The sequence below is a fragment of the Lactuca saligna genome, chromosome 1 (assembly GCF_052625555.1).
Source record: "Lactuca saligna cultivar CGN05327 chromosome 1, ASM5262555v1, whole genome shotgun sequence".
NCBI lineage: Eukaryota > Viridiplantae > Streptophyta > Magnoliopsida > Asterales > Asteraceae > Lactuca > Lactuca saligna.
The window spans coordinates 70,081,484-70,146,783 of NC_136417.1; the positions used below are offsets into that span (position 1 = coordinate 70,081,484).

At 35.6% G+C, this 65,300-nt stretch overlaps 5 protein-coding genes across 5 annotated transcripts; 2 read left to right on the forward strand and 3 right to left on the reverse strand.

Moving 5' to 3' along the window:
- Positions 1-25,009: 25,009 nt before the first annotated feature.
- Positions 25,010-29,850, reverse strand: LOC145039493 (integrin-linked protein kinase 1-like). The gene is made up of 12 exons (XM_078987546.1): positions 29,144-29,850; positions 28,783-28,857; positions 28,598-28,702; positions 28,417-28,502; positions 28,186-28,306; positions 27,989-28,068; positions 27,616-27,678; positions 27,398-27,516; positions 27,226-27,311; positions 26,266-26,390; positions 25,901-26,032; positions 25,010-25,365 (listed from the first exon to the last, which is right to left on the reverse strand). The coding sequence occupies exons 1-12, from the start codon at positions 29,558-29,560 to the stop codon at positions 25,359-25,361; spliced, it is 1,416 nt and encodes a 471-aa protein (XP_078843672.1). The 5' UTR covers positions 29,561-29,850; the 3' UTR covers positions 25,010-25,358.
- A 15,452-nt stretch (positions 29,851-45,302) lies between these two features.
- LOC145039500 (2-alkenal reductase (NADP(+)-dependent)-like) lies at positions 45,303-47,407 on the reverse strand. The gene is made up of 5 exons (XM_078987549.1): positions 46,872-47,407; positions 46,328-46,505; positions 46,064-46,230; positions 45,877-45,959; positions 45,303-45,790 (listed from the first exon to the last, which is right to left on the reverse strand). Exons 1-5 carry the CDS (start codon positions 47,094-47,096, stop codon positions 45,412-45,414), a joined length of 1,032 nt encoding a protein of 343 aa, XP_078843675.1. The 5' UTR covers positions 47,097-47,407; the 3' UTR covers positions 45,303-45,411.
- A 404-nt stretch (positions 47,408-47,811) lies between these two features.
- LOC145008091 (uncharacterized) lies at positions 47,812-48,363 on the forward strand. The gene has a single exon (XM_078966718.1). It carries the CDS (start codon positions 47,812-47,814, stop codon positions 48,361-48,363), a length of 552 nt encoding a protein of 183 aa, XP_078822844.1.
- A 90-nt stretch (positions 48,364-48,453) lies between these two features.
- Positions 48,454-49,082, forward strand: LOC145008101 (uncharacterized). The gene is made up of 2 exons (XM_078966725.1): positions 48,454-48,784; positions 48,847-49,082. The coding sequence occupies exons 1-2, from the start codon at positions 48,454-48,456 to the stop codon at positions 49,080-49,082; spliced, it is 567 nt and encodes a 188-aa protein (XP_078822851.1).
- Positions 49,083-51,757: 2,675 nt separating this feature from the next.
- LOC145008113 (uncharacterized) lies at positions 51,758-53,413 on the reverse strand. The gene is made up of 4 exons (XM_078966733.1): positions 53,213-53,413; positions 52,856-53,104; positions 52,608-52,741; positions 51,758-52,166 (listed from the first exon to the last, which is right to left on the reverse strand). Exons 1-4 carry the CDS (start codon positions 53,411-53,413, stop codon positions 51,758-51,760), a joined length of 993 nt encoding a protein of 330 aa, XP_078822859.1.
- Positions 53,414-65,300: the final 11,887 nt, after the last annotated feature.

The following is a 65,300-nucleotide window of genomic DNA, read 5'->3' on the forward strand; positions in this document are numbered from 1 at the left end:
GCCTGTTGAACAACCCGTATTGAGTGAAGGGCAATCAATAGGAGGGAACTACAGTGGGACTCTTGGTCAAGCCAACCCACCGATAGTTAGACAAAACAACCAGGATGGAGGAGTTGATGGACGCGGATGCAAATACAAAGATTTCATGGCATCTAAACCGCCGTGTCTATCTGGAAGTCCGACACTGGTGGAAGTCATGAATTGGATCTCCGAAATGGAGACGATATTTGAAAGTTGCGAGTCCAGCAACAAACAAAAGACCGCACTTGCAATCCCTCTGTTAAAGTCTGGTGTGTTGAGCTGGTGGAAGTTACTAGCTGATTCGATGCCCAAGGTTGAAGCTAGTAAGATGTCTTGGGAAGATTTTGTGGTACAACTGAAATTACAGTACTGCTCTGAGCAGGATCTTCTGGAAATCAATAATGAGTTCCAGAATTTAAAGAAAGGAAAGATGAGTGTTACTGAATATGCTGCTAGTTTTATGGAAAAGATGAAGCTAGTTCCTCATCTAGTTCCAACTGAACTCTCTAAGGTCAACAAGTTTTCCTTTGGATTACCAGCGGACTTTGCTCCGATGGTTAAGCAAGCAACCACTTTGAAAGCCGCCATCTGGGCTGCTAAGAATGTTGAGGTTCAGATCAGAGAGAAGGGTCTGGAGAGGGCAGAAGTTGGTGAAAAGAGAAAATTTGAAGGAACTTCAGGTTCCAACAAGAAAAGCAAATTTTCGAAGTCCAAGAAGGTTGGAGGAGGAGGAGGTGAAGTGAAATGGTGTGAGAAGTACAAGAAAAAGCACTCTGGGAGATGTAGTAAGGAGGTGACTTGCTTCAAATGTGGAAAGACTGGCATTATGCCAACGTGTGTCCGTCCGAGAAGAGGGTATGTTTTAAGTGCCATGAAGTAGGGCATATTCTTAAAGACAATCCAAAGAGGAAGGATGTAGCAAAGCCCAATCCACCACCAAAGCCGAAGGCGAGAGCCTTTCAGATGACACTTGAAGCTGCAAAAGAAGAAGTCGATGTCGCTTCAGGTACCTTTCTCGTAAACGAATTGCCTGCCCAAATTTTGTTTGATTCTGGAGCCAATTACTCCTTTATATCGCATGAATTTGGTAAAAAGCTAGCTTTGCCTGTAGATAGGCTAGTTAATGCCTTATTAGTCGAGATTGCTAGTGGCAAGTTTGTACCTGTTAGCCATCGTATGAAAAACATCCTCATTGACTTGGATGGGAATAAGTTCCATGAGGAATTGTTGCCTATCGAGTTAAATGGATTCGACATAGTTTTAGGAATGGATTGGCTTAGCGCCAATGATGCAGAAATATTATGTAGAAAGAAGATAGTAAAAGTAAACCCACCAGGGAAAGAGTCGTTTATGGTGTATGGAGACAAATGCAGAGTAAATTCTGGAATCATTTCCCTAATGAAAGCCAGAAAGTGTTTGGCCAAGGGATGTACATCATATCTAGCGTTCGTGATCGATGCTAAGATGGAAAAGAAGGAGGTACAGAATATTCCGATGGTGTGTGATTATCCGGAAGTCTTTCCTGAAGATCTTCCCGGATTGCCCCCTGATCGACAAGTAGAATTTCGTATCGACTTGTTACTAGGAACGACGCCGATAGCAAAAGCACCCTATCGATTAGCACCAACAGAGATGAAAGAACTTATGACACGAATTCAGGAGTTATTGGACAAAGGTTTCATTCGACCTAGTTCATTGCCCTGGGGAGCCCCCGTGTTATTTGTAAAGAAGAAAGACGAAAGCATGAGAATGTGCATCGATTACAGAGAGATGAACAAAGTGACGATAAAGAATAAGTACCCGTTGCCAAGGATCGATGACCTGTTCGACCAGTTACAGGGTTCGAACTATTTCTCGAAGATCGATCTTAGGTCGGGATACCATCAACTAAAGGTGAGAGAGCAGGATATCGAAAAGACTGCGTTTAGAACAAGATATGGACACTATGAATTTTTGGTTATGTTGTTCGGACTAACCAATGCCCCACAGCTTTCATGGATTTGATGAATAGGGTTTGTAAACCATTCTTAGATAAATTCGTGATATTATTCATCAAGGTTGTAAAAAACGTTCGACGTTAGCTAGTCGGTGGACTGGGGTTAAGCGATTAATCGGCTAGGCGGAGATTAATCGGGGGATTAATCGGGGACCATTAATTGCTAATTTACTAAATTTTATAAAATTAAATATGAATAATATTATACCAAAGTTCATAAATACCACTAATATCATAATAAAATAGGTTACTATGATTAATACAACACTAATCATGCCTCAAATAGTTTCTATTGAGATAAAACTTCTTGAAAATGTTACAATTTCATCGTTTTATACTATTTCACTCATTATGTATGTACAGATTAATCGCTAGGTGCCCTCTAATCGGTCTAGTAGCGCTTAAGGATTAATCGGAGATTAATCGGAACCTAATCGGGATTTTTACAACAGTGGTATTCATAGACGACATCTTGATTTATTCGAAAAGCAAGCAGGAGCATGAAAAGCATCCACATGAAGTGCTAGAAGTCCTGAAAAAGGAGAAGTTGTATGTAAAGTTCTCCAAATGTGAATTTTGGATTCAAGAAGTCCAATTTTTAGGTCATGTGGTTAATCAAGAAGGAATAATGGTTGACCCAACAAAGATTGAAGCTGTGATGAAGTGGGAACAACCAAAAAGCCCTATGGAGATTCGAAGCTTTTTAGGATTAGCTGGATATTACCGAAGGTTTATCCAAGGCTTTTCTTCGATTGCTACTCCATTAACAGCTTTGACCCACAAAGGAGCTACTTATGCTTGGAATGAGAAGCATAAGGAAGCCTTTGAGAAGTTGAAGAAGAGATTGTGTGAAGCACTGATTCTTTCGTTGCCTGAAGGAGTTGATGACTTCGCAGTTTATAGCGATGCATCTGGAGTTGCGTTAGGTTGTGTTTTGACCCAAAGGGATAAAGTGATAGCGTATGCATCAAGGCAATTAAAGGAACATGAAAAGAACTACCCTACTCACGATTTGGAGTTGGCAGCGGTAATATTCGCCCTAAAGATATGGAGGCATTATCTTTATGGCACAAAGTGTTAACTTTTCACTGATCATAAGAGTCTCCAATATCTCTTTAATTAGAAGGAATTGAACATGAGACAACGACGCTGGCTAGAGTTACTCAAGGACTACGACTATGAGATACTTTACCACCCTGGTAAAGCAAATGTTGTTGCTGATGCTCTCAGTCGGAAGGTAAACCTTGAAAAGAAAAGGCCAAGAGCGTTAAGAATTGAAGTTGTCTCGATAATTGTGGAAAGTATAAAGAAAGCTCAAGAGGAAGATTTAGAGAAAAATGACAGAAAGGAAGAACGTTTGGGCAAAACATTAGTATTTGGTACAAACAACCAAGGGTTGAGGGTATTCCAATATAGGATTTGGGTACCTAAGACTAGCGGAGTAAGAGATCTTCTGATGGAAGAAGCTCACAAGACCATGTACTCGATTCATCCCGGCAGTACAAAAATGTATAGGGATCTAAAACCCTATTATTGGTGCCCGACGATGAAGCTCGATGTTGCTAAGTATGTGGCCGAGTGTGTAACTTGTGCTAGGGTTAAGGCACAACATCAAAAACCATATGGGAGTTTAGAACCTTTACCCGAACCCCATGGGTAAATGGGAAGACATCACCATGGATTTTATGACTAAACTGCCCAGAACAAGGAACGGTCACGACATGATTTGGGTGGTCGTTGATCGCTTTCACTAAGAGTGCGCATTTCATAGCAGCCAAAGAGAAATGGTCTATGGATAAACTTGTGAATTCTTACGTGAAGGAAATTGTGAGGCTTCACGGTGTTCCGCTAACGATTGTATCCGATCGTGACAGCCGTTTTACCTCAAGGTTTTGGAGGAGTCTACAAGAGGAATTGGGTACCAAGCTGTGTTTGAGTACAACTTACCATCTGCAAACCGATGGTCAGAGCGAACGAACGATTCAAACATTGGAGTATATGCTGAGAGCATGTACCCTAGAATTCCAAGGTAATTGGGATGAACACTTACCTCTAGTAGAATTCTCCTATAATAATAGTTTCCACTAAAGCATTAAGATGGCACCTTATCACGCTTTGTATAGGGAAAAGTGTTGAACGTCATCATGTTGGCTGGAAGCTGGGGAAAAGCAGTTTATGGGACCTGAAATAGTTCATCAGACTGCCGAAAAGTTGAAAGTGATAAGAGAAAGGATGTTAGCTGCTCAAGATCGACAAAAGAGCTATGCTAACAAGAAAAGACAACCGATAACCTTTGAAGTTGGAGATTCGGTTTTACTTAAAGTCTCACCGTGGAATGGACTTATAAGATTTGGGAAACGAGGAAAGTTGAGTCCAAGGTTTTATTGGACCGTTCAAAGTTCTTCAGAAGATCGGGAATCAAGCTTACAAGCTAGAGTTATAGGAAGAACCGGAGGGTATTCATAACACCTTTCATGTGTGTTACTTGAGAAAGTTCACAAGAGATGTGCCCGACATAATTCCGATTTCTGAGTTAAGGTTGGATGAAAACAAGAGGTTGATCGAAGAACCTGAGGCAATCGTTGACCGTAAGACTATGAAGTTGCGACGCAAGATGGTCGATTTAGTGCTTGTGCGTTGGAAACATACGAATGGACCAAATATCACTTGGGAAACGGAGAGTGACATGATGAGTCGCTACCCGCAGTTGTTTGGTGATATGTGATTCCGGGGATGGAATCATCCTAAGGGGGAGAAAATTGTAACACTCGTGTTTCTAGCCTAGGCATTTATATTGAGTTGATAGTCTAGGTTAACCTTTGTAACTCATTTTGAATAAATAAAAAGGAATTATGTGAATATTATGTGAATTATGTGTTTTATGCTTAATTATTAGTGCTTAATTAATTAAGAATAAAAATAAGCGTCAAAATTAAAGTGTGAGATAAGCCCGATATCTTGACATAAAGTTGTAGTGGTCGAAACAAGGATTTCGGGGATATAAATAATACCAAAATCCGAATAATAACGAAGAAGTTATGACCTGTCGAAGTTTCGTGACAAAACCGGCACGATGCTGAATGTCGTAAAAAGCGAGTTTCTTGATAAACTACTTTTTAGCCTTAGTAATCTAAACGAAATTCGTAGTATTCGTTAAACCGAGAAGTTCGATAAAAAGAACACCCAAATCTGACTTCGTATGAGGAAGTTATGATTTTTCGAAGTTTCAGCTTAGCAGTAGATAGCTAAAAACTTGAATTTTAGATCGAACAATTTTTAGCCAACACAACCTAAACAAGAATCGAAGGTCTCATCATTAGTAGCACAACGGTAAAAATTCTGACGAAAACGGACGTCGGATGAAGAAGTTATGAATTTTTAACGGATTTCCTGTCCTGGTCTGTTAAAAATAATAATATAAAATTTAAAGTCAAAATTAGCCGACGATGTCTAACCAGTAGTTGTAGAGCGTAATTTTAGCTACGTGTTCATATAAAGAACGTCAAAAACGGAACTCGTATGCGAAAGTTATGGATTTTAGAAATTTTGGCGTGAAAACCGAGAAAATTCACATAGTCACATTTTGCCACATCACCTTCGCTGAAAGAGTGCCACGTGTCCTGCTGAGTCACCAAGCTGCTGAGTCGCTGAAGCTACTGAGTCATGCGAAGCCACCTGTCGGATTCTGATTTGACCGAAGGGAGGTCCAATCCGAGGCTCGCATATGGACCGAACCTCGCACCCCTAGCTCCGAGCCTCGCACATGTGTTACGACTCAGCGGTCCAATCAGCGAGTGCCACCGAGGCCCTCGCACGTGCTGACCACCTGCTCACCGGAACCGACTTCGGACACACGCTTCGGACCAATCACAAGAAGCCAGCAGCCTCTTCGCACATGCTACCCTCGTGCGAGCCTTCCCTACGAGCCCTCGGATCTGCGAGGCGTGGCTCCCTCTCAGCCGTTCGATAAGAAGCTCTCCCCTATAAATACAAGGGTGCGAGACCTCCCGGGTATACTTTGGAAAATTGTCAATTTTAACCCCTAAACCCATATTTCTTTCATCTTAACATCCTGCGAAGCCCCGATATCGATTGTAAACCCCGGAATACTCCACGAAGTGCCCGAGAAGCCCGAAAATTTTATCTTTTTGGTTTCGAAGTCAGAATTTTGCAAAGCCCGGTTTCCCAATAAAACTCCCAGTTTTATTAGAAACGATCGTGTTAGGAAATGAATTGCTGCCCGATTATCATCAAATCATATGAGTGTATAGTCACTTTCATTTTACACATAGATATGAAGTATTTACCTTATAATACATGCTATGTTTAAATATATTAATTGTTTATTTGAGGTAACTTTTGAGTTGATGTTTTATACAAGTTTTAAACTGTATAAGTATTTTTATCTACAAATATGTTGGGTAGAAGATGGGTAGATAGTGATGTGTGATAAAATAAAATTGATGAGAGGCCTCGATGTGTTTTGAGATCCAGTCATCTAGCGGAGTTTGGATGATGACCACGGACTTTCTAGACAGTCCAGTGGGAAACATTAGCAAGTCCGCAACCTGTAGGTGTTAATGAACTGAGAGTGTTCATTCGATGTACTCCATTCCCCTCATGGTTGCCTTTAGGACATGTATCGCTGAGGAAACCCCTTAGCAGTAGTGTCCATCCCGATGATATTCTTTAAGCTAGGTCCCTTGTGATAAGTGTTTAGGGACGTATGAGGATAACGGGAACCGGTAATAAGGGTTATTGTTGATTCATGAACTTAGTAAGTTTATTATTATTATGGGTTGAAAACCCTATATGCTCACCAGGCTCCCAAGCCTGACCCACTCAACTTTTTATGTTAAAGGTAGTGGACCCCGAGCATAGTCGGAGGACGACGAGAGATTTTTGGATTATAGGCTAGTAGTTGTAAATAACTGTTGAAAGACTTATGATGTCTTGTTTATGCTTTTGATCTGTATCGGAATATGACATCCCGAGGTTTTGATATATATATATATATATATATATATATATATATATATATATATATATATATATATATATATAGATGGAAAACATATACCTTCTTAATGAAGGGTTTTGATAAACTTTTATCATATGTTGTTTGGGGACCAATTCTGCAACATCTTTTAAAAAGATTTCTCTGATTCTATTTTAAAAAGAATAAATTAAATCAGTCTTTTCTGGCCAAGAAATTAGGGGATGTCACATTAAGTAAGAACACTTAACCCTAATCGTCATTTCATGTGAAAACCCTAAGTTCACTTGGGCCTTGAGTTGGGCCTTTCTTTTGGGCCTTGTTGACTGGGTTATTGATGGGTTATCCAAGAACAAGTCAATGGACTTAAAATAGTTGGATGGGCTTTAAGATAAGGCCCATATGAGGGGTTGGACCCAATTTTCCATAGATGGGCCATAATCTGGGCCTTGATGATTATGAGATATTGGGCCATTGGTATACCAATAGTTTGGACTAAAATTAATGGATGGGCCTTGAGGAAAGACCATGTAAAGGTCTGGGCCCAGTTTGGAAAATTGGGCCATATGTTGAGCTTTGGCCCATTACTTGACTATTGGGCCTTTAGAGTGTGAGTTGGACCTTGGGTTTGGAACTCAATTATTCGGGAATCTGTCAACCAGCAACTGGAGTTTCATCCGCAGGACTTCAACACTGTCAGGTGAGTTATCCTCACTATATCAACTGGGTCTAAGGCACCAATGTCGACCCTTATTGGATTTGGATCCGGGTTTGTTTCATGATATGCTTATTGATTTACATCCTAGTAGTTAGGATGGTCATATGTTATGTCAGTGACCGGTTAGATTTGTAACCTGGTAATAGGATGTTGTTATGATTAGTGATAGATTAGATCGGTTTGACTGTTATATATTCTAGCGTATGATATGTATGTGCACATGTTTGTTGATTAGGGATGGGTTGAGGCGGTCCTGCTTTGTGTTGAAGGCCAACATTGTTGGATTAGTGTCTAAGTCCATAATTATTTTGGTATGTACTTGACCCGATGGTGCATGGTCCTTTTGGGTTGCCTTCACCAAAGCAACTTGATAGGATGAATTATGGAGAGAAAGAATTAAATATGATTTATTAATATATTATGGGAATAATATATTAAAGGAGAAATCATATTGTTTAATTAATATTAGTCAAGAATTAATTAGTAATTAGTTTTGTAACTAAAAGATATTAATTAAACTTAAAGGACTGGAATTGTAATTATAAGATAATTGCAATTTGGGCCATGGATTGCCTTATATTAATGGGAAAACCATAATGAAATCGTCCATGGGCTTAATTAAAGGAGTCTATGGGTTGCTTAGGGCTTAAGCATCCATATTAGGGTTTCCTTGTTAGATAACCCTAATAGCCTAACTATATCAAGACCACTTAAGGCTCAAAAACGTGGCTAAGCTTCTTATTAGGGTTTCACACGTTTTTGGGCAGCCTCCAACCTCTCTCCTCTTCATCCTCTTGCTTATGGTGTTTGTGAACCATTAGAGGAGTGACACTTGTGACTCTAAGCATTCCAAAGTTAAATCAAGGAGATTTGGGATTGTTATTGCTACATAACAATCAAGGTAACATTATAAACCTATTCTTATGTTAATATGATTACTTGAATGCTAGAATTAGGGTTTATAGTCTTGGATAACTTGCATGTACAATAGAGAAACCTAGATCCAAGCTTTAGGGTTTGTATGAGCACGTAGGATGTCTTATGACCAAAACCCATCAGTGGTATCAAAGCCTTGATTGGTTTCTATTGTATTGTTGCTTGATATGTTTGTAAAATCGATTTTTGGGCTTTCTGGCTGAGGAACTCGGCGAGTACCATAGTGTACTCGGCGAGTACAGTGTGGTACTCGACGAGTTCGAGCGTTAGACAGAGGTATATCCGGGATTTCTTGCTGTTTTTGCTTATGGATAGTTACCTTATCATATTAGATCAATATAAATCTGATTTTATGATATATATGACTATATTCTTGATCTAATTAAAGATAATTATCAATTAATAAAATATTTGTTTCCTTATATGATAATTGATTGATTATTTTGATTAAATTGATAAATTATTTTGCAAGAAATCATTAAATAAATGAAATATAGATAATCATGTGATTAAATGTTAATTTAGATTATTTGTTATTTGATCCGTGTTGTTATGAAAAGTTTCATATTTTTCCCTTTAGGTTTTATAGTTTAAATTTGTACCCAAAATTTTTGTTGTTTTGAAATTTAAATAGTTGAAACCCTAATGTTTTGAAAAATGTTTCAAAACTTGCCCTCAAGTTTTGGAATTTAAATTTTGATTAAATAGTTTAATTTTGATGTATATTTAAATTTTAAACCCTAATGTTTTGAAATGTTTCAAAACTTGCCCTCAAGTTTTGGAATTTAAAAATTGATTAAAAGTTAATTAGGAATGTTAAATTCTAAAACCCTAGTAATATTTTGAAAAGTTCAAATACACCCTTATGGTTTTATTAATTAATTAAGGAGTATAATTAAAAGAGATTTAATAAATCCATAAAAGTTTAGGTTAACCATTTAATTGAATTAAAAGTGTAATTGTTAAAGTTAACCACATAGTATTTTAAAAGTGTAAAATGCACCCTATACTATATATAACATTAAAAGTCTAACATTATATATGTATAAGTAAAAGTCAGTCTTACCGTTAGTAGGCCTCATTCACGAAGCTGGTCTATAAGGGGTGTTTAAGGAAATTGCCTATAATATGGCGATTGAATGGGTATCCACTCTTACCCACCGCACTCTTGACTAGTGGAGGGTCGTTAGCCGAACGGGTAGGATAGGACGAAACCTTCCATTATAAGTATAATGAAATACAAAGTAACTAAATGTTTTTCAAATTCCCAATCTTAGTTACTTAGGCAAAAGTGAATTGATGCAATTCCATGAAATTACACTTTGTGCCCTTGCGAAGACGTTAGTGGAGCGTGTGTGGTTTACCGGCACACTAAATGGTTCTAAGCAAAGGTAGCAAAGGGTGACTCAATGTTTGTCATAGATCGGTGGAGCGTGTGTGGTTTACCAGCACATCGAATAGTTGATTGTAACATGTGAGGGCACCATGTAAGTTTGCATGGTTATTCACACCCGCTTTGTGATCCTCGGCATCCTAGTCACAAACAAGGGGGACATATCGAGATTTAAACATGCCATTAAAATGTTCAATGAATCTCAAAGGACATAGGAGTTTTCATAGATTTAAAACTTAAATTTATTTTTTCGTTTTTCATGGTGGAAATTAGTGAATCGTCATTCACTTACCTTCAAATATTCTGCAACTAGATTACGGCATCCCTTTTCTAGGTTGTAGCTTATTGTGTTGGGTCCTAGCCTTGGAATTTCATTTGGGTGATTTACCAAGGACTCAATCAATCAACTAACTTGAATTCGTTTTTCTCCCATTTTGTAGATGTCAAAGTTCGACAACTATGGTCTTCCCAAATCACGTGGAACAAGCATTCCACATGAAGATGATATTCCACGATTCGATCGAGGAACAAGAAATCATGCTTCACTTCCTCCTCCTCCTCCAATTATTCTCCCTAACCCACAAGATTGTAAAATTGAAAGGTTCAATGTCACTCAAGCCCTTTTGACAAGTAAACATAAAGAAGGAAAGTCGGTATGTGCACACATCTTAGGGATGAAGTAACACATTGATAGGTTAAGAATGATGGGATCCGTTGTTGGTGAAGAGATGGATGTTGATTGGGTTCTTCAGTCACTTCCTAACTCGTATAGTGAGTTCGTAAGAGAGTACTATACGATGAACCACGGCGTGAACCTTATTGATCTCACCTATATGCTTATTGCTGTTGAATCAACAATGGTTTGGCGCAATAGAAAAGCAAAGTTGATTAGTGAATCTGCCTTCAAGACCTTTATGGATATAGACAATGGCAATGAAAGACATGCAATGATCGAAAATTTTGATCATAAGAGAAAGGCGATGTCTGAAGTAGTTCCATGTGTTGTTCCAAAAGAGTCAATTTGCTTTTATTGCCAAGAGAAGGGGCATTGGAGACGAAGTTGCCCTATTTACCTAAGAGATCTAAGAGATGGGAGAGTCAAAAGTATGACTACGCTTCAGGTAAAATCCACTATCTAACTCCGTTAAGTTCCTATTCATTGATTTTTAATACATGATGTGATAAGATTGCATTTGAATGTTTTGAAGGATCGGTGAAAAGAAAGGAAGCTTGATAAGAGAGCAAGATGAATCTAATCACAAGAGATGGATCTTGATCGCATGGACTTGAAGATTGGATTTTGAGCTTAGATAGTTATCATAGAGTTGTTAGAAATTTTCCTTTTACATAGTTTTCAATAGATTTTGCATTGTAAGGACAAATGTTTTTTCGTTGCTTTTATAAATAAAATAAATTTTGTTTGACTTATTTATTTATTTGTTTACTTCCTTGCAATGAAATCGTTATGAAAATTGATGTTTGCATATTTCTACAACGAATGGATATGATTCTTAGTTATGTTATTTTTGGAAATGTCGAGAATTTACCAAATAGGGAGAGTTTCTCATCGCCCAAATTTCAATTGGACTGAAATTTGGAATCACGCAACTTGGTTGCATGATGAATTAGAAATTTCATATTTGGAAATTAGACAAATTCGTTGACAAAGTGTCAAGTGAAGGACTAGGAGATCGAGTACACAAAGTTGTGTGTTAATCAAGTTCACCATAAGAGTAACAAAGATATTCGTCATGATTTACTAAAGGCTTAGTAAATATGATTACACTTACAAGATTAAGTGTAATTCTGAATTGATTAAAGGGTTTAGATCAATAGTAGAGTGAATAAGAAGAATCAAGTAGGCAGAAAGATAAAAGTTTCTCCATTCTAAGAAGAAGGGAGAGTAGCTTTTATGCTTTATAATGGGTCTTAATGATTAAGAACCATATCTCAATTGATCCTCTAAGTAAGTCTTAGTACAATTGTATGTTTGAGAAGAGGAATCAAGGATTGAAGAAATGGTTAAATCAAGAAGTCTATCATACTTCGTTCCAATAACAAGTCTTAAAGTTAAGATTGTGACAATGAGTGAAAAGTATTAAAGGTTTATAACATTCATCAAATGTGGAAACTTGTGATGTCTTGGATAAGACAAAGGCCAACTAGGACCAATTTATGAAGTGTTTTGATGAAAACTACACTAACTCTTGAATATTTGGTTGTCAACAAATGTTTATTGACAAGAAAATCTTATATGTCAAGGAGTCAGCGGGAGTCTTAATGGTCTTGAAAGGTTTCAAGAACAAATCAAATAAACCTTATCGATCATCACTAGCACACGAGTTGAGGTTTAAAACCTATCGTGTTGACATTATTTTGTTTCTGTGTTGTTTCCAATTGAGTTAATTATGCATGTGAGTTCTATGAGTTCTCATTTTGAACGCATAAAAGGCAAAGCACCTAAATCAATGAAAGGTACATTGATAGGAAAGGGTGAGTTGCTTAACTACTTGGAAGACGTGGTGGGCAGTTGTGCTACCATAAGGCAAGAAATCAAGATTAAGAAAGTTCGATCCATATGAGTTTGAATTTGTCGTAAACTCTGTTTTTAACAAATTCACATGGATAGGAGCGAATACACCGCTTTAAATCTAAGTGTCATAAGATTTCCTCCTTCATGAAAATGATTGTGAGGAAATGCTTTCACTAAGAAAGATTTAAGAAGATAGTGATTGTAAAGTTGCATTCTCGAATTCAATTATGGTTACGGTATCCCTTTCCATGATTTGAATTGTGAGGTTTGGCAATTAGTCTTAATTGTTTAAGACACACATATGAACTATCTAAGGCAAAGGTGTATAAGTTCAAGAAGCCTTGATAAAAGATTATCAAAGCACTAAGTATTAGAAACATGAACTTAAGAAATTCAATAAGTTTTGTTTTTCTGAAAGTTAAGATGTTTATGAATACATGTCAAAGCTAGTGGGAGCATAAGTGTTATGTTTTATAATAATCATCATGATAGTGGGAGCATAAAAGTTATGATTGTATGATTATTATGGAAAGTTTTGCAAGTTGGCAATATTAATTATAGAAAACAAGAGTTATACCTTGCAAAGTCGTAAGGGTTGTATAGTTGTTTTGCTATAATTAAGGGAGAGAATATTATGCTTTATTTCAAATCTAAAGGCTTAGGTTGAGAAATGTTAATAAATTTAGTCAAAGGTACATAGTGTGTTCTTAAAATTTCTATTATGATTACGACATTCCTTTTCACAATTCGAATTTTGAGAACATAGCAAATAAAACATTATGCATCGTATCCCATACGCTTCGGGTAAAGGATCGATTGCAAGTGTTTTAATATTTGACCATTCCAAAAAATTTCCAAATGTCTAGCGCATTTAGAGGAAAAAGGGACTAGAATTGGTTTTGACTAAAATAATTAAACAACTATCAAAGGACAATCTAAAGTTCGACGAGGATTGGTTGCTTGTGAGTGGTTGGAAGCATGGTATTGGATGGACCATATTGACATTATTATGAATAGATAAGATTCTATTAAGAATGAGTTGTCATAAGGAAAATATGGAAGCGTGTCCATATTAGGAATTGAATATTGAAAATCTATGTCTAGATTAGAAACTTTTGTGCAAAAGGATGCTCGAAGGAATGTACTTTGAGTGAGAGACATCATATCTAAGGAATTGTATTGTAACAATCTCCGATAAAAGACTTTGTAATTTCATTGGCAATAGTCTTTGTGACTTTGGTGCAGTGACATTACGAAAGAATCATTGCATAGAATGTTAGAATCTAGCATATTCTATAAGTAGCGAGAATTTGATATTCTTTTACTTATGAAAAAAAGGATTTGGAGTTGTGAAATGAGAATGATTGGAAATGTGTTCAATTTGATCTATTTCACAAAGTAAGAACCATAGATAAACATTGTGTGCATGCTAGGAGCATGGGACAAGTGTAATAATTCAAGTAAGAAGTTGATTACCCGAAACGACAAATAATGAGTAATCGATATGGTGATAAATAAAAGGTGTTTTATTTATACTCAAAGGATTGAGGCCATATGGGATTAGTATTATTCTTGTGTTTCACTTTGCATGTTTTGACTTCCAGAATAATTGAGTTTATTAAGAATAATCAAATTATTCAAGCGGGCCACAGTCGTTCATATGTTGGAAGTAGATATGAATGAATACTTTCGTGAATTGGTGTGTGGATTGTCTAAAAGAGTATTAGACATAAGCAAATGTTTGCTGCAACGTTCATGAGTGCTTATGAATATGAATTTGAGCATTGGATTAAACCCACGCTCGCTTGGATCACTCCATGAATTGTATCACGAGTGATTGGTGAGATGATAACATCTTATATTCTTGAAACCGAGATGTGTGAGTTGTATCTTGCTAATCGGTTGCATATTGATAATATGAAAACGCACTAGTAACTTGGTGTTATAAAACATATTGTTATGTGTGATTTGGTGAGTGAGTGCAAGCAAGCATTCTATCAAAGTTTATCCGTTCCTTTTATCCAAAGTAGGATAAAAGAGATATCTTTTTGGCCCCTCGATGGTTTAGTGATGACAAACATAAATGCTCGGCCGGGCTAGGGCTAATTTGATTTGTTCAATTAGTCAATCGTCATAAATCAGAAATTGAGATATAGTACAAAGAGAATGATTTGAAATCATATCTCATACGATATCTAGAATGGAGGAATATATGATCCCTTATCTAAGGACACGCGTATCTGATATGATCAGAGTTGACAGCGGCTTTGGAAAGCTACGATTGCAGATCAGGATATGAAGTCATACGCATAATAGTTATTAGACTTATCCAAGTGGGAGACTGTTGGATTAGAGTCTAAGTCCATAACTATTTTGGTATGTGCTTGACCCGATGGTGCATGGTCCTTTTGGGTTGCCTTCACCAAAGCAACTTGATAGGATGAATTATGGAAAGAAAGGATTAAATATGATTTATTAATATATTATGGGAATAATATATTAAAGGAGAAATCATATTGTTTAATTAATATTAGTCAAGAATTAATTAGTAATTAGTTTTGTGACTAAAAGAGATTAATTAAACTTAAAGGACTGGAATTGTAATTATAAGATAATTGCAATTTGGGCCATGGATTGCCTTATATTAAGGGATGGACGAATTCTAATGGGAAATCCATAAGGAAATCGTCCATGGGCTTAATTAAAGGAGTCTATGGGTTGCTTAGGGCTTAAGCATCCATATTAGGGTTTCCTTGTTAGATAACCCTAATAGGCCAACTATATAAAGACCCCTTAAGGCTCAAAAACGTGGCTAAGCTTCTTATTAGCGTTTCACACATTTTTGGGCAGCCTCCAACCTCTCTCCTCTTCATCCTCTTGCTTATGGTGTTTGTGAACCATTAGAGGAGTGACACTTGTGACTCTAAGCATTCCAAAGTCAAATCAAGAAGATTTGGGATTGTTATTGCTACATAACAATCAAGGTAACATTATAAACCTATTCTTATGTTAATATGATTACTTGAATGCTAGAATTAGGGTTTATAGTCTTGGATAACTTGCATGTACAATAGAAAAACCTAGATCCAAGCTTTAGGGTTTGTATGAGCACATAGGATGTCTTATGACCAAAACCCATCAAACATACCCAGGGCGGTCCGGATAGGTTGTAGGCCCTGCGAGGCTGTCCAGACATGTCGAAGGCTCGGAGAGCGGTCCAGATAGGCTGAAGGCTTGCTAGGCGGTCCAATTAGGTTGAAGGCTCATTATACATGTTGTTTGTTTATATGTTATATGATATGGTTATATCTGTATGGCGTTGGTATTTTGGGGGTAACTCACTAAGCCTTCGATCTTACATTTATCGATTATTGTTTCAAGTACTTCTGATGATCGCGGAAAGGCAAAGGCATGATCGTACAACTCCTCATATTTCATGATTTTATGATTTGATTCTAGGGATACTCTAATGATTAAACTATTTTGAAAACAAACTTTAATAACTTCATGGTTTTAAATGTTTTAAATAATTTTAAATTTGCTTGAACTTTATGGGTTTTACGCATACAAAAAATGATTATTTTATTTAAAACGTTTGTTTAAAAGGGGTCACTCACTTACTCTGGTGAATTTCTTAAGAAAAAGAATGTTACGATTGCTTTATCTGAAGGAAGTTAATATATCAAATGACGATTTTTATTATGTGAAAAAACTAAGAATTTGGGGTTTGAAATATAGCATTTGATAATTACAAAAAATGTATTTCGTTAAAATCATGTCGGTCCATTTTGGGATAATCCTTTAGGACGCTATAAATGTTACGACACAAAAAATAATTAATATTAATGAAGAGTATCTGGTTATTCGATATTTTTAAGAGAGTGAAAAAAAAGTAAGCAAAATATGAGTATATGCACCCATGCATCAAAATTTTGAATAAGATAAACAATATTTGTTTTTTTTTAGCAGTTGAAAACGATTTCTATAGAAAACCATCAACCGCCTCGAGGTATGACGAAACTGACAAGACATTTAGCTTGGCTCTAAACTGCCAAGGAAGTTTGAATCCAAGTTGTTGAAGCAGCTTGGGTTGTCTGGCAACTGTAACGACCCAATTTTTACGTCCGAAAATTTCATTTTTAAGGTATTACTTTAGAAAACATTAATAAATAAAAACATTGTTTGTTCACACCATAACACATTGCAACCATGTTCTAAAAAGCCAAACCGTACATCCCATCAAAATATCAGAGTACAATCCCAGTAAATCTCATAAATGCGGAAACCGAAGAGTGTGTGTATGACGTGCCGCTACCGCGCCGGCTCCTTCCCCTTCGATGCAGAGGTACCTGAAAACAAAACTGTAAACGTAAGCACAAAGCTTAGTGAGTTCCCCCAACGTACCGCATACCATACAAACACATAACATACATACTGCCAGGCTGTTCTGGGGTGCCTGACTACCCGGTACGGCCATTCTGGGGTGCCGACCTACCCATGTCAAGCCATTCTGGGGTGCTGACCTACCCATCGGTCCTAACAACCGATCCTCGGGGACTATTTCACCCCCTACTACTATGATCACATATAACGTATCAAGCCAGCATGCATACATATCATCACATACTGTCAGGCGTATCTGAGGTGTCTGACTACCCTTCGGTCCTAACAACCAAACTCTACTACTATCACATACAATATATCATGCTAGCATATAACATGTCAGGTAATAGCAAACTTAGATGATATCACAAAGACAATCATCTATCATACATCTCCTATTGGTGGGTCGGCATTGTGGCCTTAGACCCACTGCTACTGGAAGGTAACTCACCTCAAAGTAGCTGCTGAACTGATCGGGAACTAACTGGCTGCTGCTGCTCCGGGAGTCCTCCGGCTGCAATTTCCACGACATACTCAATCAAACACTGCTAACTGTCCTTTAGGTAAAATGACCATTTTACCCCTGGATTAGCTCTAAGCCAAAGCTGGAGTCAACTTTCAGTTGACCCGACTCGCCGAGTGGATCACCACTCGCCGAGTCCCTAGCAAACCAATGTCCTGGGTCCCTGGTTCTACTCGTCGAGTCGGGCTATGACTCGACGAGTTCACCTCCTACTGTCATTCAACACCTTCATCCTACTCGCCGAGTTGTATGAACAACTCGTCGAGTTCATCTTCATCCGATGAACACTTTATGCTAAGACTCGCCGAGTCGTATGAACAACTCGCCGAGTCTGTTCTTGATCTATGAAGATTGCCTTGGACTCGCCGAGTCAGGGCATTGACTCGCCGAGTCCTAACATGGGTGAGTCAGCTCCCAACTCACCGAGTCACCCCCTGTGACTCATGGCTCAACTCGACACATGAAGAAGGGACCAAATCGGTGACTCGCGACCAGACTTGCCGAGTCACCTATGCGACTCGCCGAGTCGTCGCCATGCACTCCTTAAATATACCGATTTGCTCGATTCCAGTCCATGCCATTCATAGATCTGGACTTCTAGGATACGAATCACACGTAAAGTTTCCAACTTTACGTGTGGATATTCACCAACATGGATTATAGGGCTCAAAATGTCTCAAAAGGGTAGATCTAGGGCTAACAAGCCTCATGGGGCCAAAAAGCTAACAGATCTGAGCTCCTAGAGCTCGATCTTGCATAGATCCAAAGGCCAAACGCCTTATTACCACATATAATGCACATACAAACTTGGAGAATTGACCAAGAAGGACCCAAATGAAGTTTTAAGCATAGAATCAAGGGGAAAACGGGTTATACCTCAAAGGAAATGTTGAAATGACACAAAGATGGCTGATCTCCTTCTCCTCTTCTTGATCCACTCCTCTTACTCTTCAAAACCTTCAAGAACACACCAAGAACACCTCAAACTCTCAAGGTAACAAGGGAAAACGATGTAGGGGGAGTTCTGGGGGTGAATGGGGACGAGTTGGGGCGGAATGAGAGTTTAAATAGGGTGCAAACCCTTGAAACTTAGGGTTTCATCCTGCAGCGGTGACTCGCCGAGTCCAGGATGTGGACTCGTCGAGTCGCCTACTTAAAACGTGTCCTGAGTCTCGTCTCTACTCGGCGAGTCGGACCCTATGACTCGCCGAGTCCAAGGCTAAATTAGGGCAATGCTCAAATAAAATTCACATACCGGAAACCAAGTGCTACAGCAACGTAAGTTGCCCCGAGCATACCCAAAATCTAAATGTGTCTTCATAATTTACTCGAGAATGATCAAGTTTTTATACTTCATTCAAATTCCAAAGATTAATAGAGGTTTTGGGGCAATTTCCCCTGACACCGCCTATAACATCCTAAAAATACTGTCTAAAATTTTCATTTTTAAATCATTAATAAAACCATAGTAATCCAAATATCATATAAAAACCATGAATCGTGTATCTCAAATTATCATAAAATTTGTCAAAATATATCAGAGTATAAACATCCCAAGCTAAACAAATGGTGTGTGCACTGCAATCATCCTGAGCTCTTCCCCTTGTTACCGGAAGTACCTGAAACCAAACTGAAAACTGTAAGCACGAAGCTTAGTGAGTCTCCCCAAACTACCACATACCATACAAATAATTATGCTACCAGGAGTTACGGGTCCCACCCACACTCGATGAGATATGGGCCCCGCTCACACTCAACTACTATGAGATACGGGCCCCGCCCACACTTAGCTACCATGAGATACGGGCCCCGCCCACACTCAGCTACTATGAGATATGGGCCCCACCCACACTCAGCTACTGAACATACATACAAGTATCATGCAGACAACAAGTATAACTAAATCTATCAATCAATCATATATCCATGTAGACAACAAGTACAACTAAAGCTTGGAGATTGGATTTTGAAGAAAGAAGGTTGTTGCTGGACAGCTTGACCACCCGTCAGTGTTTTGGCCATATCTTATGAACTATAACTCTGATTGATGAGATTCAAAATGTTTTGAAAACAATTTCAGACGACTTTCATGTTTTGAGTAAATGTTGATTCTAAACGAACTCGATGGGTTGACCATCAACTCGATGAGTTGATAAGAAAGTTCGAGATTCTTGATGCTGACTTGCCATACATGGTATTTTAATGACCAACTCGATGAGTTTGGTCACAAACTCGTCGAGTTGGCTCTGTTTTCAGAATTTATATATAGAAAAGCATCTCATTCGAACCTTAATTAATTAGGGAAGCTTTGGATGATTTTTGGAGGCCAGAAGGGTTCTTAGAGCTGTGATTTTCGAGATTTCAACTTAGATATCAATTTGGAAGAAGATCAAAGGCAATAACACATAACCCTTATCTTAATCTTTTGCATGAACCATGTTTCGATCATTAGATTTCGTTCTTAGTTTGTTATTTGTTGTAGATATAAGCTAAGCACTCATAACTTCTGTTTAAGGTAGATGAATTTATGACTATGGTTTGATTTTGTGGTTAGATTAATTTAATTTGGTGAATTTTGTTTAGTTAAGCATGTTAAAGATCCTTATGTGTTGACAACAACTATTTTCTGTTAATTATCAAGTATATTAAGTTGCATGAACATCCTCTTAATTGTTTATCTCATATAATTTATGTGAAAACAAGATTATATGCCTAGTATTATTGACCATGAACCTAGGAATTTAACTAGAAAATAGGTACGTTAATGTGTGAGCTTGTATGACGAACAACCATACAAGAAATTAATTGAATTAGTAATTTAATTAGCTAAATTACATGTCTTACTTAACCCGAATCAATAAACTAGGAAACTTATTAGTTTAATTAACTGATCACTGGTTGAATTAATTTGTTTTCTAAGGATTAGTAATAGTGAACATAAACCTAATCACATTAATCGGTAGCCAATGACAAATTAATCCATTGCACTTGCCATAAAATCAACCATATAAATAAGTGAGTCGAACTTGAACAAAAGTCTCTTTTATTGTTGAATCTAGTTATCTTCTATTCTCTTTAGTTGTTAATTGCCTTTGTTTAAGTGTTATTTGATTGCTTAAGTTTCTAGTCTTGCAAAACTAGAGAAAAACCCCTTTCTATTACTTGTTTTATTTAGATAATATTAACATTTATTTTAATTGGTTACCATTCCCTGTGTTCGATACCCTACTTGCTTGAACTATATTACTAGTCGATAGGTACACTGCCTTTCGTGTGTTTATTTTGTGTCTAAGTTAGTAGGATTAAAACTAGTGTATTTTACACACATCACCTCACCCAAGGCACTCTAGGGTTTTATGTATGTCAAAGGGGGTGGCGACTGACTTAAAATGATCAAAAGGGTGGTATAATGTTGTTTATATAGGGTAGGAACCCCGATATTTGGGTTTTGCTCTGAAGGGAGTACGTCCTGCATATCCCTTAGTACGACTGGAGTACTCACAAACCACCCGCGACCATTTAACCTTCTACGCCCCGAGTTCTTAATGAGTATGCCCATCGTACTCATGGAACCACTAAAACCCTAAACTTAACTTCGCTTTAACTTCTTCGTATTTGGTCTATTTCCAACGAACCTTATATCCACGGAAAGGTGGCGAGAAGCCCTACGCTTCTAACAACACACCCTAGCCTTAACACCTTCCGAACAAAACCTGAAATCCATAATAGACCCGAAATATCAAATTATGATTATACCCTTGACCTCCGAAGACACAATCCAACACTTGGATCACTTAGAACATAACACCCACACCCGAGAAGGCCCAAATTCTTCCTTTCCCAAGGCCCTAGGCCTCATGAACACTGAATATTGGGTTGCAGCCACAAATAAAGAATCAAATCTAAAACCGAGTGTTACAACATCAGGAAATTAAACCATGCAATTCATGATGATCCCTAACCTACCACTAGCATGCAGTTCTATCATAATCATCATTAGCAAATAACAGTATGGATATCTTGGGGTAAACCTTTCTTGCTTTGGCTGATCGTACACATCACATCATTTCTTGGTTACTTTTGAAAACAATTTTGAAAACCATTTGAAAACTTTTGCAATTCCTTAGTTTGGGTTTGAATTCACACGAATGTTCATCTAATTCTCCCAAACCTAGCTCTGATACCAACTTGTAACATCCCAAAAATCAAAATAAAATTTTCATTTTTCCAAAACAACACTAAGACAATACTTGTTTACAAAAACATTGTTTCAAAACTATAATTCATAAATGAGAGTATCCCAAATTTTAATAACATAAAATCCGAAGGATGTGCACGATCACGACTTCGTCTTGCCACGATCATCTGAAGTACCTGAATCAATAAACTAAAACTATAAGCACGAAGCTTGTTGAGTTCCCCTAAAATACCACTACATAAACATATAACAACATGCATACTGGGTCCACAACTAATAGACATGATTATCTCTAAGTCCACAAAATGATTCTGGCTTGCCTTTCGGCCCACAACTCATGTTTGGCTTGCTCTGGAGCCCGTGTCATAAGTCCGTCTTGCCTTACTGACCCACAACTTATGTTTGGCTTGCTTCCAAGCCCACAACATAAGTATGGCTTGTCTTACTGGGCCAACAACTTATGCCTGGCTTACTCCCCGGCTTGTTGGCTTCCACATAGAGAAAGATTGCCTCAACCCAACCATACCATGTTGGCATATACATAACAGATAACATGTATACAACAAACAGATAATCATATAACTAGTCAGTCAGACTAACAAGAAGATCTACAAATCACTACCGCATAGCAACCTCCTATATCCCATAACATAAATCTAACAAACCACTAAAACAAAGCAACATCCTATATATTAGGATATATAACCTAGTAGGTCGGTATTGGTGCCTTCGACCTACGAGTACATTGAGGAAAACTCACTTGAACCACTTCACAGAAGCCCAACCGCTACCTCAGCAACAACACAACCAACATTAGCTTCCTAAAACCAAACCGTGACAACTCCAGTTGAAGCCACGTCGTGGCCAACCTATGGCTACACCTTGGGTATTCAATCCAGTCTCGATCAAAATATGCTACGACGTCGTGGCAGACATGCCACCACACTGTGGCCATGTCCGGACAAAATAGGCGTGATAAGTCCCGCCACCATGTCGTGGTCTTCCTTGGCCACGTCATGGTCTTCATCCTGAAATGCTTTTCTTAAATAAAGTCTTAATCCATAAGGACCAAGGCTAAAATCATCACATCTGATTCCTAATAGCTTCATAATGGATAAAGTTGCATTGGGATTGTCCAAGCCACCAAGATCTAGGCTTTATATCTCAAATGGATCCAAAAATGCATCTTTCTCAACTTTATCCATTAAGTCCAAGTCTCCCACTTTCATATCTGAATCAACAAGGTATCTAGAGGGATAAATTTTCCAACTTTATCTATGATAATTCCAAATCATCTAAAATTTGCTATCACAACATGGTAGACATGCCACCACGCCATGGCTATGTCTGGACAAAATAAGCATGACAAGTCCCACCACTACGCCGTGGTCTTCATTCTGAAAGAATTTTCTTAAATAAAGTATTAATCCATAAGGACCAAGACTAAAATCATCATATATGATCCCTAATAGCTTCATAATGGATAAAGTTTTCAACTTTATCCATTGAGATTGTCCAAGCCACCAAAATCTAGGCTTTATGTCTCAAAAAGGACCCAAAAATGCATCTTTCTCAACTTAATCCATTAAGTCCAAGTCTCCCACTTTCAGATCTGAATCAACAGGGTGTCTAGAAGGATAAAGTTGGATAATGTCACAATCATCCAAGATCTAAACTTTAATACACCAAAATGGCTTAAAGGACCAAGATAACTTTCATAGATAAATGGGAAGGAAAAATATCATAACTTTCCTAGTTCAAGAGGTCCGAGAAGCATTCCAATCTGATCAAAGGATGTTGGAGTCCACTCAACTCCAAGACCACTCATAAAATGAACCAAAAGTGCCAAAAACCCCAAATGACAAGATCTAAAGAACTAGATAGCAAGATTGGAACTTTATACTTACAACAGTCCATAAATTTAGTGTCTTTGATGGATCTAAACTTGAAGCATCATTCCTTGCAACCAAATAAACCTCCTTGATCTTTAAACTTCATCATAATAGCATAAAAAGCATCTAAAAGAGGAGATAGGAGAGGGGAGGGGATCAAATCTTGAAGGTGGAGGCTAGGGTTTCTCCCCAGGGGTCTTAGAGGTGGTGCATGCTAATAAAATGCCTAAAAATATAGAACATTAAGCTTAAATACGTTGAAAACCCTAAAATCATGGACTTAGGCCTGACAAATCACCACATCGTAGTCCCGGCTCACCACTCCGTGGTGACCAACCTCGTGATCCGACTCATCACTCCATGGTGACCACCACCTTGTGGTCCCATCTCACCACTCCATGGCGAATGTTTTCTCCCAAATCCTTTCCAGCTTCAAACAATCATAACTTCTTCATTTCAACTCCGTTTTCAGTGATCTTTATATCAATGGAAATGTATTGGCACGCTCCACATTTCTATCTAGTTAATTTTGGCTTAACACATACCGAACTAAAAATGATAATCCATAAAGGAAGCCCAAGACATCATTTTTCCTACTTTCCCCTTTGACTCCAAAACAGAAAACCAAGGCTTAGATCACATAACCAATATTATTAACATCCAATATGTTCTAAACCCTATTCCCTTGAAGCTCAATGCCTTTACTTGATCCATTTATTGTCCAAAATCCTGAATAAGAAACTTTTCGAAACCGGATATTACATTGACTGTCGAGATAACTTGGGCAGTCAGGCAGTAAGAGCTATCGTTGAGTAAACCTAAAATTTACATGTGTCTTTGTCAAAACAATAGTATGATCATGTTTTGTCACTACATTCCAGGTCTAAAATTCTTTAGAGGCTTTGGCGACCTTTCTTTCGACCCTATGTCGGTTAGAAGGACCACCACTAAATATGTTGCCCCTCAGAACCCACAAAGGATATTGTCTTTTGTCCATGCAATGGGTTGTGGCCCCATTACCCAACATTTCGTCATGCTCACAATCCTGCCTTGTATATAAGTGTACACTTCACAACACCTAACTTGTAATTTGTTATAATTAAAATCCCCATTGAAACTAGTCTTAATTCCAATTACACTAGATGACTTGTGTGACACTAAAATCACCAACATGGTACACATATATGGTATAAATGATATTCCATGTACACATTGTAAAACTATTTGATCTTGTGATAGGTTTCTAGTTCTCAATATTTTTTCTATTTGGTTGGTTGTTGATACAAGTATGTGGTAGTTTTGATTGGTTAGTGTCTAGGTATGAGGTGCTTGTTGCATGGTTTCTCCTTTTTTTTTTTTTTTTTTTTTTTTTTTTTTTTTTTTGATAATGGTTTTAAGATATATTTTGAGATGGAGGCAGTGACTAATTCATAACTTTTTATTTCTTCTAACATGTAACAATTCAACTTCCACACGACTTGTGTCCCATAGAGAAAAGTCATTACCATTACTTGTACTATTATATTACAGATGATATCAACTTTAGATACACAAAAAAAGTTTCACAAAACATAAACAAGAAAACATAAAGCATACTAATTTTCACATTCCACTTTATTTTCCAGCTTCTATAACTCTTCTCAAGATTATATGCTTACGCACCCCCATTAGCATTTTCCCAAGTAAATACATCAAAACACTTGGGAGTCTTTCAACAGCTGAATCACTTCACTTCACTTCATCTTCAATGTTCATACCCTTCATAACTATTATTTCCTGCAAAAAAAATATATATATAAAATTAAAAGTGTATTATTAGTATTTAGTACAAGATGTTGATATTTGGAGAGAATGAGAAAAAGTTTTTATTATATATTATTATGAAGAAAAAAAATGTCTCTAGGGTGATGCTTATTTTCGACTTAATGAGTAATGATGTTTGTATGGAATAATGTTGACCATTTTACCCTTAGATTCTGATTTTTTTTCAAAATATTTATCAATTTTAACGTGAAAAAAGTTGGGAAGAAGAAAAAGAAGGGCAAATAAGTAATTTGGGCAATTTTCATTTTGACTTACTAGGAACACAAAGACTTCATGTGGAAAGACTAAAAGGGCAAGCTTTCCACCATAAGTGATATATTTTCTTTTATTTACAACTTTGCCCTTCTTGCATTTGTTTCAATTAAAAGCATGTGTCCAAACTTATCTTAAGTTACTATAACAATGTGATCAAATATGATGACAATGTTTTTCACAATTCTGTCCGAAAACTCTATACACAGAAGGGTAAAATGGTCATTAAGCATACCATGGGAGCTTAAACGCGTCTTTCCACCATCCATGTTTTGAACAGTTGCCAACAATTTTGTCAAGTCTGATTATTATCTCTGAAAATTTTGGCCTTATAGGCAATTCTGGATACCAACACTCCTCAATCAATCTACAAAAAATAAAAAAAATTAAAATAGTGAGAAGGTTTTTTTATACAATTAAATTATGTATGAATAAAAGTGACCAAATGGGTGATGACTAAATTACCATTTTACCCTTACATTCCAAATAACAAATAACAAATTTCACAATACATGAATCAAGAAGAGTTTGGAGGAAAAAAAGAAGGGCAGAAGGGTAAAATGGTCCAGATCAAGTGTTTAAGAAGAAACAGGGTCTTACTCTTTTAAATCTGGAGGATAATATTTTGATTTAATTTTAAATGGAGGTCTCTTGAGATCTTCACACATCAACTTAACAGCTTCTTCAGGAGGCTTGGGGTGAAATGGTTGGGCACCTTCCATCATCTGATACGATTGTAAACAAAAAAAATAAAATTTTAAGTTTGAGATAGATGCTAATATGCTATATAAGAATATTATTTATACAAAATTTGCAACAAAGTTTTCAGCTTTTTGACCTAAAGATGCAATATTTATCTTGTTTATGTGTTTAACTAGTTGAAGCATCGTTGTATAATTCATGTTCAGTTGCATAAATTGGTAAAAAGGTAAAACATTGTAGCTTAAATTGGCAAACAAAAAAAAGTGAAACATTGTACCTTAAAGTGGTAAAAAGGCGAAAATTGGTAAAAAGGTAAAACATTATAGCTTAAATTGGTAAAAAAAAAAAAGTGAAACATTGTTGCAAAAAGAGATAAAAGAAGTGAAGCATTGTGGCATAAGTTGGTAAAAAATGTAAGATAATCACATAGATTGGTAAAAAATTTAAACATTGATGCATAAAATAGTAAAAGAGTGAAACATTGTTGCATAAATTGGTAAAAAAGATGAAACATGGTAACATAAATTGGTCATCAATAAGTAAAATGATGAAGTCTTATTGCATACATAGATAAAAACTAAAAAGAGAAACATGGTTGCATAGATTTTTAAACAATTAAAGATTGTGGCTTAAAATGGTAAAAAAAAGTGAAACATGGTCGCATAAAGTGGTAAAAAGTGAAACTCTTTTGCAAAAATTGGTAAAAAACCAAACATGCTCACATAGATTGGTAAAATAATTTAAAACATGGCAACACAAAATGGTAAAAAAGTGAAACTTTTTTGCATAAATTGGTAAAAAAAAATTAAAACATGATAAAAAGGTGAAATATTGTCGCATAAATTGGTAAAAAATTACCTCAAATAGAATAATTCCAAAAGAATACACATCTGCACCTCGATCAAATAGTTCATCTTTATAAATCTCTGGTGCAATATACAAATCTACAATACACAAAAGATAAAATTTACACTACTAAAAATTAAAACTTTTTTGAATACCCATTTGGGGACACGTGTCAAAATCTTACTTGTTCTATCAATGGTGACAGGGCGAGATAATCTTGCTTTATCAGGTGAAATTTTGGATAACCGAATTAATCCAAATCCTGCAACTTTCAACTGGCCCCCACTATCCAGCAAAATATTTCTGGCACCTTACCAATATTTTAATTATTAAAAAAATCTCAAGATATGAACTTATATAAGTAAATTTATATAATTATTCAACTTATATTAGTTGCCTTACTTTGGCCTTAAATCACAGTGGATAATTGGATCTGGCTTACATTCATGAAGATAATTCATTCCCCTGTTAATCAAATAACAAGTTATAAGATTTCATAATATTAATATATATATATATTTTTTTGAATATGATTACTATTTACAAATAGTATTATTATAATAAAGTTCCAATTTTTTCTTGTAATAAAGCAATTTAGGACTTTGTGAACATTTTAATATTCTCTCATCTCCTTTTGAGCTATTGTTTCTAAAAGTTTACAATTGGACATGTTATTGATTAATATAATATAATATAATATAATATAATCCCAATTTACCCTTTTTCGCCTAATTAACATAAATTGAACTTAAAAATAAAATAAACAAAATCTTGCCTTGCAATATCAAGAGCAAATCTAAGAGCTTTTGATGGGGACAATTTTCCTTTCTTTTGAAGATAGCTTCTAAGATCACCCTGAAAATTCATCCAAATTCAATCATTTTTATATTATTATCAAATTATCATATCAATATGAATGTTTCGAAATCAGATACTTTGACTTATTTCTTAATTTTGTTCTCTTTGACTTACTCTTGGGTGATATTCTGAAACAATCATCATGGGTATATTTTGGGTTACAGCTCCAACAAATTGAACCACATTAGGATGTCTGACTTTCTCCAACAAAGTCAACTCATGTTTAAAAGCATTTCTGCATTTATAAAAAACCAAAAGGGTACAAAAGTCAAATCACAATGAAGTTATCTTGTTAAAATTATAGAAAAAAAAAGAATGTGTGAATAGTAAATAGTAAATACATACATGCTTTCAGGGTCAGAATAGCTATCCTTGTCTAATATCTTCACTGAAACTTTTGTCCCATTCCATTTAGCAACTTGATATGTTCCCTGTCAAAATGACCAAAATGTCCATATAGTATTATTAATATAATCAAAAGATATAAACTTTGAGACTTTATATGAAGCATAAATCACAATCTTGCCTTTGAAATGCCATCACTTTTGCGAATTTGAAGCTCTAAGGGATTGAGTTCATACTCTGGAACTTCTCTAGGGTTTGCAACAGTCATTGGGGTCTTTCTAGTTTTCTAGCAGAATTTTAATGTATTCATTATATGATCTCAGATTAGAATTTTTCAATATATAAACGAATTTTAATGGAAAATACCGGAACTTTGGCTCCTCTGGCTTTCAATATATTGTAAGTTTCAACGTTTCCATAGTACTTTGCATCAGCGCATGCCTGTGATTATGGAAAGTTCTTGAACAATTAAGGAAATAATCATGAAAAAGATATGGTTTTAGGGTCGAAAGTAGAAGGAACAGACATATCATATGTCTGGAAAGAGAGGAACATGATTTGTCTAACAATTAACCTAAGAGATGTCGAATTTCAAACTTTGACCAAACTAATTGGACAAAATTGATGATCGAAAACAAAATTGGAGAGGGAAACTGGTGATTGTTTTGATCAGATTGTTATTATTTGAAATGATGATATGATTTGAGTGATGAAATCATGGATATACCGTGCTTCCCCACCGATCACGGGCATCAATGTTGGCCTTGCGACTCAACAGAAGCTGAACAACCTCAACATGCCCTTCACAAGCAGCAATATGCAAAGCAGTGCGACCATCGAGATCGATACTATTAACATCAACGCCATCATCGAGCAATTCTTTGACACCCTGAACGTCGTTTTTGCAGGCTAGAAACAACAATTGCATGGTGGAGTCAAGGTTTCCAGGGAGGGTAAAGTCATCATTCGCGGATGTACGTCGAACTGGGTCGAGAGAAGATTGCCGACCCAAGCTGAAACGGGAATTGGTTCGTGGATCGAAAGAGCTTTGACGCTTGAAGCTGAATTTACCGCTGAGTTTCATTGAACCCGTTGAGAATTGACGGGATATCCCGCGTTTCAATTGCTGAGCTGCCCTCTCCATGATATGGGTTTGAATGTTTTATTGTTTCTTCAACGATTTCATATGATTCAACAGAATAATAAAGAGGGAAACGCCATTGAAACAGGTGGGACGAAAAGGGGTGAGCTCGATCGAGAGCTAAAGATGAAGCTCCCGATTGCGAGCAAAGAAGGGAGTAGGAGAGAAGATGGGTGGAATGGAATCCAGAAAAGGGTATTTGATTAAGAAGAAATCCGAGTGAAATGCAATTATTTGGATGAACAAACAAAACACACAAAAGTGTGGAAAAGGAATCGTCGTTGAAAGCCTCTCTGTATTTCTGCCACTCGGTTTATCCGGGAAAGTCGTTGCAGTCTTCCTATTATTTTCAAATTACACCCCTCCACGTTGTCAATGTTGTCACAATCACCTTTTTTTGTTTTGTTTTTGTTTTGTCGTTAATCATAGTCACCTTTACTTTACTTAAAGAAAAGGAATGATGCATGATTGCGTGTGAACTTATAGTGTAACCACTAACCACCACTTAATGTATCCAAAACAAATTTTATATAATCAACTTTAATCTAAAAATTAAAATGATTATTAATTTTGATTAGATTTTGGATCATAGCTTTCAATGAAAATATCAGAATGAATAAAAGAAAAAAGGGTATTTTTTAACAAAATAAAAGAAAGAGATCTTAACATGTGTTTAGTGTTAACCATCTTTTGTGTGACTTGGTGATGAAATGATTTGGGATAAAACATTTCAAAGAAGTCATCATAGTTTCTATTTTCACAAGCTTTAACTTTAGTGTGGTCGCTTGCTTCATTTTGGATAGAAATACAAACAAAATCAGCTAGTTGTTTGAGGAAAAAGTGGATTTTAGAAACCACAATTGATACATTGATAGGAAAAGATTACAACTAAATCAAATTTGAAACTGTATATAAGACCAGTTTTTTCTAAAACATGATAAGAAAAAATTGATTCAATTTAGCCGGTTATATTTTTTATACTGTAAACCGGTTAAATCCGATCTGATTTGGAAGCAAGCAGTTTAAACAGTCCAAAAAAAAAAAAAACAGTTCGGTACAAAACTGATTTTGTTTGCAAAGTATTATATGTGTGTGAGGTTTTTTTTTTTTTAATTTTATCAAACAAATAAATAATAAACATATGTATTCATTCATGTGTTAGACAAAAATAAATAAATAAATAAATAAATAAAAAATAAAATCTTTTATAAAGGTCTCCTTTTAGGCAACAAAGAAAAGTAATAATAATAATAAGAAGAAACAACAGCGGTGAGCTTTTGTTATTCCTTCAGCTTGGCAGTTCAGATTCATTATTGTAAACATTAAAATATATTGACCAAAATGAAAACAAAAATACTATAATAACTGACTATTTCCCCACTAAAAAGAAATTAATAAAATATACTATTTAATACCTATTTGGTCTTGACCAAACCCATAAAAACATGTTACTGCTACGACTTTTTTATTTTATTTCTGCTTACAAGACATTTGATACACTAACATTTAATAATTACGTGTAACTATTCCTTAAATGGGTGTTCCAATCTAATATAATAAATGAAGGTTTTTTTGCCACATGTTCTCTTCTTTTTCATTTCGACACTGACATTTTTTAAAATTTTAAAATTTTTTATTTTCCACTTGTCATTTTAATGGATTTTTCATTTTATTAAATTAAAATTCCAAATTTAATGTGTAATGTAATATATATGTAAAGTATTTATTAGAAAGGGTTTATATATGTAATGTATTTAATACATTAAAGTTTCAATAATTTTAATAATTCAATTTTTTTTTTCATTTTTCTTATAAATTCAACCTTTTCAAATTGTTAAAATTTCATATTTTTTTAATTAAACTCATGTAATACATGGGTCTCGCACCTAGTTATTATACGAATCGATAATCAAAAGCAAGTAATCAAAGAATAGATTATGCCGTTACAAAAAGAGAAAAAAGATAAATGTATAATTTCATTTACTAATTTTCCAAAATAATAAAAAAAAATTAGTAAAATATCTATAATAGTCATTCATTAGAATCTCAAAAAAAATCGTCAACGAGCCAAGAAAAAATTGTTTTTGAGCCTGCGAAATGGACCACAAAAGATTTCTCCATATACAAACAATATTTTTCATATTCTCAAATTTCTACAATTTTTTTGGGTATAAAAAATAGCTTAAAAAACTCAAATTTTACATTAGTAAAACTTTTTTTTTTTTTTTTTTTTTTTTTGGAAATGTAGTTGAAGATTTTTACCATAAAAAGAATTCAAAAAAGTAAAAATAAAAGTCAAGAATTCCATAGTTCAAATCAGCAAAACTTTTTTTTTTTTGTTTGCATCTTAAAACTACAATATAAAACTCTTTTTATTGTGAAAAATGGTTTTTAAAGATTTTAACATAAAAATGTGGTGTTTTGCCCGTAAAATCTTTATTTTCGTACATACTACAATTTTTTTTTTCCAGAAGAAACTCTGTTTAGTGATTTCTCGGTCTATTTATTAACTCTGTAGATGTAATCTACAAAATTCAAAATTATTTTAGACATTTGATTATATTAAACTATTCTTTAAAAACAGTAAATAGAATTAACTTTTTCATCTACAAAAATTTAAAATTTAAAAAGATCATATTAAACACCTATAGTCCCATACCATCATTTAATGTAGAGCAACTTGAGCAAGTATACATGTATAAAAAATACTATAAAATAGAAGCTACCAATTGATCCAACTTTGGGTTCTAAACTAAGCTACCGACATAAATAAATGCCCATACCTCCACCCCTTAATTACGTTCACTATATTATTTATAGTCTACTTGCACACATTTATTGCTTCCAATCCAATCCTCATTGACCAAGTAAACACATAATACTTAAAAACCGATAGTTCACCACGCTACCTCTACACATCCCAATCGTGGGTCCCATGATTAAATATATATTTTCACTTGTGGGTGCCATACAAATAGAGTGATGCCTAGACTTGACTTATGAATTATGATATCTAACTTGTAAGTTGTAAATAACAAAATGGTAAATCGTATTTTCTAGGCTATTCATGTCAAACTTATTTCAAAACCCATTATATGATGATAAATTGCATACCTAGTGTAATACTTTGAGTGTGTTCTGAATCATATGGACAAAGGTGGTGTTTTTTTCTTTGGATTTTTTTTTGAGCTGGTTGGGAGCGGGAAGGTATTTACATGTGCATGTTTTTACGGACTGTTTGTTTTTCAGAAATCTGCAGCCGTCAAAACGTCTATGAGTTCTCTTTTTTAAAAAGACATGAATCAATTTTTGTAAGCAGAAAGACATTTGGAGCAGTCAAAACGTCTATGAGTCCTCTTTTTTAAAAAGACATGAATCAATTTTTGTAGGCAGAAAGACATTTTGAAGCAGACATTTTCTAAACAATTAATAATGATTAAATTCTTTTATATATAATTAAGGATACTTCACTTTTATTTCTTTTTATATTTTTTGAACGACTATATTTTAATTGATTTTTATATATTTTATTATTATTTTATGATCCAAATATAAAATATCATAAAACCAAATCCATTATCTAATGACATATGCACGAATTAAACATCTTTATCCTATAATGTATGTAAGTATCACAAAACCATAATATATTATATGTCAATTTACCGGAAAAATAATTATATTAATTGTGTGCAAATTAAAACCATCTTTTTTTTGAAATTGTTGAATTATTCTTTTAAGATTGTTTTTCAATATAATTATATTAGATTGTTCTTTTTGTTTGTCTAATATATGAAGTTATGCATATGTAAAAAATCATATGATGATTATAATAGACACAAATTAATGTGGTGGTTTTTTTGTAATTATCAAATGTTTTTTTTTTTCCTAAAATTCAATGATATTCATATATTGAAGAAGATGACATCATTTCTACTAGTTATAAAAATAAACATTATCATTGAATGTTTCACACTTTATAATTTTATAAGGAAAGAGGGTTTAAGTAATGGGTTCTTTATTTAATACCAGCAATCAAATGTATTCTTTCGAATTATATGTGTTATTGTGGTTGTCTACTTATATTTCAGTGTTGTAAAACTATAATAATTTAAATTTTAGTGTTGAAAAACCATTTTAAATTAAAAACCCCATTTTATTTATATTCCACTCTACAGTTATTAAAAATATAAACAATATTTTTCTTATAGACTGCAGACGTTTGCTAATTTTTCTCCTGCAGATATGGTATGCAGACTGCATGTGTCTACAGATGTGATTCATAGATTGCATATATTTTTACCCGTTAAAAAACAAACAATACCTACACATTTTAATAATAATAATTGACTTCGTAAATAAAGAAATTAAATATCATTCTATATTTTCTTCCTACTTACATTCCTACCACATATGAAATAATAACATGTGTTATATCTAGATAAGATTAATAATATTTTAATACATTTCTTATCATTTAAAATTAATAGGAAGGAAAATAGGAGGATAATTAATTTCTTTTTATATATAATACATATTTTCACTTATGGATGTTAAAGGATCAACCTAGGTTTAAACATTAAATATCAATTATAGATTTTCACTCAAACTGTTAGGACAAGCATGCGGTTTCTTATTATTCATCAATTTTTCACCTCTCGTCGTTATAACAAGCATATATATATATATATATATATATATATATATATATATATATATATATATATATATATATATATATATAACATTCTATTTAGAATTTAATTAAATAAGATAAAATAAAATAAATAAATGAAACCCCAAGATGTTAATGATATTTTATATTATTTTATTAAAGCCTTAAACACATAATAATTTAGGGATGTTAGATATGGGAGTTAAAATGACATAATTTTTTGGAAATTTTGGGGTTAAGTGTAATTTTCGGAGTCACTTTGTAAATATTTATGAGGACAAGGGCTGCTTGGTAATTATTAGGAGTTAAATTGAAAGGACTTTGGAGTGATGAGGGCTGTTTGGTAACTTTTGGGGTTAAGCTAAAAAAGAATTTGCGGAGGAGGGACTGAACTTGGAAAAAGTGGTTGAAGTTTGGAAAGAAGGCACGGGATAAACCTGGTGCACTCCTCCTTCCCGTTTTTGGACAATACAAACCCTAACCCTAGGGTATACTTCTACAGTTGCCACCACCATGAGAAGCCTCTTAGGCCACTGCTACTAGTCGAGTTCGAACTCCACCCGTCCGTATGCCACTTCATTGTCGAGCGCCGCCATCCACAACCTCGTTGTCGGACGTCGCGGGCAGCCGAAAGAGCACCGTGACCGAAGTCTTTAGCTGTGATCGACAAATTGTAGGTCGTGAGCAACCAGGAAATTTCTGGTAAGCCTAACAATCATTTCTCTTCACTCTATGGTCCCTCTCGCTGTTTGATGTCGTGTACGTCATTGCCGCCACCGGTCTCAACTGTCGTTTCCGCTAACTTCGACGCTGCCAGCCGCCAAGTCGGTGGCTGAGGGCTATTGTTTCGCATCGTGTCTTACGTGTGTGCTGCTAGAATCATAAAGAATGATGGTCGGAGGTGGGGTGAACCACCATGACAGCCAACTATGGTGGCTAGCGGTTTTTCGCCACCCATTGCCGCCACTAGCCACCGTAGGAGGTGGCTGTGTGTGCATACATATTATGTATGTGTTTAATAGTGATTGTTACATCGGTTTTCTTAGTCAAAAGTGAAAAAGATCACCACCACCGCCGTGAGCCGTCGTCGACCACTACTGCTCGAGGTGGCAGTGGGTGGTACTTGACTTAGTAAGACCCTATTCAGCCTAATAGCCTAATCATTGGACTAATTGACTTGTGTTTGGGTGGAAACCCTAATTAGGGTTTAGAAAACCCTAATTTTAGAGATGCTAGTTTTGGATTGTTGGGACCCGCGTTGAAGTCGTTAATTAAATTTCTAAATAATATGTAATAATGCCCCTATAATTATCTTAACGCAATATTGAAACTAATGAGTTAAGTCCTTATATTAATGGGTTAATTAAGAACACCTAACCCTAATCGTCATTTCATGTGAGAAACCCTAATTTTGGTTGGGCCTTGTGTTGGGCCTTTTTGTTGGGCTTTGGTGATTGGGCTATTGATGGGCCATCCAAGAACAAGTATATAGACTAGAATACCAATTTGGAAAATTAGGCCATAGATGGGCCGTAATTGGGCCTTGATGGTTATGTGATATTAGACCATCGGAATGCTAAGTGTGTGGATTGGAATAAATGGTTGGGCCATAAGGTAAGACCATGTAGAAGTTTGGGCCCAATTTGGAAAATTGGGCCATATGTTAGGCCTTGGTTGTTTATTTGGATTTTGGGCCTCCAGAGTGTGAATTTGGACCTTGGTATTGAACCAAGCTAAGATAGGGGTAAAATGGTTATTTTACCCAAAATGTGGATTTATGGTTATGCATTGAAACCCAAATGATTAACTGGGTTTGGTTTTGATGTTGACAGTTCGAGAATCTTTCATCCAACAACTAGAGATTTATACGCGGGACTTCAACAGTGCAAGGTGAGTTTCCTCCTGGTTTGTACGGGTCGAAGGCACTAATGCCGACCCCATGTGGTCTATATGTTCTTGATAGGAACATGGAGTATGGGTGGGGCCCGTATCTCATTATTACCTGAGTATAGATATCAGTCAAATTGTTGGATTTCTATACTTGTTGTTTGTGTGATACTTGTATGTATTGTTAGGAATGTTAGTATGGGTGAGGCCCTTATCTCATCATTAGCTGAGTGTGGGCGGGACCCATATCTCATAGCATTATTTGAGTATGTATATAGGATTGATTAATAGATTTGGCTATACTTGTTGTCTTTGTGTATGTATGTTTAGTAGTTGAGTGTGGGCGGGGCCCATATCTCGTAGTTAGCCGAGTATGGGCGGGGCCCGTATCTCGTAGTCAGCGGAGTGTGGGCGGGGCCCATATCTCCTAGTAGCATGATTATGTGCATGGTATGTGATAGTTTGGGGAGACTTACTAAGCTCCGTGCTTATAATATTCAGTTTTGCTTTCAGGTACTTCCGGTAGCAAGGGGAAGAGCTCAGGATGATTGCAGGGCACACACCATTTGTTTAGTCTGGGATGTTTATACTCTGATATATATATTTGACAGATGTTTATGATATTTTGAGATACACGACTTATGATTTTTATACAATGTTTGATACTATGGTTTTCTTAATGATTTAAATGAAAATTTTGGACTGTATTTTTGGGATGTTTCAATATATATATATATATATATATATATATATATATATATATATATATATATATATATATATATATATATATATATATATATATATTGAAACAGCCGAGACCTCATCCCGGGCTCATCTTGATGCCCCCTACCTGCTTTCCAAAAGCAGCCGAGACCTCCCTGGTCCCAACTTACCAACTAAATAACTGATTCACCGGATTTCCATTTGGTTACTGAGACAGATAGTCTTACACAGTCGCACCACGTAACTTTCGAACGAAGCCTTCATTTGACAAGCATTGCCCTAGCCAACTTGTCGCTATGGCTCCAACAACCTTCTGATCCAACCGACCATAACCAACTGACAACCCTAACGCCATCAAATCCAATGCTAATAGTGAATGCTACATGACCAACCTAAGTCTTATATCACAACCGGCCTCACACAACCCACCACTTCCTTAATTCCATGAATGTTGTGGCCTTCCGACAGTCTTACAAACTGACCTACCCTAGCCTAATCCCGACAGGAAAAAACCTACAAGCTGAAACATAGATTTTCCATGCCCTCACCGCTACTCAAGGATTGGTAAATGCTATGCAGCATCCTGTAGTCTTACAGCACTCCAACACTATCTACCAACCTAGTGAATGCTACAGGCCACCCAACAGTCTTTAAACACTCTAACACTATTTGCCAAGCTAGTGAATGCTACGGGCCACCCCACATTTTGACAACACTCCTAACTTACCATGGCTACCACCCATGGTCTTACCGCTCATCTACTAATCCATCCATACTCCTTCCGAGTCGAACACGCATCAGACTACACCCCAATCAGGTGTCTGGGTCTTGCTTCGAACCCGAAAGCCTTAATCAGACAAGAACAGGTAGAGAGGCTCTAACACAACCCTCAACATGGATCCATCCACAAGCTTGCTATAAGGAAGACGTTGACCAGCTGTTGGAAGTTTCTTGAACTCCCAACTTACACAACTTCAATCCAGATGGCCACTTAGGTCATATCTCCTCCTGAATGGGATGTGAAACTTGCCCTAGTTCCACACCCGATCCAACTCCACGAAATTCTGATCAATTCTCCCATACATGGATTCGTCAAAGCTCTCCCATCACACAAAATTTGATGGGTTCCGAAACCATCTTATCTTCATATAGATGAACCGACTATGACTTGCACTTACCAATATCATCGTTCCAACACTAGCCAATCCAGATGACCGCACAACTCTTGAGATCCAGATGAATACTCCCCAAAATCTCAGCAAGCTCGATAACCTCAATCAATTCCCATGATACAACACCAAATCCTTAAGTTCTTTATGTTGTTGACAAAGACCATAACCCTTGCTCTGAACAGGTAAACCTTCACTCCAACTTCCCATCCTCAAAAGAATCTTTAAATTCTAACCATCTTTAATCCTTGAAATTATAAAATTCACTGAAACTTCCAATGACCAAACAAAATCATGCGGTTTCCACCTTCATCTTCTCGCTACCGCTCCTTCCTTAGCAATGGTAGAGATTAGACCCAAAGGTCCTGCCATAGACGACTGTTGATCCTATCTAAACAATTGCTAACATGACTGGACTCTGACTTCATACGAGAACTAACAAACTAATCCGACCATAAACCTTCCAACGATACCCATGAATTGACCCCATCAAAGAACCGGAACAACAACCGAACAAACTGAAACCCGCTCAGCAAGATATGACCCATTAATGACTCTTGGCATGAAAAAAGACATGAAACAATTCTTGATGATATAACCCAGGAAAAAACAGAAAACTAACCTGGAGATAATACTTACCCAAACCAATATAAAATTCCAAAGCAATATGAATTCTGATAATAATCAAGAAGAAAGCAAAAGATAACATACCTGCAACAACACCTGATGGAACCCTGGTCTCCCCTGACTAACATTGCAATACTCGACTCCTCACAGATGGGGATCCTGCCCCGCCCTCACGACCATCATAGATCCTTAAAGTATCCAAATCAGGTGCACTCACTGTTCCACCCCTCAAAATCGGACAGTCGGCCTTCTTGTGGCCCACTTGGTTGCAGTAAAAATATAACGGGCTTGCCCCTTGAGGACAATTCGGACAGACATGGCCAACCGTTCCGCACTTGTAGTAGCCCATGCTCTAGAACGACAAACCTCTTCTTGTTGCTTCTCGTACGTGTTGTATTGTCCCCAGCCCTGTTGGCCCCTCAATCGCTAATCTGAAGTCTTAGGTCTCTTTACGGGACCCTCAACTGAATGCACATGCTTTGCCTCCCTCTTTTCTAGGTACTCCAAATCAATCTCTTGCTCCTAGGTTACCCCAACCGTCCCATCATTTGTCTGAACAGCTAAGGTCCGACCCCTGAACCCGAAGACCAATCTATCAGTGGCATGCCCAATGATGTACGTTGACTCCTCACGTAAGGCTCGCGAAACCTCTGAGGCAATCCAATCATGGGCTCCATATGAGCCCCTAACTGCTCCACTACAATTTTGGCCTGAAAAACCTTGAGACGACCATCTAAGAGCTCCAAAATCCCTTCCTTAACTGAACCAAAGATTAGAGGAGTCCATTCCAAAATACCGCGAGTAATCTCCGATGAGATGAACTCCCGCATGCGCTCATTGACCGGCTCAACACCTGCACTGTAACACCCATAAAAATCATGCCAATTTAAACCTTTTTAAATCATTCAAAAACGAACAGTTATTATAAATTTGTTTTCAAAATGGTTTCATGTCAGAGTATCCCAGAATCAAATCATAAAAATATAAGGAGGTGCACGATCACGTCTTTGCCTTCCCAAAATCATCAAAAGTACTTGAAACATAATCAACAATTGTAATCCCGAAGCTTAGCGAGTTCCTCCAAAATACCAACGCTATATAAATCATAGATATATCATAGCAAACAAATAAACAACATGCATATAGAGTCTACAGTATGACTGGACTTCCCTCATCAGGCCTTCAGTCTATCTGGCGCACTCTCAGAACCTTCAGCATGTCTGGTCCACCCTCCTAGGCCTTCATCCTGTCTGGACCGTTCTCCATACCTTCGGTCTAACTGATATACACTAATGGGCCTGCAGTCTATCCGGTCCGCCCTGGGTCTGTTGGCCTTTAGCACAAAGCAGGTCCGCCTCAACCCAGCCCCTAATCAAACTATCATGTGCACATAAATATCATATGCTAGCTAGCATGTATAGATAGTCATACGGATCTAACAGATCAATAACATAGCATCATCCTATATACCAGGATACCGACCTAAAAGGTCACTAACATATCATTATCCTATATACCAGGATACCGACCTAACAGGTCACTAACATAGCATCATCCTATATACCAGGATATTGACCTAACAGGTCACTAAGCATATCATCATGCAACAAACCCGAATACAAATCCGAAAAGGGTCAACATTGGTGCCTTGACCCTGTTAGTATAGTGAGGACAACTTACCTCACAATGTCGATCAGAACTGAAATGTCAAACTCCCGAGATACGTCTCCAAACACCAACACCTACAACCACCATTGATCCCATTCCATAAATACCCAATTTACCAAAATACCCTCGGAAGTCAAACTAGTCAACCCTTGGTCAAAGTCAAAGTCAACGGTCAAGGTCAACTGTCAATGTTGACCCAACTCATCGAGTGTAGCTTCTTGACTCGTCGAGTTCTTCCAGAACGCGAGAAATCGTGAAATCCCTAGTTGACTCGCCGAGTTTCCAAACAACTCGTCAAGTCCATAAGGTGTGCAAATGTCAAGAAAAACCCTAACTAACTTGCCGAGTCATCTCATTGACTCGCCGAGTCCGTGCACAAACCAAAAACGGCCAATCTTCATCTGACTCGTCGAGTTAACCATTCAACTCATTGAGTCCCTTTAGTCCATTTCTCATTCAAACGTTTTAAGCTATCCCAAAGCTCCAAATTGTAGATCTAGCTTCCTAAGACATAGTTACCACGTAAAGTTGCAAATTTTATGTGCATGCAAGGTCTTAAAGGCCAACACCAAGCTAAATAAGGAGTTTTAGGTAAGGAGAAGGCCATAACTTGCTAAAGACTTAGAACTTTATGACTATAAGGGGCTATAGGAGTCTAGATCTGAAGTTACAACTTCAGATCATGCCCAAAACCAAAAATAACTCCACAACAAACTAGAAATATCCCTAAACCTTTGCATGAAGAGATCTAACTAGAGAGAAGCCAAGTTAACGACTTGTTACCTTCAACATGATGCTAAAATTAAGTAGAAATCAGATCCACAAGCTTCACCTTGCTCCAAGTTCTCTTCACAAAATCCACCTTCCAAGCTTCTTAACACACAAAAATGGAGAGTAGAGGCGATTAGGGTTTTCAGAGCTCAATGGGGCAGTAAGGGATGCAGAGGGAGGCTAATGACCCTTTAAATAGGGTGTAAAACCCTAAAAATTAGGGCTTTCTCATTCAGCTCCTACTCGTCGATTTGGGGTCGTCCGACTCGTCGGGTAGACTTCATAAATCATACGGGCTGACTAATCTCTACACGACGAGTTGGGGCCTCCAACTCGTAGAGTATGCTTCTTTAATTTCATGAAATACCTAAAATCTCATTCCCGAAAATCGGGATGTCACATGCACCTGATCCTGAATCAGAAATCGAACCTCCTTCCCGAGTGCTCATCACCATACTGAAACACAACATGCAAATGATCAGCACATACCCAAGAATCCTCATCCCCTAGGCTTCCTAGAATTTCCAAAAGTTTCCTTGATTCGAGTATGGATCTTGTACTTTTAGTAGTATGGGCCATATACTACCTTCCACACCTATCCATACTTTCCTCAAGAATCATCCCAAATCCTCTAAGTCACCTTCTCAAATTGCTACACCAAATGTTCACTAAACAATGCAACTACACCCACTGAAGCACTTCCTAGGCTTTCCTAGGTTTCCGACCTCACCCTGCCATCAGCTGCTAAAGAACTCCCCACAATGCCAGTTAATCATCTCATGACTACACGCACATGCAATAAAGCTCAGATAATCATTTGAGTAAAAGCATCATCCTTAAAACGGTTAGACTCAAATGAGAGTTGCACAATAGGGTCAAATCCATCGCTCTGAGATTATTTAACCTTCCTCACACGTGGCTTAGTATATTCACTTAATAGTTAACTCACATTACTTAAAAGTTCCATAAAGCACGAAGCAAGCAACATTCGTGCAGTAGCACTCCAATCCATAGAATAAGCAAAGAACATTCACACTCACATACTACAAGTCATGCTAGCTAGGAACTTCCATTCTCTTTGTCGGTTGCCTTATGCATGCAAACTATACACAATACATGATCAAATAGACTGCCGAATAAAAGACTCTACCCTAAGACCATAACCAAATGAGGTACAAGAAATAAGGCCAAATCAATCATTCTAGGGCTATATGATCCTAACCGTATACAATTTTTAAAGTATACACTTAGCAATTACTGATACCAATACATATTCCCAATCTAGCATAGCATCTAGTGCTCCCTAGGCTACAAGGCATCATATATCAGGCCAATTTATCATGCAATTCCTGAAATCACCACACAAAGGCTAAGGAACAAATTAGGGTTTTTTAGGGCATGAAGGCTGGTTAAGTAAGGCAAAAGAGGCTATCTTATGGTTTATATAGGGTACACGACCTAAAATTAGTGTTTCTTCACTAGTCACGTACGCTAAGTGTACTCCGCATACGCCCAACGTACGTGGATGAGCTCTACGACCCATCTGTATGAGTACGCCTAACATACAAGGAGTACGCCCATCGTACTCCAACTTTCCCAAAGTTGGCAATTCAACCCCCCAAGGAGCAATTCTGCAATAATACACCCCAAAGGGTCTAAACCAAAATGCACAATGAACCAAGCGTTACATTAGTATATTAATTGGAAATAGATAGTTGATTTAAATATTTATTATTTAATTAATATATTAATATGAAATTAATTGTTAAATAATTAATTTGTTAATTTATACAGTTAACAAATTAATGCGAAATCAATTAAAATTGATTAATTATTAATCATAATTAAATTGGAATTAATTCATGATTAATTGGAATTAATTGAAGGTGTAAAGCGGTGAAATTTGATTGTTCAATAATTAAACAAAATAAGAAATTCTAGAACCCTCCATGGCATGGACGTTTTTGGAGGGTTTCCTAGGGTTTTGGAAGCTTTCTGGTTATATATAAGGAAATGATTTGAATTATGAATAAATCTATTATTTAATCAATTCAAATCTTACTTTGCCTGCAAGTTACCTAAACTATAAATATGATCATTTGGCTTGAAAATCTCGTTCACCACATCACCTATAAACATAGAATCAAAATTTGTCTCATATCTCATCTCTCCTCCTCATTCTAGGGTTCCGTTTTTTCGATGTAAGCCATTAGAGACATCATCTTTTTGCTACTAGCTTTCCAAGACTAACAAATACAAGGGATTGAAGTGATTTTTTTACTACAACAAATCGAAGGTATGTAACCCTAATCCTATGTATATTTTGATTATAATAGGTTCCCCTTAGGGTTCTTGATGTTCATAGTTTATTGCTATCAATTAGAGAAAACATAGATCCAAAGTAGGTTGTATGTGAACTTAAGGGTTAAGATTTTCCGTTTTACATGTTTTAGTAACTTATAAAACCCAACAGTTCCCTCCCAACACACTCAACTAACTATTACATAAGGTTCACATAAACTTTTCTTTCTCCTATTTCTTTCATCTTTCTCAAAACCAACCACTCTGACTTCGACATCCCTTACCTTTAGGACAAACATACATGAAAATTTTCACCCTTAGTGTCTGGATAGACATAGTTTCTTATTATTCAAAGAATTTTCACTTTTTACTTCGAGGACAAGCATACATGATATTTAAACTTTCTTATTATTCATAATTTTTTTTTTACCTCTTCTTGTTATGACAAGCATACAAGATATTTTGAGAAAATTGCAGTCCATGTGGTATGGCATAATAGGCACGTATAGTCCAACTTTAATAAAATGGATAACTTGGTCCTTGTGTTATTTTGATATTACACAGATCGTCCCTAAGCCGTTAAATTTAACTATGGAGCCCGTTAAATACAGTAAATTGGCTTTTTACACTTACCTATTTATTTTTAGTATATTTTGTTTTTTATTAAAATATCCTATAGTTACATAAAGGGCCCCTCTCACTTACATCCACCCCACCAACTATAGTTCAAAGATTTGACAACCACTGAAACTCCAGTTTACCTTTGGCATTTACTTTCAACTCCGACAACAAGAACTTAAAAAATCAAAATCATACCTTGAAAATTGAAATCATATATGAAATTATACATTGATAACCTCTAGATCAAAACCAAAATCATACATCAAGATTGAAACTCGTACAATCTTAAACATTATATATATGATATCATACCTTGATAAACCACGAAATCATACCTCAAGATCAAAACCAAAATCATAATTTGGTAAGGGAATTGTATTCAAAACCTTGACAATCTTGATTCTTCAAAACCTATATACCAAAGAGATCGATCGAGCTACATGAAAGGTAGAAGAGAAAGATCAATAGAGGTCGGTGGTTCAATGATGGTCACCCTTGAAGCTTAGGCTGGGGGTATAAGCGGTAGGAATTGAGGTAGACAAGAACCCTAACTCCATAATGGTTAACGACACACCTTCAATCGATGTTAATTCAAATTAGTACGCTCTACACTTTGTCTCACCTTTCAGTCTCTTACCATATGCGGCGCTACCCATTCAATTTCTAACGATCGTTATTAATTCCGATGAAGCTCTAAGACTCCCTCGCCAACCTCAACCATTCCCTTCTCCAATGGCACACTTCTCCCATCCCAATCACCCCCTTCTTTGTCAACACCGACTTCCACGAATGTTGTTGCTGAAATTGAGAATCAAAGGTGTACCAGAAGTCCATAAATTAGAACTAACACGATATATATAAATGATGGTTTAGAGATCTCGATGGTTTTTTTGTTATAAATGTGTTCTTTACATAAATGGTCCATGTAGTTTAGAAAAATTTATAAAAAAATGAAAAGGAAAGAAAAAGAGTAAAAGTGTCATTTTATAGAAATTTAACAGCATCATTTTAACGCGATGTCGGAAGGACCATTCATGCAATACCAACAAAAAAATAAGGATCGAGTTTGTCCATTTTTTTAAGTTGAACTATACATGCCTAGTATACCATTTTTGTAATTTTCTCAAATATTTTCACCTCTCCCTCTTAGGACAAGCCTATTCAAAATCATAGGTTTCTTATTCATAAAAATTTTCCCCTCTTACTATTTGGACAAATATACAAGATACACACCATTTCTTTCAATCACAAACATTTTAACTCTTCCTATTAGGACAAAAGCATACAAAACACACACACACACACAATTTTCGTATTATTAATAAAATTTCCACATCTTATTGTTAGAACAAACATACAAGATACACACTATTTCTTATTATTCATAACAATAAAGACATCAACTCGACTCATTCACGTGCCACAACCACAACTTGCTTCCCAACATTTTTCCCCGAAAAAATCCCAACCAAAGCCTTAGGTGCACTCTCAAGCCCCTCTACAACATCTTCAATGTAACATATCTTCCCTTCCTTTATCAATGGTATAACCATTTCAATATACTTTGGATACAAATTATAGTGATCAGTTACAATAAACCCCTTCACAAGAAGTCTTTTCATTATTATGCTTGACAAATTCCTCACACCCTCTTCTTGATTTAAGTTGTATTGTGAGATCATTCCACAAACCGAAATCCTTCCATTTACTCTCATGTTTAAAAGCACTGCCTCCAACATTTTCCCACCAACGTTCTCGAAGTATATATCGATTCCTTCCGGAAAGTACCTGAGATTAATTACAAAACAATTAGAATTTACTAAAAAAGGAAATTAATCTTTATTATATTATTTGTTTGGGATATTAATTTTAACCTTTTGAGAGTTGCATCAAGATTTGGTTCTTCCTTGTAGTTAAAAGCCTCATCAAATCCAAATTTGGTCTTCAGTAGCTCAACCTTGAGTGATGAAAAGATAAAGATAATATTTTGAGACAAAAATATAAAAAAATTGAAAGTTGGACAAGGGCATTCATGTCTTTTGGCATGAAAAAATTAATTACCTTTTCTTTGGTTCCAGCTGTCCCAACAACATAGCATCCGGTCAGCTTTGCAAACTGCCCGACAAGCTGACCGACTGCCCCTGAAGCTGCTGAAACAAAGACATACTCTCCTTTCTTTGGAGCACCAATCTCATAGAAGCCATAATAAGCAGTCATACCAGGCATACCTTGAAAAAACCATCGAAGAAACAAAATCATATTTACAGAATTCAAGATCTGTAATTTACAGAATCTTAAAGCTCCTTAATTAAACAGAAAACATACCAAGGATTCCTGTATAATATGAAAGAGGGACATCTGTATGTTGAATCTTGAATAGCGTTTCAGGAGCAGTGATAATACTGTATTCTTGCCATCCAGTGAATCCCCAAACTAGGTCACCTTTCTTCAAGCTTGAATGTCCAGATTCCACAACTTTAGCTACTCCATATCCTGTTATCGGCTGCAGGAGACAAAAGCTAAATGATAATTTGATCATCACAAGAGATTTTCCAGAAGAAAGAAGAGAATTTATATCTTGGTTTTGAAATGAAGGATATTGGAAAACTTAAGCCCTTGTTTTAAAATGCTTCATTGCAAGCCAATTCACTCAGAAAGGTAAAGATTAGGAAGAAGATTGAGTGCTCCAATTCAATTGAAACGATTGAGAGCTTTAATTCAAATTTTACACTTGAAATATACGAATGATTAGGTGCCCCAATTCAATTCGAATAGATAAGCGCAACCCTAACGACAGATCGTTCAATTGACAAACTGTTTTACCCTAAAATGGAAAAATGAAAGTGAGAAATGAGAGTGTAATTCATACCGAACCAGGAGTGAAGGAAGCAACGTAACTGCCTTCAGTTTTGGTCATTCGACCACGCATGTAAGGATCGCAGGAGAGATAAAGGTTCTTGAGGAGGACGCCATTGGAACCTTGAGGGAGCTGGAGGGGGACGGTGGCGGAAGTTGTAAGGGACATGTCTGATTCCTTGGGGAAGCCATTAACGTAATCCTTAAAGATCACTTGCTGATTTCTCACTTCTTCCATTTTCCTGCTGAACAAGGGCTAGATTGCTATGCGAATGTGTATGTAACTCCAAAAGCAACAGAAATAAGCTCTCAGACCAGAAAGAACTTCAAATACACAACCAAAAGAGAAAACTAAAGATCTAAACAACTCAAACACAAACAAGAAACGATCTAGTACGAATCAGATTAGGGTTAACGAGAGCTATTAGAACCCTAATAATCTCTACGTTAAATATATACTAAAAGATATTTCAAAATTAAAAGTCATAATAATTCACAATTTGTTAATATGTGTATTTTATTTCCAAATAAAAGATAAAGATAAAGATGGACACTTTTTGCCCATTCCGCATCTAGCCACTCAAAAAGAGATTTATTTAAGCATGCATAAATTGACTTAACATTTGAATCACAAAAGGAAATGTTTGGTTAGTATTGGTAATATTAGGCTCCAACGGGTGGGTGCGGTCTCAGACCGCACTTTGTGCCACGTAGATGAAGAACATTGCTCCTAGACAGCGGTCTGGTGCGGTCTTGGCCGCACTGCGGTCCTTGAGTATCGCGATTTCTAATTGGTTGAGGGGAAAAAGTGAGGATCGCTGGCTTTTGTATTTATTTTTATTTTTTTTGCTTTTTCTTTCTTATATATACATATCTAACATCATTTTTTTTCACAACACAATCTCTTGTCTCTCTCAAAAAACTTTTTAAAAAAAATCAACACTCTTTCAAAAATGGCATCTTCTTCATCTTCTGAAGAATTTCATACTATTTTTGATACCGCTATTGCGTGTGTTCAAATGACGGAACAAACATACAGTGTTGTATTTTGCATAAATCGTGAAGAAACCAACCAACGTTTGGTGCAAGATTATTTTGCAGAGAATGCCACTTATCAAGGGTATTATTTTCGTAGGCGCTTCAGAATGCTCAAAGGCTTATTCGAACGTATAGTTGAAGATGTAACGAGGAAGTGCAGTTTTTTCCAACAACGTTACAATGCTAGAGGTACACCCGGTTTCACTCCCTTACAAAAATGCACGGCTGCACTTCGTCAGTTAGCGTATGACATTTCGCCTAATGCGTTAGACGAAAGTTTTAGGATGTCTACTAGGATAGCACGAGACAGTCTCCATTTTTTCTACAAAACTGTGATTCAGTTTTATGGTCCAAAATATTTACGTAAGCCTACACGTAATGACATCCTACAATTACAAGCTCATCATGCTAGTGTGCATGGGTTTACTGGAATGCTAGGAAGTTTAGATTGTCTCCGTTGGGCATGAAAAAATTGCACTACAACATATCATGGACAATTTACCCGAGGTGATCATGGTCACCCGACGGTCATACTTGAAGCAGTTGCATCACAAGACATGTGGATTTGGCATGCTTTTTTTGGTTCTCCTGGTTTGATTAACGACATCAACGTTCTTAACCGTTCACCAATATTTAACAATATATATGATAGATCTGCACTATATTCTTCTTTTCAAGTGCGTGGAACGCCATATAAGTATGGTTATTATCTAGTCGATGGAATATATCCCGAGTATGCTGTGTTTGTTAAATCATTTACAGCTCCACATGGTTCTAGACGAAAGAAATTCAAGAGGGCTCAAGAAAGAGCTATGAAGGATGTTGAGCGTGCTTTTGGAGCTCTGAAGAAACAGTGGTTCATATTGAAAAAACCACCAGCTTATTTAGGCGAGGAAAAACTTCAAAAATCATGTATACATGTCTTATATTGCATAACATGATTATTTAAGACGAAGGAAGAGCGATATGTGCGTTTGACGAGGAAGAAACCATACCAGAGATACAACCAATAGATGTTGGTGGCGAAGAGTATATAAACAGGAGAGCAGAGATACGTTGCACTGAAACATTTCACAATCTTCGCAATGACTTGGTGGAACACATTTACGGGGTTCAAAACATTAACCTTAATTTGGATCCACCGGATGACCCCGAAGACGAGTTATCGGAGAACGACTTTATGTAGTTTGCTTTAGTTATTTTATTTGTGTTTTTTAAGTTTCTAGGATTATTTAAATGTCATGTGTGTGGTTTTTGTGTTTTATTTATTTATTTATTTGGTAATGCAATGTAATGTAATATTTTTTTTTTTTTTTTTTTTTTTTTTTTTTTTTTTTTTTAATTATAATTTTCAAGTAATGAAAAATTATGTTTTTTTTATTAAAATAGAAGTTTTATCAAATTAAAATAGTTAAAAAAAGAAGTTTTATTAAATTAAAATAGTTAAAAAAAAAAGGGGGAATGTGTGGCACCACTCCCTTGGTGTGGCAAGAAACCACACTTGAGTGGTAAAAAATAACATAACGCTTATGTGGCGGAAGAGGGAGTGCGATTTTGGTGACACCACACCCTCCAGCTTTATCCTACAACACATCCTACGAGTTCACACAAAAGGGGAGCTATTTGACTCAGAAAATTCAGCAAATGACCAAAACTGAGGGGTCTTTTGAAAAAAATGATCACGGAAATGAGAAATTCCGAATATGACCAAAGGACTCGCAGAGGGGGGTATGCGGAATCATAAACGCCTATGAGGAAATGGAACATCTCTACGGATCTTGGGTTTTTTAATTTTTTTTCGCTTTTACGTTTTTTTTATTTTTGTTTTCGTTTATTAATATATTTTTTTAGTCACATAAGGTATTATGTGATTATTATGTAAAATTTTTGACAAAAAAAGGATAAAATAATGAATTTATGTTTAATATCAATAGAACTGTTTGGGAATCCACAGAACTGTTATCAGCGGATCAGTGTACACCTCTACGGATCAGCGTACACCTCTACGGATCAGTGTATAAATTGTCATATCGGTTATATATTGTATCAACTCACCCCGGTATTGAAAAATATAGAAATGGCCTCTAATCCACCAACTTCTACGAATGCAACATCGTCGTCCGTTACTCCACGTCCATGGACGACAAGAGAGGTGATGGTTATAATACGATGTTGGTTGAACAATTTTGAAGGTGTCACAACAATGGTTACCCCTAATTACCTTGGAGGTGATGAATGAACCCGCATAACAGGTATGTTCAACCTCTCATTTGGACAATGAGAATATCGGGTACAAGTATATATTCTTAGTAAGTGGATGAAGTTAAAGAATGAAATCACATGGTTCAATAGATGGTATCATCATCTTAAAAATAGTAGTAATTATTATTACACAAACGAGGATGCTCTTGTATAAATGATTTTAGATTATTACATTTTCGAGCATGAGGGAAAAGACTTCGAGTATGTGGATGCTTGGAATCTGGTTAAGAACCATCGGTATTTCATGTAGAAGGGTTTTTTTTATGTGAAATGTTTTATGTAATATGTTTGCTATAGATGTACGTTTTCCATGTATTTGTACTGTTTTGTATTTTATGTTCTATGGAATAAAGTAGAAGTTAACTCAACTGGTTTCGTAAATAACTTAATATAAACCAAATACATATAAATAACTTAATACAAACCGGTGCATATAAATAACCTAATAAAAACAAACTACATTAAAATATCATTCTACAAACGCAATACAAATTAAAAATACGAGAGATCTTTTAAGAGATTCCAAGGGCTTTCAAACTCGAATTCTAACTCGTCAGTAATGGATATGTATTCTGCTTTCGCTGCGTCCATGATGACTTCCTCATCTTCATTCGGACGTGCGTCATCAATTTGGGTATAAAGATTGTTGAAAAACAAGACTTCTGTTTTTAATTCATACCATTTTGTTGTGATGTCAACGGTGTTGCGGTAGTTTTCTGGGGCAGATTGAGGGTCAACGTTGAAGGCATAAGTTAAATGGATCCAATAACTTGGATCATTCATCTTGGTGGTCTCGTGGATATTAATATATGCACGAGTTAGACGGAGGTTATCCTCAGCGCTCTATGGTATGGAAGCCATTATGAGGGAAAATACGAGAGTTAATTTTTCAAAAAAAATGAAATGAAAAAGAAATGGTATAGAATCGATGAAAGGATACACATGGTAAAGTGATTTTATATTACTTATTCCGCAAAACTAGTGGGGAATCCTCATAATTGTTACGGAATCCGCAGAGTTGTTTGGTAATCTGCAGAGCTGTTTGTCAGTCCTTTTTCTTATTTAATTACACATTTAAAAAGTTGTGTGTTTAATAAAAGTTATACAAATATTCCATTTTTTTATAAAATTACACACACCAGTATTCTAAATAATAAACATACTTTAAGTAGGTTACAAAATATAGTTTAGAAAACATAAACATACAACCTTCATAATAAATATACGTTGAAATAAATTTCATTCATTCAAATCGAACCACGAAAACTTTGATCTATTTTCGTATTCCGGCCATGGGTTTTCTGTTGCTTGTGTCCCTAGGTTTACTATCACTTGCGTCCATTGGATATCTGGCTCTTGCAACCATTGGTACTCGGTGCAACCCTGTCATTGGTTTTGTGGCTCTTCCTATAGTTGATATTCAGTCCCTTGCGTCCATTGGTTCTATGGCTCTTACTACCATTGATGTTCGGTCTGTTGTGTCCATTAGTTGTCTGACTACTGCTGCCATTGATGTTCGGTCTGTTGTGTCCATTGGTTGTCTGGCTACTGCTGCCATTGATGTTCAGTCTGTTGTGTCCATTGGTTGTCTGGTTGTTGCTACCATTGTTGTTCGGTATGTTTCTTCCACTGGTTCTCTGGCTCATGTTGCCATTGTTTTTCGGTCGCTTGCGTCGGTTCCTCTTCTGTCGCTTTTGTCCCACTTCCTGATGCCCCAGTACATTTTTTACTTTTACTTTGGTTCTTTGGAATGATTTCCTTACACGTCGTTGCATTATGAGTTGTGCTATGGCATCTACTACACTTTCTTATTTTTGGTTCCTCACCTTGAGAGGGAATACGATTGGTGTTTTTTGATCTACTAGCTTGACGTATTTCCATCACAAGAGGGTTAACAACTATAAGGTCACCCGGAACCTCCCAATCACTAAGTTCTAAAAGAGGGTATACAACCTGCTCGTACTTTCTTCGATATGTTTCAATTTTATAAGCATCTATAGCCATATGCCTACAGTGATCATTTTTCAAGTGTGTTAAAACCATTATCACATGACCACATGACAAACCAGTTAGTTGTCAATATTTGCAAGAATAAGTCTTTTCCCTCAAATTCACTATGCCGCCACTTTTGAAGTCATGCACTTGATATGTTGTATTGTCAACACCGGATACCAACCATCCTTGAATCCCTTATTTATTTTTTTAACCATATCTTCAGCCCACTTCGTAAATATTGATGTACTTTTTTCTATTAAAACATTATTATATATGACATTTATCAAATAATTTAAAAATAAACATAATAATACCTGCAGCCATCTGCCATTTGTAAAACCATTTATGCATAAGTGCGCAAAAGAACTCAAGAAGTGGTAATATAAGCAACTTCCTTGCTTTATTTGATACAACATTCATGGACTCCGTACTATTTGAGGTCATATAATCATACCTCAGGGTAGAGCAATACGCTCTAATCCATTTCTCATGTGGAATTTTACTGAGATATGTCACTACATCATCTCTTATATTACAAAGTCTCCCCCAATAGAATTCAAACTCAGTTGTTTTGTAAGCTCTTACCAGCTTCCAAAACAAAATTGCTGTTTTTTTTTTCCAAAGGTGTAGACTATGTTTCCTATTAGATGAAAGCCAAACAATCCATGTTGAGCATTTGGAAAAAACATTTTGAATACTTACAACAATTGCGAGTGCCCTATTTGTGACCATTGTCACACCTTCCACATCACCAATGCATTCATGTAGTTTTTCAAGAAACCATGTCCAAGAATCCGTAGTCTCTTTTGGGCAAATTCCATACCCAATAGGCAAGATCTGATTGTTGCCATCCATGGCTACTGCATGCAAGATGATGCCTTTGTACTTTCCTTTCAAATGAGCAGCATCCATAATAATAACTTTTCTACAACACTCTCTGAAAGCACGTATCTGCAACAACAATATAAAAACCATTAATATATCAACAATATAATTTTTTTATAAACATTTAAGAAAACAACAAATATATTTAAAAATATATTACCGCACATCCAAAACGAAAAAGCAATACTCAAAACGATCCTCCGAATCAGTTTTTATGTATGCCACAGTACCAGGATTATGTTTCTTCAGATTGTGAAAATAAACTGGAAGTCTGGAGAAATTTTCTTCGGGGGTCCCCATCATCAATCCCAAAGCAAATTCTCTGGCATGCCATGCTTGTGAATAACTCATATTTATTTGTAGCAAAGCATTCATATCTGTAATTATATCATTAGGCTTCCAAACTCTCAAACTTCCTTGACCAATAATGTCATGTATTATGGTTCCCACAACTTCGCTATTTGCTTGCCTATGATTTGGGTGTATAAGCAATGAAGAACATGTATGCTCATCATTAAATGTCTTAATTTCAAACATTTATGTTCCTTTAATGAGAGATGCATATAAACGCTAATGATAGATTTTTTGCATACAAACAACCTAGTATCGAGATTTTGAAGATTTTTCAACCTTTATCTGAAACTTTTCTCTAACAACTTTGAATTGAACAACAAATGCTAGGTCTTTTTTGGTGTTATGGGTTTGATTGACAATTAATTTAACATTCGGACCTAAACTGTGAAATGGTCCAGGTTCAAGAATAGGTTTTGGACAATCAGAAATAGAAGGAATACAATACCATGGATTAAAAGCAGTTTTTCACTGCGTGTACTCATCATCCGACCACCCTTCATTTGATTTTTCCTCACATCTTCGATCATCAATTTCAGGAACTTCTCCAACTCGAACAAATTTTGACGTTGTAATTCAGTCATGCCCACTTTTGCTTATTTATCATTATCTGATAAAAAAGTATCATTATCTGATACAAATTTATCAGTAATCGAAACTTTTTTTTTTCATAACCCACTGCACTTCATTTCCTCTTCCTCTTGAATGGTTTCCAACACATTGGCTTTCTCTACGACCTCTATTAGTTTTTACTAGATTAAACTGGTTGTTAACGTGTGACATCCCCATTTTTCACGGACAGAAAAGACCGATTTAGTTTATGCTTCATAAAAATCAGAGTGTCTCTTTTAATAAAAATGTTGCGGAATTTGTTCCCAGTAAAACATGATAAATACGTTATCAAAGCATTTCCGAAAAGGTATTTTATTCATTTTAAAATATTTGGGATGTCATTATCAATACAGAAACATAAGCATAAACAAAACTTACACTCATTATCGCTAGTGATTTATATCTCTTTAATCTCTCAGTGTAATGTGACTTCATATCAACATCTGTGATATAAATAAACTGAGTGGGTCAGGTTAGGAAACCTGGTGAGTACATAAGGTTTTCAACCCACAATAATATAATTATTATGTTTAAGCATTTAAACAAGCAACCCAATTACCCATCCCCATTATCTTCTTTATTTTACCCTAAGAATTCAACTATTCCTCATTTATTTATTCCTAAGGGTTATCCTAAGGAATATGCACGAAATCCATCATTGCGAAGGTTTACTCAACAGACACTAAATCCATAGTTACCAAGGTTTATCTCATTTAATTACAGTATCATTTCCGAGACTCCTCTCGTAATACAAGTCAATGGGTTTTATCTCGTTTATCGACAATATTGTTTCCGAGAATCCACTCGCAATACATATCGATGAGTTTTTAGAGTACACCTGGTGAATACACAGTTCAAATCACCTACAAGTTGCGAGCCTACTAGTGTCCATTGGACTATCTAGAATAGTCTGTGGTTGTCATCCATACTCTGCTGGATGACGGGGCCATCACTTGGGTAAAAGGTTTCTCTCATGGTTCACCTCTCACCCCTACCTCATGGTCTATATCACCTCTTCATCATTTTATTTTTGTCACACATAAACTATTTCATCTACCTATGTTTACCCAACACATTTTGTAGATATAAAATACGTATACAGTTTAAATAATTTAAAACATGTATGAAAATCTTTCACCCAACACGGACACCAAGTATTCAGACAATATACACACATAGCATGTAGTTTATATAAAATACTTCATATCTATGTGTAAGCTGAAAGTAACTATGCACTGACTTGATAAGGTGGTGACTCGACACTTGGACTACACTTCGTTACTCTTAAAATAATTTCCCCCGACAAAACCTAGTATCAATATCTCTAGGGTTTAGTCTAACGTAAACCACGGCTAATTAATAGTCTAGCTATTATTATTATTATATAAGCGTTAAACAACACTCTATATAACTCATAATAATAACCCAAATAATTATTTTAAGGTCCTAATAATGTTACTATAATTATTTAAAAGCTATATTAAAAATTGCATAGGCGTAGCTCACTTACAGCGGATTGTAAAGAAAACCGAGCTTTGCTCGGAGCAGCGTTTTGAAACTGAAAGACCCTTTTTCTCGGGACTCCGGGAACCTCGTGTCTTCCTTTAGGTGATAGGGGGTTAACCTAGGGTTTAGGAGTGGTTTGGGATCCTAGAGAGAAAGAAATTAGAGAGAGAAAGAGAATTGGAGTGATTTCCTCGGCAGCCTTCGCAACCGTTTTATAGGCGCCAGCCTTGGACCTATGTTGGGCGAAGTCCTTGGCTTACGCGGGGCGTAACTTCAGATAGGGTACAGGTGGAGAGTCTTCGGTGGTGCGACGTGGGCAAAGCTGGACCGAGGAGCGATAGGCGTATGCTGCGTGTACGAGAGCTCGGACGCTGGGCGTAATTCGAGGGTGGTGTGTCACTCATCCGAAGCGGGTCCATCGGACGGCTGGGAGCTAGTCCATGTCATCAATACATGCATCACTTTTGCAAATTGCACCCTTAACTTCTAAATTTCGTATCTACCTCATACGAGCTCCGTTTTCGACGTTCTTTATATACACACGTATGCGGGGACGCACTCTACAACTTTCGTTTAGACTCCGTCGGCTAATTTTGAATTATTTTTAAAAGTTATATTTTTAACAGGCCGGGACACGATTGGTCCGTTAAAAAATCATAACTTCTTCATCCGACGTCCGTTTTTGTCTGTCTTTTTATTGTTGTGATACTATTAACGAGATCTTCGATTCTCGTTTAGGTTGTGCTGGCTAAAAATTGCTCGATCTAATATTCGAATTTCGGGCTGTACACTGCTAAGCCGAAACTTCGAAAAATCATAACTTCTTCACACGAAGTCAGATTTGGGCGTTCTTTTTATGGACGCTCCCGGTTTAACTTATTCTATGAATTTCGTTTAGATCGCTAAGGCTAAATCTCGATATATCGTAAATTCACTATTTACGATTCCCGGTATCGTGCCAGTTTCGTTGCGAAACTTCGATGGGTCGTAACTTCTTCGTTATAACTTAGATTTCGGCGTTCTTTATATCTACGGAAACCTTGAGACGTATTCTACAACTTGGTTAATATTATTTATTCTAAATATTATTTTGCCGAAAAGTTATTTTCGACACTTATTGCCTCTAAATTGTCTAGCCCGAATCTACAGGCACTACATAACCACTGCTTGTTCTTCAGCTTCTTCACCTACCACCATTAAATACAAATGCCCCCATCTTCCTTGATTCGGTCATTACATGTATCAATTGAAATACATCAGTTTTATCTCCAAGCTTCATGATATATCCTAACTCTGGGTGTTTAAAAGACAAACATATATGACTATTTAACACACATGCCTTACTTCTGGCCATTTGTAATAACATTTCATGGTCAATGTTAAGAGGAAGATTAAAACCATAACATTATTTCTAACGTAAAACTCATCTCCATTAACTAACTGTAATAACAGTTCATGAAAAAGGGTTAGTTTAAGAGATGGAATAAATGGTATAGTAGATCATCGCCAAATGATGTAGTGGTAGCGAGCTTGGGTTGTTTTGGACTCGTTGATTAGGGTTTGGCCTTCTAGTATGTTAGAGCAATCAAGATCCATAACATTAAGACACATAGACAATTTGAGGTCATTGAATCACACCCAACTATTTGGACTCTAAGATGCAAGTTCTACTTACAGTCTAGTTGCAAATGGAAACTTCATGTAAGTAAATGTAAACGTAGTGGTTATTTTGAAATCACAGCGTATATAGGTCCGTACACTTGTTGACACTATAAGCTTTCTCTAGACCATCCGAACCTAGATGCAAGCTTGATTCCTATGGAAACTAGGCACCTTATAAAAGAGCAACCTTCTATCAGTATTCCGACTTTGAGAGCTGAAATAGTTGAAAAATTGGGCTATGGAAAAAGCAAGTACACATTCCTTAAGATATTTTAACCGAGAAAAATGTATATTTTAGTTGATAACTCAAAGAGGTCGAAATGTGCAAGTAGTTACTTTGGAACAAAAAACTTGCACATGTGGTAAATGAGAGGCATTTAAGTATCCTTGTTTTCATGCCTTGAGTGCATGTGACAAACTCTCTTTGAATAGTTGGCAAAATGTTGATAGATGTTACTCGATTGAATACTATTATGCTACTTGGGCATCTGAGTTCTCCCCGCTTCCTCACGAAGTGTATTAGCCACAATCACCATTTAATGAATTACTTTCAAATTTAGAATTATTACGAAATAAAAAAGATCATCATCGTTCAACAAAACTAAAAAATGCCATGAATATTAAAGAAGGAATAAATGTCAATCTTTGTGGAATTTGTAGGCAACCGAGATATAATTAAAAACGATGTCCGTCTATGCCAAGGTAATATATATATATATATATATATATATGTCATTTGTTGTGGTTATTCTCTTTTTTTTTTCTTTTTTTTACAAGTAATGATTTTTTACCGGTTCAAGGTCAAGTTAGTTGTGATGTTTTTTTTGTAACAAACAATGTTGAAGTTTTTTTTGTAGTGTTTATTTGTAAGAAACAATGTTGAGGTGTCTTTTTTTCACTTTAAAAACATTGTATGTAAATATTGGAATTTTTGCACCTTAAAATTTGATTATAGTGGTGACTTTTGATGATTTTTTTAATGTTGAGGCTAAAATTTGATGCTAAAAATGTTGTATAAGAAAACCGGATATTGAAAAAAATATAAAAAGATAAAAAAAAACATTTATTTAAAAAACCAATAAAAAAGGGTAAAAAAACTAAAATGAAAGTTGTCATTAAAAAAAAATATAAAAAACAATAAAAAAGGTGGAATAAAAGAGAAAAAAAAAGAAAAATAAGATATTTAAAATAAAAAAACTGAATATGAAACTAAAAAGTAAAGAAAAATGAAAAAAAAATACTAAAATGCTAAAATGGTAAATACTTTTGAAAGAACACTAAAATGGTAAATATTTTTTTCAACCACCCCAATATGGTCAAAAACTCGGAATAATTAACATAATATGGAAGGAAGTTCTAGAGACGTATAGGAGAACTCAATAAGCTTGGGGAGATGTGGGATGAGAGTTGTTTACCTTTAAGTGTGCATTATTTTCCTTGGATTATGAAAGACATCTAGGGAATGGAGAAACCAGCCGCGATTGGTCCCAAAGTGTTCAACCATGAAACACCATGTACTATGTCGGCACGTTTAACATGGAGGACAAAAAAGGGAATTAGGAATGTAATTTTGTTTAATTCAATGTGGACTCATGGGCAATAATTATCACATTGAATAAATTGTCCATTACCAAACATAATTGAGAATTGTGTAACCGATGTCGTGGGAAGATTAAGAAATGTTGCTACTCATGGTTAAACGATGTTATGGGTACTCCCACAATCGATAAGTGTCGTAACGTAATATCCCTTAATGTGACATGTAAGATGGAGGGTTCATGACGATATGATTCCAAAGGATGCAACATTAGATAGAGAGAGAAAATAAGATTGTTCCTGATTTAGGTTTGGTTCCATAGTGTTGTCGTCGGTTTCTAGTCGGTCTTCATTATCGACGATTACAATGAACTAGGGAGGGTCTCACTTGTGACCCAGATGAAATTTTTCAGAGCAATGGAAACAAATACCTTTTGCTCTTTGTTTTTGCAGCGCCTCGAGGGATAAACGAGTGAAAAATAGTGTCTGGTTACGTCTGGGTGTGGTTTATAGTAGCGAGGGTTGTGCCGGGGTAGGTATATTGGTGGATATTGGTGATTTGGTGAATGTGTTAGTTTGGTTGTACACAGTTATCGACCCTTTCAAATTGTGTTTGGTTAGATGCATGCAACGATTGATGTTTTTCGTAGCTTAAATAGCATCGCTTAGTGATTTTCATAACTAGAAGGACCAAAACGTAACTCTAGTGACCTTTTGAACTTTACCCACGTGCCTAGATGGTTGTTATTGGCAACATGCTTGTACAAACTGAGCGCGTTACCGGTTAAATAAAACACATTCAAGGCGATTCATTGGTTATGTTGGGTGGCATAATATGTAAAGTCATTCACGACATGGAATATCAAGTCGAGTGAGTTTGAGTCGTTGAAATTGGGAATAAATTTTTTAGGGACTAGTATGTGTTTGGTGGCTCTGGTGATGGTGGGGGCAGTGCTGCTGTGTTGGGTTGTTCGATCTTGGTGATGGCTGTCACAAGGTTAGCGGTGACATCTGTTTGACGATTGAGTTGGGAAGAGATTGTATTGTGGTTGGATGTATTTTGAGTGAGGTTTGGGGGACTTTGTCAAGCAAGGCTACCATCGTTTCTTCAGGGGGCTTCTTTTTTTGGGAGGCATGTTGGTTTGGAAAATTAACACACCAAATGTTACATATCGGTTGGAGACTCTCCAAAGAATAAGAGAAGAAAAGCTAGAAATGAAGTAATATTCGAAATGATTGGTCATTATTGCTAACTACGTTAAGTTTTGTCCGTTAACTGAAGTGCATTTTCGTCATTGCACTACCACATGTACCATTTATGATGTTTTCTCTTCTTTAAAAAAAAATGAAAAAAATGAAAAAATATTCAAAAGGGGGTCTCACCCTCTTTCTCTCTTTGTGTGTGTGTGTGCAACCTATTATCTTCTAAAACACACTTGCACAACTTCAAAATTGGACCCAGGAAGCTCAAAATCATATGTCCATACCTTCTTAATCAAACATAGTTCCAGAAACTTAAAAAACCATTTTGTGCAGGCTTTCAAAATGGATATGAGAAACTTCAAAATTGAACCCAAAAACCTCAAACTTGTGTGTTCATACCTTCAAAATCGATATGAGAATCTACATGAACCAAAAAACCAAAAAATTTACACAAACGATGAAGAAAATTTATGGATAAAGATATTTCTTTTACCCGTACTAACCTCATTGCCCTGTCTACTTTGCCCAATTCAAGCCTTTCTAAATCCGATCAAACCCATAAGAAAAGAAGAATCAGGAGTGAGCAGCAAGATTGTTCGCTTGTTGGATATTTCTGAGACCTATCTGTTGTTTACAAATCATCTCAAAATCAAGTGTTTTCAGACCGTCTCCAAACAGGGTAAATCGATTATATCCTAATCTGGGTTTCAAATTTGCTTCTTGAACCAAATCACACATAGCAATGAACATGAAGATCCATGGCTTGGTGTATTGACAACTTAGTGATAAAGAATAATATTCCATATCAAAAGGGAAATGGAGATTAAGGGTTCCCAATATGCGTTCGCCGGAGAAAGGATGTGAAAGGGGTTATTAGTGGTAGGAGGGGGGGGGGGTCATCATCACCGATTTTTGTTGGGATTTCGGGTTTAAAAAAACTATTTATATAAATTTTATGCTTTTTGCAAATCGGAAACCAGATATGAAACTTTTTGCACCCAACTATGACAAAGCGAGAGATGAGTCCACCAAATGCTCATAACCACCATGAACAGTAAGTGATCCGAGGAAGTGCAGTTGCTGGTTTTTCTTAGAGAGAACATATAACCTCAGGTGGACTGTAAAGTGTAACACATGGTCCAAGTAACATTTGACACGAGGATGGAGAGTCACATTGTGGGGCTTTGCGATTTGATAAAGAGACTAGCATTCAGATTTGATTGATTTGCACTTCATGCCGATTTGAACGACTCTAAAATGGTCTTCTACCCTTTATAACCATGTCGCCAGAGATTGTGGCCGCCTCTGCCTCCGATTCAAACAAAGTCTGCCTCCGATTCGAACAAAGAAGAAATAAAGAGTCTGAAAGTTCTTCAGAGAGAGAGAGGGAGAGGGAGAGAGAGAGAGAAAGAAAGAAAGAGAACGATATATATATATATATATATATATATATATATATATATATATATATATAGAGAGAGAGAGAGAGAGAGAGAGTGTGTGTGTGTGTGTGTTTGAGACCCCCTTTGCATATTATTTCATTTTTTTGAAAATAAGAGAAAACATCATAAATTGTCCCTATGTAAGTGATTGATGAAAATGTCTTTCATTTAGCGGACAAAACTTAATGAAGTTATCAATAAGGATCAATCGTCAAAAGTTTTGAAATCACATGGACAATCTATGGGGTTTTTAAACCATGAGGACTAAACTTCAGATCTCGGGAAACCATAGGACCATTTATGATGTTTTTTTTTTAAATTTTAGGGGGTGTCGACTTTCTCCCATATTTATGGCGATTTACACTTTCAACACATATCTTTTAAAGTTTATCGATTTTTCTCATGTTACCCTAATAGTGGCGTAGCCACGGGTTCTTTACTTTTATATATATATATATATATATATATATATATATATATATATATATATATATATATATATATATATATATATATATATATATATCAAAATTTATGGTTTTTAATTTTTTATAAATAAAATATAATTTTGATATATTTTATATGGCCATATGATGGTGTTTTTATAACTTTGATTGTTCTATAAGTAAAAAGTCTTTGAATTAATAGAAAAAATATGAGTAAGAAATGAGAACAATAATGGAAGTTCAATGGCTTAAATATCACCATTTGGATTTACATTGCCAAATAGTGATGTTTTTGTACTCATTTAAGTTAATTAAAAGTCCTATTAGGATGAATATATCAAAGTATCCAAGACTCCATTTAGATCCCGACAAATTTATTCCAACTTAATCCCTTCATAATCTACAAAAGACACTTAAGTCCCTCCACTTTATTACAAATGCTAAACCTGCACAAAACTAAGAAATTCATAACAATTCAATACAATTTACCAATTCAAGGTTGTATAAAATACTTTTCCGAACATGTCTTTAAAATTTGGAGAACTCTTAGACACGATAACACTTTTTCCAAGACATGTTTTAAAAATGAGAAAGTTCTTATAACAAGTTTTAAATGTCAATTTTTGAAAGCATGTATAAACCAGCTTAAAGTTAGAACCATAATATGGTTTAGTATTGATCAAATATAAAGGTTTACCAACAAGCATCTGATAAGCAATAATATTATTCGGCAACACATCTTATAAATTCACACCCTCTTTACTTACTACATCATTAAGACCTGAAGGAATTCAATAGGTTTACAATACAAAAAATCAAACTCATGTGGTAATTCCAAACAATATTCACTTGTGAATGACAAAGTCCAAATGAAATTTCAACAATCTCAATACCTAGAATGCATTTTAAGTTTCCAAGGTCCTTAATCGATAACAAAGTTTTCAAAAAAAGAAAAAAAAAAAACTTCGACACTTCAAGTTTCTTTTTCATAATTTCATGCAAGAAGAATATCATCTACACAAACCAATAGAATCACAAACACATGATCATTTGATTAGGTAAACAATCAATAATCACTTTTACTTTGAATAATCCAAATATCAAATAAAGAATTTGTTGGTTTTTAATCCACTTTCTAGCAATGTTGTAAAAAGCATTTGATGGTAGCTCGACGGTCGACTGATATTAAAGGATTAATTGGTTTTGGCAGAGATTAATCGAGGATTAATCGGAAACCATAGATTATTAATAAAATATTAAAATTAATTAAATATTAATATATCTTAAGAAAAACAAGTACTTCAAAATTAGAAAATAAAAAAAAATTGTAATTTGAAAATTTGGAAATACAAAAATATGAACATTTTGATATAATATTTGAAATTTTGAAAATTTGAAAATTTTGGAGTAAAAAAAAAAGTTGGTTTTTTGAATTTTTAAAATTTTTGTTAAATTTCTCTTGACCTTTTTTTGACTTTTTTCGACATTTTTGACTTTTGTTGACCGATTAATCCCGCCAAGGCTGATTAATCCCGTCACACCCGATTAATCATAAATTTCCGATTAATATCATAATCCTCGATGGTTGGAGAACGTCAAACGATTAATCCATGATTAATCGCCGATTAATCCCGATTTCTGCAACCATGCTTTCTAGAGCATGTTTCAAACCATATAATGACAACCAATTTGCACATATGTTGATCATCTTGTGAAAAATATCCTTAAGGATGATTCATATACACCTATTCTTCAAATGATCCATATAAGAAAGCAGAATTTACATCAATTTGGCAAGGATTTCAATTATAACTAATAGCCATAGAAATGACACTCCTAACAATTACCAATTTAGCAACGGATGAAAATGTTTCGTCGAAATCAAGACCCCCACATTTGGCAACTATCCGAGCTTTATAAAGCTCAATATCACCATTGGATTATGTTTTATCTTATAGATGCACATACAACTAATAGTTTTTCTACCACTAAGTAGATTGGTAATTGTGTTAGGATAGTTAAATAAACGAGTTTTGAAGTGAAAGTACTTGTTATAAATGATTTAGTAAGGTGAAGTGATATAACTGTGACAGCTTTTAAACAATGCTAACACGGATTATAATGATCAAAGTTTTAATGAAATTTATGTTTAAGTACGATGTACATATGTTAATGAATGGAAAAATATATCACATACTTAAAATCCAGTTTAGGATGCTAGAAGAAGTTGATATAATGGATTATTTATGGTGTTGGAAAGTAAAGTGTAAACTAGGTTCAAATTTGAGAATTATGACAGATATGTTCCATTACAGTGGCGGAGCTAGATGGGGCGTTGGAAGTACTACAGTACCCCCAAAAAACTATTTTATATATATAAAAAATATTATTTATAAACATTTTTCATGTTACTGTACCCCTAACTAAAGAGATTATAACATATTTTTTAATGCTTGATATTGGATAATTACATATAATATATATTAACAATGTTGTACCCCCATATCAAAATTCCTGGTTCTGCCGTTCCAATGATCAAAGATTAAGTAAAGTTTATGTTTTGAAAATTCATAATATGTTTAAGAATGATAATTTATATACGCGAAACTATACTTAGGCAAGAAATGGTAAAAATGAGTAGGCAAGATGGGAAATCTTATGAAGATATGAAAAGAATAGATAACGTGAAATGAGGCTTATATCACTTATTTTCGTTCGGTTTGTAGTTAAGACAAATAGAAACAAGTAGCAAAATATATAATCATCAGATAACGTGAAATGAGGCTTATATCACTTATTTTCGTTCGGTTTGTAGTTAAGACAAATAGAAACAAGTAGTAAAATATATAATCAATACAATTGGAGTTGAAATGAGAAAATTACAGAGACAAAAAAGGAAACCGTTTATTAAACACCACACTATATATATATATATATATATATATATATATATATATATATATATATATATATATATATATATATATATATATATATAACACACTTAGGTTCAAATAAGAATAATAATATTCATGTGTGAATGTTAACCATGAACACTAGGCTACATATTTTTTTTACCGCAAAACCCTTTAGTATATTGGTGTGACGGAAGAATGTAATATTTATATGTGAATAAGTATATTCATATTCTCAAGTGATTATATATATATATATATATATATATATATATATATATATATATATATATATATATATATATATATATATATATATATATATATATATATATATATGGGTAAAGTGAATATACCTAACAACCTTATATAAGCTTAGGTACCTAACTCCATAATATTACATCGGTTTGTATCATATTTACATTGTAATTGCTTAAGGTTCCTAAACTTCAACCCCATAACTTGATTACTTCCAAAATCTTTGGATTTTCAACAATATATTTCTTTTACATCACGTCTTTCTATTGAATACCATCTAATGGGCTTCATATCCTACCGCTACAAATGAAAGGATGTAGGAGAAATATAA

Bases quoted from the DNA above. Each gene is read 5' to 3' on its own strand.
- LOC145039493 (XM_078987546.1), bottom strand. From the start codon at position 29,560: ATGGAGAGGGCAGCTCAGCAATTGAAACGCGGGATATCCCGTCAATTC. The intron at 27,517-27,615 runs GTAAGGCAACTA...GTAAGGTGCCAG, and splicing joins CACTGTGATTTAAGGCCAAA to AAATATTTTGCTGGATAGTG. The intron at 26,391-27,225 runs GTAATTTTTTAC...CAATCGTATCAG, and splicing joins TTGGAATTATTCTATTTGAG to ATGATGGAAGGTGCCCAACC.
- LOC145039500 (XM_078987549.1), bottom strand. From the start codon at position 47,096: ATGGAAGAAGTGAGAAATCAGCAAGTGATCTTTAAGGATTACGTTAAT. The intron at 46,231-46,327 runs GTATGTTTTCTG...GGTTTTTTCAAG, and splicing joins ATATTATACAGGAATCCTTG to GTATGCCTGGTATGACTGCT. The intron at 45,791-45,876 runs GTTAAAATTAAT...AATTAATCTCAG, and splicing joins CTTGATGCAACTCTCAAAAG to GTACTTTCCGGAAGGAATCG.
- LOC145008091 (XM_078966718.1), top strand. From the start codon at position 47,812: ATGGCATCTTCTTCATCTTCTGAAGAATTTCATACTATTTTTGATACC.
- LOC145008101 (XM_078966725.1), top strand. From the start codon at position 48,454: ATGTGGATTTGGCATGCTTTTTTTGGTTCTCCTGGTTTGATTAACGAC. The intron at 48,785-48,846 runs GCGAGGAAAAAC...TGATTATTTAAG, and splicing joins AAAACCACCAGCTTATTTAG to ACGAAGGAAGAGCGATATGT.
- LOC145008113 (XM_078966733.1), bottom strand. From the start codon at position 53,413: ATGAATGCTTTGCTACAAATAAATATGAGTTATTCACAAGCATGGCAT. The intron at 52,742-52,855 runs GTAAGTATTCAA...TTGTTTTGGAAG, and splicing joins ATAGGGCACTCGCAATTGTT to CTGGTAAGAGCTTACAAAAC. The intron at 52,167-52,607 runs GTATGATTATAT...TGATCACTGTAG, and splicing joins GCGTATTGCTCTACCCTGAG to GCATATGGCTATAGATGCTT.